The 65,558-nt window shown below is 39.0% G+C and overlaps 3 protein-coding genes across 4 annotated transcripts; all 3 read left to right on the top strand.

Annotated features, from left to right (window-relative positions):
• Positions 1-5,104: 5,104 nt before the first annotated feature.
• SNX6 (sorting nexin 6) lies at positions 5,105-27,572 on the top strand. 2 transcript variants are annotated; one of them, XM_042867691.1, is made up of 14 exons: positions 5,105-5,152; positions 5,323-5,370; positions 10,664-10,768; positions 11,587-11,697; positions 13,314-13,435; positions 15,414-15,537; positions 16,887-16,982; positions 17,809-17,914; positions 19,776-19,851; positions 21,094-21,133; positions 22,205-22,291; positions 23,240-23,399; positions 24,095-24,180; positions 27,365-27,572. In XM_042867691.1, the coding sequence occupies exons 1-14, from the start codon at positions 5,147-5,149 to the stop codon at positions 27,416-27,418; spliced, it is 1,221 nt and encodes a 406-aa protein (XP_042723625.1). In that variant the 5' UTR covers positions 5,105-5,146; the 3' UTR covers positions 27,419-27,572. The 2 variants fall into 2 exon arrangements, with proteins under 2 accessions (XP_042723625.1, XP_042723617.1); XM_042867683.1 differs by having other exon boundaries at positions 5,135-5,152; positions 5,320-5,370.
• A 1,831-nt stretch (positions 27,573-29,403) lies between these two features.
• LOC122175860 (E2F associated phosphoprotein) lies at positions 29,404-35,031 on the top strand. Its single transcript, XM_042863886.1, has 6 exons — positions 29,404-29,503; positions 29,940-30,121; positions 31,392-31,490; positions 31,840-31,963; positions 32,677-32,796; positions 34,406-35,031. The coding sequence occupies exons 1-6, from the start codon at positions 29,430-29,432 to the stop codon at positions 34,668-34,670; spliced, it is 864 nt and encodes a 287-aa protein (XP_042719820.1). The 5' UTR covers positions 29,404-29,429; the 3' UTR covers positions 34,671-35,031.
• A 3,952-nt stretch (positions 35,032-38,983) lies between these two features.
• On the top strand, positions 38,984-43,273 carry SPTSSA (serine palmitoyltransferase small subunit A). Its single transcript, XM_042871062.1, has 2 exons — positions 38,984-39,125; positions 42,030-43,273. The coding sequence occupies exons 1-2, from the start codon at positions 39,023-39,025 to the stop codon at positions 42,131-42,133; spliced, it is 207 nt and encodes a 68-aa protein (XP_042726996.1). The 5' UTR covers positions 38,984-39,022; the 3' UTR covers positions 42,134-43,273.
• Positions 43,274-65,558: the final 22,285 nt, after the last annotated feature.

The raw sequence follows: 65,558 nt of genomic DNA, 5'->3' as shown, positions 1-65,558 counted from the left end.
AAGAAAAGAAAAGAAAAGAAAAGAAAAGAAAAGAAAAGAAAAGAAAAAGAAAAAAGAAAAAAAGAAAAGAAAAAAGAAAAAAAAAGAAAAGAAAAGAAATAGATCATTTTCCAGGGAAGAAGTGTAGAAGTGTGCTGAATTGTATTACAATGTATATGCATACATTTTCAGCATCTGTGGCAGAAGGAGGCCAGGATATTTACAATTGCAACAGTGTGGCTTTTCAGAATCCCTGCCATCTGAAGACATTTATATTATTTGCATACAGCCCCATAATGCACTGGAATTCACAGGAGTCTATTCCACACTGAGAAACATACATATATATTTTGATGGAAATTACTGTTCTTCATAGTGGCTAGAAGTTACTAGACATAGACAATACCAAGCTATATTTTGTTTTCTTTTCTTTATTCTTTCAGTTCTACAGCTCACATCCTCTTTGTGCTCATGAAGGACTATGATCAGTTTGGTCATTTTTTTTGGCTGTGGAGTGATCTATCTCCATAACAGGTAAAAAGTCTCCATTAATTACAGAGCTGTTTAGAGTGGATCTGTAATAAAATGTTGAAGCAATTTTTCTTCTTCAGCTTTAATCTTCTGAAAACATTACACTTAAAATCCCTACTTTTCCACAGAAATAAAAGGTAAATATTATTGTTATTGTTTTAAAATGTAATTTTGTGCCCTTCCACAAAAAACAAACAAACAAACAAACAAAAAACAAAACCAAAACAACAAAAATGCCACCCAAAAACACCCACTCACCTAATCAACAAAAATCAGTATGGCTTTATTGATATGGTTCCTTAAAACAGTTTCAGTTAGGAATAGAGAAACTTTATATCACAGAATCATAGAATCACCAAGTTGGGAACAGCCCTCTAACATCATCCAACCATTCACCTATCACCAATGTTTCCCACTAAACCATGTCACTCAGTACAACACCTAAATGTTTGTTGAACACTCCCAGGGATGGTGAGTCCACCACCTCCCTGGGCAGCTCATTCCATCCCCTGACCACTCTCTCAGAGAAGTGGTATTTCTTAACGTCCAATCTGAATCTCCCCTGGCACAACTTGAGGCCATTCCCTCTAGTCCTATCGCTAGTTACACAGGAGAAGAGGCTGAACCCCACCTTGCCAACCTCCCTTCCAGTAGCTGTAGAAAGCAATAAGATCACCTCTCAGCCTTCACTTGTCCAGACTAAACAACCCCAGCTTCCTCAGCCACTCCTCATGAGACTTGTGTTTCAGACCCCTCACAGCTTCACTGCCCTTTCCTGAACGTGCTTCAAGGTCTCAATGTATTTCCTGTAGTGAGGGGCTCAAAACTGAGTACAGTACTCAAGGTGCAGCCTCACCAGTGCTGAATACAGAGAGATGATCACTTCCCTGCTCTTGATGACAATTCTATTTCTGATAGAAGCCAGGATTCCACTGGCCTTCTTGGACATCTGGGCACACTGCTGGCTTATGTTCAGCTGAGTGTTGACGAACATCCCCCAAGTTTATTTCCTCTAATGCCACTCTTCCAGCTACTCTGCTCCAAGCCTGTAGTGTTGCATGGGGTTGCTGCTGACAAAGTGCAGGAGCTAGTCTGCAAGAAAAGAAGTATGTAAGAAAGTAAAATATTTTCATCTGAAAGATTAAACAAAAGGAGGAAACAATCAGTAAGATATAGGAAAGCTGACTCTGATGACCAGTTTGCTTGCAAGATGTTTTATTGAACTCCACATGAACAATACAAGAGGTTATGTGAAGAAAATTGACAGTAAATAGGTTTAGAGATAGAAGTCAGGAAATTTTCTCAAGAGAGATAAGTGCAAGGAGAAGAGTTTCTCACACTTTTCGATGTATATAAGCTAATAAAAATATCAGAACTACTGCACTTGCATACATCAAATTCTTGCATTCATTGAATCACGCAATTGTTATTTATAAGGTACATATTGTACTACGTGACATGATGCCAAGGAGTGAAAAGTCTTGATATTTCTGCAGTGATTCTCTGAGAAAAGCCTAATATTTAAATTATGTGGCTTCTGGTTTTTCACGGATATCAGACTCAAACGATAATTGAAAAATCTCTGCCAAAAAGCATTCCTAAAAGTATGTATACAGCACCATCTATTGACACTATGAGGCCTTACAGGTGAATATTTTAGGCACGCTGAAGGCCTGTTTTACAAAAGTGACATAGTTTCCTCATTTGCATGGAATGATTCCCAGTTTTTTCCTATGGTCCTATAGACTCAGAACAATGGTGGTGATCCTTGATGCAAGAGTTTAACAGCTAAAAATGAAGCTGAATAAAACAGGGCAGTAGGGAGGAAAAATGAAGGAAAAAAAAAAACAGGAAAAATGATATATACAAGGAGTAGCTGAGTAGAGACAGTGCATGTCTGGGAGCAAATGTGAGATGTTCTTAGTAAAGGAAATTTTTGTTCTTAGTAAAGGAAATCATTCCTGAGAACCCTGAGACTTCACTCTCTTCTGGCTTCAGACTCCTGCATCCTCCTTTGGGCCAGCTAAGCAGCTTATGAGTCAGTGCATCTTACCTACCAAAACAACTTTCTCTTCCTTTAGCCTGTGTCATTTTTCTGCTAGTTAGACTGGTCAAGCAGAGGAAGGGCCTGACTGAGATGAGAGCTGCTGCAAAGCTCCAAGGAGTATGGAGAGGGAAGGGAGGAACATGATGTTACTAAAGGGCTGTCAGATTACCTTGGCTATACTGTAATTTTACTCTTCCTGGGCTATATTTTGTTCATTGACCTGGTTTACTATTGCTCTGTAGACATATAGCAGTGTGTGCAAACAGGCAAGATGTAAATTCCCCAGGTGGGGTGAGCTGTCAGAGGAAACATAATGTGATCCTACAGCCTCAGTGAAGGAGTATTGAACTGGGCCTTAACAGCAGAGCACTGAGAAGATGTAGTGTTCATCTCTAGTCTGCTAGCCCAGTAACTAGGATGTCCCCATGGCAGATGGAGACTTGCATTCAGCTCTTAGTTCCAGTTCTGCTAAATGATCCAACATCACTCATTTTTAACGTTATGCACACTGACCTTTCCAGATTTCACTGTGTCCTAAGAGCTGTAGATCTTTGTAGACATAGCAACTTTTCTCCTGCCAAGAGGATGCCACAGATCAGGCAGAGGAAAAGGAGATTGTGGCCCAACAAGCAAGCAGCAAGCATTGTGGTGTGAGCGGGGAGGAGCATGGGACACAGGCAGAGCAAGATAGGGAATGGGGATCAGTGCAGCACAAAACATTGGTATCATGGGTAAGATTTCTGCTTCAGAGTTTAGGTGTCATTTTGTACTGAATACTTTCAAAGCCACAGTACTCCTGCTGTTTTGGGATATGGCTTTTATTAGCTTCTGTGCCATCCGAGAACCATCTGAACTGTTTCCAGAGCTAGACTGCAAAGGCATATAGCTTTTTTTTTATTATTATTTATTTATTTATTTATTTATTTTTGGTAGATGCTGCTAAGATGGTCATCCTGCTGAACTCATACCAGTCACTACGGATTCCTCAGCAATATGAACAAAGGAGTTGTCTTTTTTATTATTTGTAAAGCCTTTTCACAATTCTTTGACTGGAGCACTTTGGTTATACAATAATATATTAACAATTTAAAGAAATAAGGTAATTCTGTCACTGCACTAAGTTTTTCCAGAAGGTTAGATCATTGTTAAGTGGAGTGGTAGCATGGCACTGAGCACAGACTGTGCACAGAACAGGATGTTGTTGTGTGCAGGTAAACCTGCATAGATCAGCTTTCTGCGTAACTCTGGCTTTACCTTTTCAGCATGACCAGACTGGTATTTAAATAGAGATCACATACTGTTTCTCAGATTCCAGTAAAATGTTTTTAATTCTTTCAACCTGAGTAGTCAGCACTTTGGGTAACACTGCACATGCCTGTATCAACACAAAAATTGATGGAGCACATGAAAACTGTTTGAAGAATTCTGAATCACACCCAAGAAGCATCATAAAAGCATGGTAAAAGCATGGCAAGAGGCCTTTCCCCACACACTAAGAGAATTTCCTTTTTTCAAATTCTAGGCACATTTCTAAGTCCTGTGGAATGGCTGCAGGAATAGGATTCCTGCAGGTGTAGTTTCCTGATCGGCTCAGGCCCACCTGATCCTGCGGTGCTGCTGGAGGTGATGGCCCCGTTCCGTTAGTGCTCATGTAGGTGTGGACTTGGCCGCATTGCAGAGTCAGCTAGGATAGAAAGCAGCCACTTGCTGCCAGGTTAATTTGCAGATGGATCAATTCCCTCATCTGCCTGCATACCCAGGGGTTGCTAACGTCCATACTTGCCACCATCTCTCAGCAACCGCACAGGCTTGGATCAGTTTATGCTGATCGTAAAGCCCCACCCTGAGGCTGTTTCTTTGCTGTTCTGGCTGATTCACCCACAAAGACAGCCCAGCCTTGGAGCCCTGCACTCAGCAGCCCTTTTCCTTGCACTGTTTGATTCCGGTGTTTTCCACAGTCATTCAACGAAGGGGCATTTATCAGTTCCGTTTCTTCATCTGAAAGAAAGGTAGCCGCCAGCCATACAACTGCCTGTAAACCAGAATAATGAACCGCTTTAATTCTAGCGCAGCATAATTGCACTATCATTTTCACATGTGCTCCCAGAAAGGTATGGTGCTGTGGAAGCCCATCTCTTGTGGAAATTATGGCTACTGATGAAGGTCAGGGATGAGGCAGATAGTGCTGCCTGCTTCCAGAGATTTTGCTGCCTCTCTCCCTGCACGTCCTTCTGAATTCTGCATGCGTGAACAAAGCCACGCTGCCATCAGCAAACCAAGCACAGGAAGCAGCGTGTGGAAGGGAGCTCGGCCAGCAACGCGTCAACCAGAGAGGAGAAAGGCGAAGGCACTGCGACAGGCCGCCGACGCTCTGCCTGCGGACCCCAGATCCCACCACGGGCCTGCCGCCCCCACCTCCACACCGCCTGCACGGCAAAGGGGGAGGGGCCGGCGGGGAGCGAGCCGCCCGCACCCACCGCTCCCTCGCGAGAGGCGCCGCCGCCCCGCCCCCGCGCGCAGCCCCGCCTCGCCGCTGGGCTGCGGGCGGCCTGGCGGGGAGGGCCGGCGGCGGGAGCGCGGCGAGCAGCCATGATGGTGGGTGCCCGGGCGGCCGGGGCGGGGGTAGGGGCTGGGCGGGCGCCTTCGGCCGGTCGCTAACCTGTGCGCTTTGTCTCTCCCCCATCCTGCCTTCCTCCCTCTCGCCGGCCTTGGCCCGCGCTTGTCCTCGGCTCGCGCCGCCGCCTTCTCCTCTTTGCGCCCAGCAGGAAGGCTCTGACGACGGCCCAGATTTCCTCTCGGAGGAGGATCGAGGTGTGAGTAACGCGGGGTGGCACTCGGGGAGCGGGGGCGGGTTTGGCCTCCGTGCGGCGGGGTCGAGGCCTGGGGCTGGGGCGGTCCCGGAGGAAGGCTTCCCCCGGGCGGGGTCCCCCGTGCGGGTGATTTGCTGTGATTTGCCCTTGCTGCGGTCCCCGCGTTTCCAGGGGCAGCTGCTGGGGGCTTTTGTTGGTGAGCCGGGGCAGATCCGTGCGTGCCGCCGGGGCCGCGCTCGCTGTGCCTCCCCGCCCCCGCGCGGAGCCGGGCAGCGGGTCTGGGGTGTGCGGCCCTGCGTGGGGAGCCACCGCAGCACCCTTTGCTCTCCTCAGGCCCCAGGGGTTCCCGTTCCCGTGGATAACAAAGGGACAGCATTGTAGGCTGCCATTGCCTAGTAAGCTCCTTATTGAACAGAAGTTCTGTTGTTGGGAGTGGATGCCACGGTGATGTTCCTTACTGAGAAAACACTTCTCTGACCTGCTCTTCTGGCCTCTGTTTGTCTTCTCACTATATCTGCTGCGTTCATCTTTAACTTCCATGTCTTGGTTAAGCAACAAATAGGCTAATCTGGTGTGGTTCATTCAGGCTGACCTATCAGGTGGTATCTTGAGAAGGACTGGGTGAGATAGGAGAGCAGCTGCTGGACAGGATGGCAGGGATTGTCTTGGTTGCTGCTGCTCGTTACAGGAGCTGTGTCTACTACATTGCTAAAGACACCAAATGTGAACAACTCTGTATTGGCATACACTCGTATCATGTATGTCATACTCAAACATCAAGTGTAATGTTCAGTACCTTCTGATTTTTTGACTGTAAGTGTGTGGTAGGAATTAACTGTATTCTGCATATTCTTATATATAGGCAGATAATGTTAGAGCAAGGGGGAGATGCTTTAAACTGAAAAAGGGAAGATTTAGGTTAGATGCTAGGAGGAAATTTTTCACTCAGAGTAGTCAGGCATTGGCAGAGGCTGCCCAGAAAATCTGTGGGTGCCCCATCCCTGGAGGTGCTCAAGGCCAGGCTGACTGGGGCCATGAGCAGCCTGAACTGGTGGGGAGCAGCCTTGTCCATGGCAGTTGTTGGAGCTGGGTGGATTTTGAGGTGCCTTGCAACCCAGACCATTCTGTGTTCCAGTTCTTCAGCCCTAGGTTGGAGGGGGTTTGAATAATATTCCACATGTGTTTTCTTTGGCAATTAGGAACAGCACTGAAGTGAATGATTAGGTTGTTTTTTGTCTGAGGATGTAGATAGAATGTGTAAAACTTTCTTGATTGTGTTTTAATTTTCCCTTTGAGGCCCCAAGTAGTCAGAGTTCACAACGTAATTTTAAAGCCATTAGAAATCTCTTAGCAGTCTTGTTTGTGCTGTTGGACAACTTACATCATTTCAGTAGGCCAAGCACAGTCCTCTTTTTCTTTCTTTCCCTTCCTCTCACTCTAGCATCAAACACTGAGGAATTAAGCAGTGTCCTCTGTTCTCCAGTTTTGGTTTCTTATTTTTAGTCGTGCTTTTTTTTTTTTTTTTTTTTTTTTTTTTCTTTCCTTCACACTGCTCTGAAAATCCCTGAGTTTAAAGCATAGGCTGTTATCTGCGTTATTTTGATCGTGATACAGAAAACCTAATCGGAAGCAGCACTAGCAGTCTGTTCATGAATAGGTTTGTTGTGCTCTTATCTTCAAAGCCCTAACGTTTTTCTCAGCAGTAGTAAAAATAAACAGCAAAGAGCATTTTCCTAGTTCTGGTTTGTTGCCTTTCCCTGTTTGTGATTAAAAAATGGTCAGTTGAATCTTTATTTGAAAGCGTGAATTACAATTTCTGGTTAATAAGCTTTCAGTTTTGGAAACAAGTATTCTTTCCTCTCTATAATTCAGAGATTAACAACTGTACTTTTAACTCTTCAGTACAGTGTTGGTCAGCTACAGTTGTGTTAAGTTTAATGTGAGGATGATGGGATGAAAGGAAAGCTGGAATTTATGCTGATGCCACATAAAACAAATTCTCTTAACAGTTGCATTATATCATATGGAGGAGACTTTTCTTGGTGACTGTAAAATAGAGCACTGAGAATTGTCTTTGAGGAAGTAGCAGTGGGTGGTCTGTAGAAGGAACTGTTTTTAAATGGTTTTCATAAAATGAGCTTGCGGGAACTGCTTTTCTAAATCTTGCTTAGGAAGATACTATTGAGTCCACTGAGAGTAACTCAATTCCTGGTTGTGTTTTGTTGCATGATCTCTTTAATGTAAACAACAAGCGTTTTAAAGGGGTGGCATAGTATTGCTATACTAGAACTGTTTTGTGTATTTCATATCTGTATTTACCTCAGCTGACTTGGCTTGTGCTCTTGTGTACTCATTTAGAGGAAGGGTGCTATGCCTTAGAGCAGGTCTGTTAGAAACTTGATGCTGCGGTGAGGCTTGGTGTTCCTCTGTTGTAAAGTATTGTTTATTTCTCTTGCCTTGGGTATTTATCTGCCTGTAAAGAATCAATTGAAGAAAGGATCCTTTGTCTCTAACCTTTTTGAAAGCTAAGGGCATTGTAATTAGTTACTGTTGTTGAAGGAAGACATTGCCTAGGAATGTAACGTTTGGTTGTTTCCCTTGTCTTTACCAGCTTCTTTTTGTTATCATATTAAGTCTAATTGGTCCTTAAACGAGTACTTAGATGCTAAATCTTCTTCAATTGCACTGCATTCTCTTAGTGCTGTAACATCGCTTAGCCCTGTATTTGGCTTCTGGCGTTTTCTAGACTTTGAATAAAAAAGGGACTTCATTTGTATAGCATAGGAAACTGCAAAGCAGCTGAATTAACTTATGTTTTTCAAGACATTCAGCATAAGTGGAGAGCATGTATTTAAGCATAGAATGATTGTGCTGTGTTGTATTGGATTGAGGGGGGAGGGAAGAGAAAGGAGATGGAGGGACTTGTCCTACCCATATATCTTTCCAGAATTTAGAATAGTTTCATTTTGGTCCAAATCAAACTTTGGAAAGTTCTGTAGCATTTTGTTTTCATTTCCTATTCTGTTCATAACTCAGAAGCTATCAGTTGGTGGCAGCGTTCTTTTGGAGTAGTGATGAGAGATTGCTTAAGTTTGTTGTATGATGATGTTGTGATTTTAATTCCTAGTAATACAATATGAGGGGTTGTGTCATATGAATAAATTTAGAGTCTTTCAACTCTGTGATTGTCTTTGACACCTTTCATTGAATGCTTCATTACCATTGCAGATGAAAACGTTCCCTGTTGGCAGTCGGGCTGCATGGCATAATTTAACATGTGATTAAAGTCTTCAGGATCGTTACAACTTAACTCAGTATAAATCAAACAATTAGTCTTTTAAAAATGTGTGCTGTGAGTGGAGTTGTCATGGTTAAGGTTGTTCTTCCTTTTCTCAGTGCAGATGAGAATTTCATTTTGAATGTTGTAAATAGTGCAAATGGTCCCATAGGAAATGCTGCTCTGGATGCTGCGTAACTCTAGTAACAAATATGAAGAGCTGTTTTACAGAGTTGTAGAATTTTGTACTTTGCCATTTTTTTTTTTTTTTAGAAAGGAAAACAAAATGTTTTAATAGAAATTGTTATGACCTCTGGAGGAATAATAATTTAAAAAAAACTCAAACCAACAGCATTGGAATAATCCAGATTATTTTCTGAGAGTACTCAGCTGTGCTCCTTCTGTGGGACTGGAGAAGAACAAACAGTGCATCAAGCAATGTAACCACTAGAAACTTTCTTACAAGCTGGGAAATTGTGGTGTCTTGACATAAGGCCGAGTTTGGTATGTCAGATTATATTTTTCTTTCCTAAATTAGATCTAAAGGACTTCAGAAGCGCAGTAGGAGCTGAGAGATTCTGCTTTATAGATGTGATCTGCAGTGGGTCACTGCATGCTAATGTCACATCTTTGTGTGAGGCAGTAGCCTCTGAACTTGAGAAAACAAAACAAAAACCCCTATGTCATGTGTGGGAATGTATCACTGTGTAATCACTTCCAGCTTTGCTTTGAGCAAGAAAATTCTGCTGGTGAACCAGCCTTGCAGGGTACTCTAGGCTGTACGATGGCTTAGTTTAATACGGTAATTGTAAGCTCAAGTAGTCTGATTGCTGCTGCATAAGGAGTGGAGTTGTTCATGCGCTGAGGGCAAAGTGGGAGCCGGCCACTGAAATTTGCAAAAGGTTTAAGATAACTGATGGAAAACTAGATGTGGTGGTTGATGCTTCCGTCCTGATGCTGTTCCAGCATGTTGAAGAGTTCCCTTCAAAATTTCCTTGTGTGCAGCCTTTGTGCTGCACGTTACTGATAATTAATGCATTTTTGTACTTGAGTGCAGACTTCAAAATGCGTTCCTGAGAAATCTTATAGGAAAAAGTGCAACTTTGTATGTAAAGGCACTTTTATACTGAAGAAGTTGGTATTTCTATAAATAAGTACAACATCAAAGGAAACCGTTTCAGTAAAAAGTGAACATGACAAGCATGAGACTGAAATAACTTCTGGCAGTGCAATTGTAGAAAATTTCTGATTTCGCCTTCGTAGTTGTGAAAATATTCAGAATGTTGGTTGCTCATGACTGAAATTGTTGTGGGACAGATTGCTCCAGAACAGCAAGTAAGGTGAAGTTGGTTTGACTGAGTAGTGGTGAAGCCTTCAGTCTAGTTACTGCCAGGCGTTGCCTCTTCTGGTCACTGTGCTCAGGTAGTTATCTTCTTTTGCTGTATTTGATTGTCTTGCTGTCTTGTTTCATGACTTGAAGTATATTGTGGGAGTTCAGATTTCATGTCCCATGGAAAAAATAAAATAAAAAAACAGGGATTCCTAGTCTTATTGCCATTTCTTATGCTGTTTTTCAAGAGATTATCTTATTTTTTTTTTTCAGAAAAAAAATATGTCCAAAAGGACTTAGCTCTGTGAACTTCAGAGGATTTTTTTTTTTTTTTTTGATTGTTTTTTGTTTAGCACTTTTGATCTATCTGGGGCATCTTAAACAAAAGAATGGTGTAAGTCAATGTGAGCAAACCAGCTCTTTAATAGCTCCTCCTTCTTTGAAATATAGGGCCACTTTTTTTCTTAAAGGATCCTTAATGACTCTTAGTACTTCTTTACATGATTTACCTTTACATGATTATTTAATGTTGCTCTTTTAAATGAATTATTTTCATAATTCTTTTAAAGGTGTTTGTCACGTTGGATTGGGGCTCCTCTCAAGGAAAGTATAAGGGAAATGCAGTTAACATGTTTGTACGTTTAGCTGATCTATATATTTAAGCTAATAGGTTCTTTCTCTTTGTTTAGCTTAGAGCAATAAATGTTGATCTCCAGACTGATGCTGCTCTGCAAGTGGATATCTCAGATGCACTCAGTGAGAGGGACAAAGTGAAGTTCACTGTCCATACAAAGGTAGAAGCCTGGGTTTGTGCATTGAGCATTTTCTTAATTATAAAAAAGAAAACTACTTAAACTGTTTTGGAAGCAACTGTAAAATATTCCAAAGGAGATGAGAGAACAGCATTATCTCATGTTTAAGAGACCATGTAGTAATGATGCTCAGAGAAACGATGACAAAAAATGGAAGTTAAAAATAAAAGTATGGAATAAAGTAACATTCTTTTTTTGCACTGGTGTGTTATCATATGATTTCTATGCCTATTAATCAGCCTATTTGTAGGTAGAATCTTTGATAAACCTCAGTATTTTTCATAGTAGTTTTTTTACTTAGACTAGCCATGGTTTCAAATTCTAAAAATACATTTCATAATGGAATTGTATTCAAGAGTCATTTTTAGTTACAGCTTGTATTGACTTCTTTTTGAAAACTTGTTGGTTTATTGAGTGCAGAATCACAGAATAGTTGAGATTGAAGATGATCTCTTGAGATCACTTAGTCCTTTCTCCTCTCCCTACTTCCACCATCAAATGAGAGTGAAGCAGAGCAGGTCTCTTAAGGTTTGTCCAGTTGAATTTTGAATATCTTCAATGGCGAAGACTGCACAGTTTCTCGGGCCAAACCATTCCAATTGTTTGATGCACTAATTGAGATGGGAGTAATTACTGCTGTATGAATTTTTGGTAAGATGCTTATCTTGATGCTTGAGTTGTTACTATTATTATTTTACAGGGATATACTTCGATATTTTTTTTCAGGATTCTTTTAATATAGTAATGAAAAACTGTTCTCTGTTGTTGTTTCATAACTCTTCCTTCTTTCCCCTTTCCAGAGCTCCTTACCAAATTTCAAACAAAGTGAATTTTCCGTTGTTCGGCAACATGAAGAGTTCATTTGGCTTCATGATTCCTTTGTGGAGAATGAGGATTATGCTGGCTATATTGTAAGTAAGACAGTTCCTTTGTTTTACGTGTGTTGGTTTCTGTGGGCATGAGGAGTACTCAAGGCTGCTTTTACATCTGATGGAAACAGCAGGTGTTTGTTCCTACTAAAACAAGATCAGATGCTTTACTACTTCATTTTATACAATTACACAAAATTTATGTTTAAAGCAAATTTGGAGGAAAATCACTATGGTTGTCTTTTAATACTAAGGAGTGAGTAGCTTAATCTATATCCTAGCATATTTTTGCTCTACAGTATTGAAGTGTGGGAGACTGTATAACTTGGTAATATTGTTTTTGTAAGCTAATGTTTAACTTAGCTGAGAGCTTCGTGTTGCCTTTGTTTTATCTGCAATGGCAGAGTGCAGTAACTGAGCACTAGTAATTAGGCTTTTTCAGTTTCCATTTTGAAGATTAGAATGACTTTACCATAAAACAGTTTGAGGGGGGAAAAAAAACGAAATCCCCTCCAAAAACAATCTAGAAATACAGAGCACATTAATAAGTAAGTTAACAACTTTAGCATGTTTTGTTGTTTATTTTATGTGTCCAAGGAAGATATGTCCTCAAAGTAGTCACCTTATGATGGGATGCCTCTTCATACTTTAATTACGGATAGAAATACTTACTGTCCTGGTGTGAAAGTTAGGTATTTGTGTTTGGGTGAGATTACCCATTGATTCAGTGTGTATTTTTAATGTGTATTTCTAATTCACTAATGATTACAATTATGATAATCTGTGAAGTCATACTATTCTTGAGCTAATCTTTTTTAGTAAGAGGTGTTGGGGGTGAGTGGACTTTGATCTCTAGCAACTAGTTTTCAACAGTTTTCTGAGTAAATTCTGGATTTTACTAGTTCTGTAATTCATTCATGTAATGCAAAAATATCAGTGAACTTAAATTTGAGCACATTTTAGCTTTATTTGTTCTATTTCTCTTTATTCATAGCAATTCAGGATCAGTTTGCAGCATTTTTTCTTTCAATACTGTTATGACAATAACCTGGGGACTTGTTTGTTATGTGCTTTGTTATTTCAACAGATGTATCTTTAATGTCAGCAGTGCCACAAGAAAAAACTGGTTCCTGCAAGCAGCACAGAATGTGGTTGTTTTTTTTTTTTTAATTTAATAATTTTGAGAGTTATAACTGGTGTGAAAGAGACTGTAGAATTCTTTCTTTCTTTCTTTCTTTCTTTCAAGAAGAAACAATCCATACCAAATAAACCAAAACTGATGATAAAAGGAAATACAGAACAGTCTGAGCGCAGCCATCTGCAGCCCAAAACTGCACCCTGCATTCGATGCTTTGGTCTTTTCTTTTTTTTAATTCCTTGCATTGGGAAAGCTAGGTATTGCTTGAATTCTGTTGTAATTAAACTACAAAAGCCATTTAGTTAGCTCTTGAGTAATCTTCAAGGACATTTGGTGAAAGTTGGCACGCTAATTCCAGATACCTAACTCATTCATGAGAGGATTTATCCGTAAATGCCTTAATAAATGACAAAAGAGAGAGCCATATATTAAAAAGCTGCAGGAACCTTCTCAGGCAAATAGTATCCAGTCAGTAATGGAACAAAAGTTGAACGAATTTAAAAAAGTTACTTGTTTCTAGATTCCACCAGCACCACCCAGGCCTGACTTTGATGCCTCAAGGGAAAAGTTGCAGAAGCTCGGAGAAGGAGAAGGATCGATGACTAAAGAAGAATTCACCAAGATGAAACAAGAACTGGAGGCGTATGTAGACTTGATCACTACCTTTTTTTTTCCCTTCAAATTTTAGTGCTGTTGGCTGTCCCATGTTTCTGATTTCACTGCAGTGGTTCTCTGTGAGATAAAAGCTTGAAAATCAAGTTGCTACATAACCAAGGTTATCTTAGTGATCATGATCAGAGCCATTAGGAAAATTGTAGAAATCACTGCTTAGAAATTATGACTATTTCACGGACAAGCTTCTGAAACGGGAAGACAGTCAGCTTGTTCTTGAGAATTCTTTTATAAGGAAAAGAGAAACAACAAACTAGTTAGATCCCTTTCTTCACAGAGCACTTGGAAAGGGAGGAGGTAGCCCGCGTCTTTTTTATTTCTGGTGTTCCCCATTCATTCCCCAACAAACAATAAGTTCTGTGCATATAGTAATTGAACTAGGGATTTTTGCGTGTGGTTGGTATTGTAAACGTAGATACCAACCTTCTGTTCCCTAAGAAATACAGGAAGCAATTACTAGAAAATCTTTTTTTCTTGAAATTTTTTTTTTTTTTTTTGCACAATGAGAGTATACTTCCTGAAAACAGCATCTTCACATACTGCCAATTTAGCGTGTATTGAAACATTTGAACTTAGTCGTCTTGTTCTATGTTGAGTTACGCAGTAAAGTTTCTCCTGGCTCCTTCTACTTTCCTTGTCATGCACTCACTTCTTTGATCTTTTTTCCTGTCATTGGTTTCAGTTTTCAAGTGTATATTTACACTGCTTCTAGACTAATTCTATCAAGAGCTCTGAATTGGCAAGAGAAGTACATAGAACTCTTAGAACTGATGTTTTCTCTCCAAATGCCAGCAGCTGTGAGCAAATATCTTAAAACTCCATGTTAGTGTTGCATACCACATAATTTATAGCAGAGTAGATATACACTTCATATACAGAGAACTGGAAATTAGTAAAACACTACATTTTAAAGTATCTGGTTTTCCAGCGGCCCTGATCATGATTCTCTTGTGGTCTGGTTAGGGGTTGGATAACACAGAAAACTTTGAGTTTCTTCTACTGCCACCTCCATCCTCTGCATCCTCCTTTTTTGTCTTCACTGAATGACTACTACTCTCACTGAGATCAAACATCTCCCAACACTGGCCCTGCTGGTTTGCTGGTATGTAAATCTTAACCTCCTCACACATAGTGGAAGCAAAAGTGTTATCATTTCACTGTTTTCCCTCAGAATGGGGAAAAGGGCCCCTTCCTTGTTTCTAGAGAAGTTGCATCTTACTGATTGAATTTGCAGAGCAAGAAGAATTTTAGAAAACTTGTATTAATAAAAATGCCATCCTCTTAATTAAATCACAAATGAGTATTTCCTTGAGTTGGTTGATCTGAGCAACTACATAACTGTAAAGGTTAAATGTGATTGTTTTGGTTGTACTTACCAAAGGCACTTAATTTCACTTTTAGAACCACAGTGAAGCAAGACATCCATGTAAGAATCTGCCTAAAAAAAAGGCTAAATACTTCATCATGGAATAAGAGGCTGCTATTTAAAGAGCTAACCAAATGATTTGAATGTTTAAGTAAGGAAGGAGGGTGCAAATAGGCAAGGGGATGGAGATGGGGAGGAAAGAAATTATGCGTCTGCTATCTACTAACTGATGTATCTCAATTTCTTGACTTCTGTGAAGGCAGTGAAAAGGCACAATTGAAACTACATTTGCAGCAAACCTATCTGTGTTAGTCTTAAAAGTTAGATTGTATTTGAGTCTTCTTTAAAAATCTGTCAGTAATATGTTAGGGCTTCAAATTTCCCCCTCATATTAACATTATACTATTTGTTTTTATATGTGTGTCTTTTATATATATAAATATATGAAAGTATCAGAATGATAATCTCTACTACTTAAATTTTGTGTCCTTACTGAGGATCTCTTAAAGCTTCTCATTGGGCTTACCTCAAATTTTATTGCTTCAAGTGAAATTCTTAGTCTCTCTTATTTTTTGTTTTCAGCGAATATTTGGCAATATTCAAGAAGACGGTTGCAATGCATGAAGTGTTCTTGTGTCGTGTGGCTGCACATCCTATTTTGAGAAAGGATTTAAATTTCCATGTCTTCTTGGAATATAATCAGGACGTGAGTATTGAAGACTAGATTGCTGGCAAGAAAAATCAAGATGTACTTTTATGGTGGTGTGGAAAATTGATTAAGAAAGCGTTACCTCCTGGAGCAAATTGCATCAGTTCCTTGACGTATTTGTATTTTAAGTTGCAAATTCATTAATGTCTGTAGGAGTTAATTCTGCTGCTGCCTGGGCAACCAAATACTCTAGTGTCAAAATAAAAAATATTAGTGGGAATCTATTATGTTTTGGATTAAAAAGATTAGCTTTTGGTGGTGATTTCACATGGTGTTACAATTGTCTGTTCCTTGACTGAAACTTGGGATGGGGTGTGGAGTTGGTGGAAAAACAAAAACAAAACAACAACAAAAACAAACAAAAAACACAAAAAAACACATCATAAATTTTTCAGAATTTAGAACAATGGTTTGAATTCTATTGCAAAAGAATTTACAAAACCAGAGGATTTCTCCTGAAGCATTATGATAAAGAAAGCTCCTCCTTCTCTCTTTTTTTTTTTTTTCTTTAAATAATGTCGGTGAAACTTTAAATTTTTTCTGGAGATGTAGATTCTGTGGCTATCCATAGAATCTTGTGTTATTTTATATATTGAGTTATGCTATATGCTGAGTTACTATGCGAGTTGATTGAAAGAAATCTGTCTGAGTTCATAGTAGCTGCTTGGTGTTAGAGTTGGTGGTTGCTCATTCTGCAAATGTATTTTAGTTGCTTTTTTAAAATTGCAGAAATAGAAATCTTGACAAATATTGGTTTGACTGAATATGTACTTACCTTCAAGATGTGTTACAGAGAATCCTCTTGCTGTTTGACTTAGAAATACAGCTTTTTAAGGAACCCATCTTTCTTAAACTTGATAAACTTAGATAGGAAGAAAAAGCGTGAATAGACTGAAACCAACATTATCTTCAGTGCAGTGAGGGATTAATGCTTCTTGTTTCTCAAAGTGAGAGACTTGTCATTCTACACTCAGAAGAGCAAAATCTGGTAATAGAAGTTTAACTCACGTTATACTATGCATGATAAGTACTGTATTATTGATAAGTGACACGTGTGTCGTTAATTTGATGTCATATATATTTGCTAGAATATTGCTGAATTTTCTTTTATTTAATGGAAGAATATGATAGGTATAAAGGACAGTAGTAAATCAGAGTAGTCTGATTCTGGGTGCATGGTGCTCTATTTCCTTTAATGCAGAGCTCAGTTAAGTAGAGAGTACGAAAGCTGGTTTAGAAGCAGCAAGCTTTGGTATGTCTTTATATATCTAGAATTAAAAAAAAAAAAAAAGCTAATATTGCCTCCAGCAGAAGAAGTAACTTGATATATGAATTTGTTTTTTCAGTTGAGTGTTCGTGGGAAAAATAAGAAAGAGAAACTGGAAGACTTCTTTAAAAATATGGTGAAATCAGCTGATGGTGTCATTGTTTCAGGAGTAAAGGTAGTTGCTGCTGAATGTATCAAGATTAGAAATGTATTAACATTGTCTTTCTCTTTCAACATTTCCTAATGTTGAAATAATGTTTTTATAACTAAAATTCTGCAGAAGCTGTTTTTTGGTCTTTTTTTTTTCTTTTTTCTGATATTAACTTTCCATTTGCAAATTAATGGAAGCTGAAGTTCCTAGTAATAAAATCTTGAATTTCAAATTTTCTGGACAGAGGGTATAACACTGGATTAATTATGAGATGGAGAAAAAATATAAAGTTAAAATAACCCGCAGTGGTTACTCAAAAAGCACATTGTTCAAAGCTTGTATTGTAGTCTATTAGGTCTTATTGAGTATCCATGCTATTTTAAAGTTCTACTTTAAGCCACATATCTTAAAAGGTAATATAGTAACAATTTAAATTTACCTACATTTGCAACCTTAAAAGAAATCTGCCATAAAGGTCAGTGCTGCAAGTTTGTATTGTCTGTATTGTTACCATTTCATTTGCACCATTGAGTTATCTTACTATTCCTCCTGCCTGTTTCTTGGTTAGTGTCCTTGATTAGGTGCTTGACATTTATCCTGTATTTCTATCAACAAAGTGATCGGTAGTAGTGAACTGATTTTCTTCGCTTCTGGTTTAGTTACTTAGACCTTTGAAATGGTTGTTACAAATTTGTAATAAAACATGAGATCATGATTAAATAAGTAAGGAGGAAAACAGTTTACGTGAACAGTAACAGCAGTATATCCGCATTCTCTCAGCGCGATTTGCACAATACAGAATGAGTGAAATCTGAGGTTTTTTTAAATAGTCTTTTTTTTTTTCTTCCAGGATGTGGATGATTTCTTTGAACATGAAAGGACATTCCTTGTAGAATACCACAACCGAGTCAAAGATGCTTCTGCCAAATCTGATAAAATGACAAGATCACATAAAAGTGAGTTATTTTTTCAGAAGGAGAGCTGTTCTAGAATACACAGAAATGATTTGTGAGGAGCAATAGTTTTTACTTTTTAACAAGAAAAGATGAATTTCTCAAAGTGTAGTCTTCTGGTAATGAAAAACAAAGTTTAATATTGTTTTAAAATTTAACCTTTGCTATAGTAGTCTGGATGGAGTATGAACAGCATGTTGCAGTGCTGAAGGTCTCTTCAGTCCCTTTGGAGAGAAACAAAACTTTATGTACTTTTCTTTTTTTTGAAGACTGATTTTTAGACTTTAAATTGTGAAGTCAGTAATAGAGCATTACTAATGATTTTACTCCTAATGAAGTTGCTCTCTATTAGTTAGCTTGTGGTTATCAGAGTGCAGTTTCTTAGCACACTAGGAATTGCATTGACTTACTGAGTAACAAACTCCTGTTTGGGCTGTTAGTTATAGTCTGGGAGATCTGATTTCCATTTTTCAGCCTTCTAGACTGGGGATTGGAATTTGTATTCAGTAGCTTGGTTTGCGAGACCCCTTTTGTTGCTGAGGTGAGATTCTGCAATTAGTTGCTGTTGATTTTTCTTCCAAAGCTGAATGCTAGCTAATGTCATTTTTTGAAGCTGTAGATAATTTTCTCAATTGCTTTATGCCTATTTGAGAAAATAGGAAACCTTTGCTTTAGGAAAATATAATTGTGTTTTGAGAAAACTATGACAAGCTTGACTTTCATTACCCTTGATTTCAGTTTTTCAGACTCAAACCCTATATGTCTAATGGCAACTTCTATGAAACACCAGTGGGAATTCCCATAACTTGAGAAGCTTATTTTGGAAATGGGCAATCTGTAATTCATTGATCTACAGAGAACTTCAAAGCTAACAGTGCAAATGTCTTCCTATTTCCAATGTATTTGATGTTTAGGTGTGAAATATAGTTGACATTAATTATCCATAATTAACAGATAATTAACCTATAATAACCTTAAACCCTTCTTCACTGTGACCAGCAATGCTAATTAGCTTGGGATATATGGAGAAATAAATTGGATAGATGGTGACCCACTCAATCTTCTGAACAAAAGTCCAAGCTTAATGATGAGAATTGCTTCTGAAGAAACAAGAAAATTAATTCATATGTTTAGGGTAATTCATCTAGAAACTTTGCAAATGTAAGCATTTCTGTGAACAACAAAAACAAGAAACAAATATAGTTTCCTATTCAGTGGTTGGATCTGTTGAGTTCACACTAGAAGTTTTTAAAGGAGCAATCTGTGTGTAGCAGTATCTCACTAGTCAGATTAGGCAGCCTTCTTCACAAACTCTGCTTCTGATTTTATTGTTTAAAATGTTTTAACTCCAGTTCCTCTTCAACTAGTAACTAATTATTGATGCGTAAGAGTTTCCTGAAAATTAAACACATGCAAGAAAAGATGTGTATATAGCACTGTATTTTGGTAGTTCACAGTTGATATGCAGTGTAATACCCTGAAGCACATGGATTTTTCTTTTTTTTTCTTTTTTTTAAATAGTTCTGGACTTCAAATTTAACTCTGAACATCAACTGTTGATTCTGTAAGTTTTCTAAATGAAACTTAACAGTGTTGCACAATAAACATACTCAGCAGGTGCTAGTTGTAATTTATCTAGGGATATTCAATACAGTCTTTGCAGTTTGGTAAGAGAGCCATGTTTGTTGTGTGAAGTTCATAATACATGACATAAATTAAATTTTATTTCTGTTTTTGTATTAAAGCATGCTCCTTGTAGGAGGAAAAACAAAACAAAAGCCAGAACTCTTGAAGAAATAAAGGAACTTGATTTCCAGAAAGGAGAGAAATTAAATAGTAAAACTACTGCTTGCTTTTTTCCTAGATGTGGCGGATGACTATAATAGAATTGGTTCTTCATTATATGCATTAGGAACACAGGACTCCACAGATATATGCAAGTAAGATTTTGTTAATAGCTTACGGGGGAATTTGCTAAATAGCAGTCTTAATGATGACCTGCTGAGTTTGGTAGCACTATTGTTATGAGAAGAACAGAGTTTATTGCAGATGTATCCTGTTAAGGGATTTTCTTCACTAGCATTTATGTTCTGTAATGTGAGACTGCTTTAATATTACTGCTTTAATAATTTCCTGGGAAAAATGCTATTGTTTTCTGTAGTTTGTAGACAATGATACCTCACAGAACAGACAAAGCCTCAACTCTCACTTTTTAAAAAAGTTTTTAAAGTGCTTCAGTGAATGCAGCAAGGGTGTATTGCAGGTCTGAGAGTACAGATTTCTTGGACGTTCCTGTAACAGCATCTTGAAAGATAACCTTGCTGTTCTGGCAACTTATTACTGCCTTTAGGAAAGTAAAGGAATGGGAATTCCGAAAGCTTTGAAAATAGCAGGAGGTTTCTATGTACAGATATATTTTTTCACTCTTTCAGTGGTTTGCTTGAATGTGAACTGTTTGATGTATCTGAAAGTAAAAATTAACTAGCTAAAGATGTTTGTTAATGCTTGCAAACATTTACTAGTGTTACAATAGATAGGTGTGTAAGAACGGTGACTTTTTGTCATTTTACCTGATTTATAATTATATATTTCCAAATGTTTTGGTACCTTACAGATTACTGTAATGATTATAAACAATTACTTTGTTTATAATAATGAGATTTGATGTAGTCTGTTAGAGTCTGTCAGGATTCGCATCTGTCCCCTGTCAAAATGAAACTACTGTAATTCAGTCCACTGTTGTGAAACGTGTGTATCATCTCCTGTGATGAAGGTGTGCTGCTTTTCAAGCTTACTGAATTCCAAGTAGGGCATGCATTGTGTTTACTGTTTAGAGAAAAGTTATGAAGGAGAACTGGTAACTGTGTAGGACTGTTAACCAGGATGGTGGTAATTTAGGTTTAATTTCTAGAAGTTAAAGGATCTCTGAGGAGCTGTTAAATTATTCTGCAGTAAAATCCATCCCTACATTACACTTTCTCTCTTTACCTTTTCTGAAGTTGTACAATTCCTAAATGTTTGAAGTACTGCAGTTTGAAACTCCTAATGTTCTTTAGATTCTGTAAATGACAATTATAAGCAGTGCATTTACAGTCTTTGTTGCCATACCCAGACGTATTTTGATTTATAGAAAGCTGATTAGACTGTTCAATAATGTAATATAAGCTCTTTCCTTCCTACAGGTTCTTTCTGAAGGTATCGGAATTATTTGATAAAACAAGGGTATGTATCTTGAAATCTTAGTAGATATATTCTTTGTATCCATCATTGAAGTACCAGGATATCTGGCGTTAATTATGCATTAGGATGGAGATGTTTTATGGATACTGTGATATTGAATATGTAAGCAGCATGCATTCAGGAATGAAAAACCATAAATTTTTCAGTCATCTGTTTGTAAAATGATTGATCCTTAGGAGTACTTGGTCTACTAAATTTTTGGCAGTCTTCTCTTCTGTGTAATAAGTAAGTAAAGGCGCTGTGCCTCTGAAATGCTTAGACTGCTTTTCATACTTCATGTTGATTACCATAGAACTTATTAAGGAAAAAAAAGAAATGTAACCCTTAATAATCCTTAATTAAAAAAAAAAAAAGAAGTGGTCGTGTTGCTTGTTTCTGAAGTTAAGACCTGTTTCTACACATGCATGTCACAAATTAGGAAATGTTTTGAATGAGAAGTGTTATTTTCCTAAACAGAAACATTGTATTTAAGTAGGTACTTTGAAGGAAATGGCAATTCTGAGATAACTTGCTTTGACCTCAAATGTTAGGTTTTAGAATTTTTTAACTTAAGATTTTAAAAATGCATTTACACACTCTTAAGTTCATAGAAATGTCTGTTTTAAGTGCAGTAATGCAAAATGCAAATTTTACAGAGAAGTATTTTGAACCATTTAATGCAGTTCAGTTACACAGTTGCTCTACTAAAGTAGAGCCTTAAAATTTGTTTTCATTTGATCTTGAAGACTACACTTGTACAAGTCTTCATACCAGATAAGTTTTTGTTTCTCTTTTATATTTTTTTCCTAGTATATAATAATAATAATAGGAATTGGGGAAAAAAGCTTTTTTTATTTAAAATAGAAAGCCAGTTGTCACATTTTAATAGAAAAGACTAATACAGTTTCCCTTTTTGCATGTTTAAGTATTGTGTCACAAATGCATGATTAACTTTTGAAGAAGACAGTGTCTTGCACTGTTGCATAGTTCATACTGTATTTACATCATACAAATGTATGTCTGATATTTGGATGTTTAAATCAATGTTTTTACTTACTGTTTTTTTTTCCCCAGAAAATAGAGGCCCGGGTATCTGCTGATGAAGATCTTAAACTTTCTGATCTTCTGAAATACTACTTAAGGGAATCTCAAGCTGCTAAGGTAAACTTATGTTTTGTGTTTGGTGGATTGGATTGGTGTCCCTTTTTTTTTTTCTTTTTTTTTTTTTTTAATAAAGGGTGGGTGGTGGGAGAAATAGACTGCTTTTTTTTAAATGGAGAAGTTGAAATAATACCACCTCCAGCCTTCTATTTTTCCTTCAACTGTGCAAATTTTATCTCTGTTTTACATAAGAAATAGCAGTGCAGTTGTTTGGGCTGTATGAACCACTTGTCAAGGCTAAAACGTGCAGTGTAATTAAAAACGGTAGAAGAGCACTTGATAAATTTGTCAAGCTGTAGACTGCAAGCAGATTTGTTTTGTTCCTTTTAATATTGAAGATAAATACTCCGGTTCTCTGCAAGCGCTGATACAAAAATGTGGGCAGATTGGATATTCTGTACCTAAAAAGACTCATTTTTATTGCTGCTTGATATAATTAAATTATATATTTAATATATAATTAAAATTATATTAAATTATATATTTTTATATATTAAATTTATATATTAAAAAGTAGAATATGGAAGCGTTTGGCAGAAAGTGTCTGTATTTAGATCACACCAATATCTGCTGCACAAAAAAAAAATAGTGCTATTTCTTAAGCCCTGTTTATATTTAGACTACAGATCAGAAATACAGTTTGTTTCTAATCTAAGAAGCTGTTAAATTTCCCATGATTGCCTTCTCTTAGACTTTTTGCAGTATCATCTAAGCCATCTGGTGCTAGCTTCTGTCAGACAAGATGCAGACCAAACAGTATTAAATTGCATGCCTGTTCCAGCATGGACATTTCTGTGACTTGCAGGATGCAATGCAATGAATGAAAATAATTTAGTTAGATATACGAGATGAAAGGTTAATTTTAATCTAATTTTCTTTATCACTTTGTATATGCTAAAATGTTTGAGTACATTAGTGTAAGTTCTGTATGGCCTTTATCCTTTATAGGATCTCCTGTATAGAAGATCTAGGTCACTAGTGGATTATGAAAATGCTAATAAGGCATTGGATAAAGCAAGAGCAAAAAACAAAGATGTGCTGCAAGCTGAAACTACTCAGCAGATATGCTGTCAGAAATTTGAGAAAATATCTGAATCGGCAAAACAAGGTATTTGGGTGGCTTTTGGTTCTGTGTTACTACTTGAAAAATAATGGAATTTAAGTTAATGTTAATGAGATTAAGATTTTGTTCTGCATTTCCTAAGCAAAAATGTTGTTTTTTTAACTAGTATTTGCTTATTTTGGACAGTTCAAATGATATTTTCCTTCGGTTCTGATAGCTTCATTAGTCAGTAATATCAATGTTGTAATTGCTTGGCAAAGTCTCTAGGTGCAGATTATCTTTTATCCCTCTCTTATTTGCATAGACTAAGATATAAAAGGGCAATTGCTGTCAGTAAAGGCAAGCCTGATATTTTTTGAGTACTGTTAAAATTCACCTTTTGGTTTTATGCAGTCTGTTGCAACAATGATAGTAAATAAGGGAGGGTTTATGAAATGAGGTATTACTGAAGATGCAGTTACAGTAATTATGAAGGAAGGCAGTATTTTTTACATGTTGGCCTCTTTCCTGGAACTGTACTGCTTTTCAGGCTTAGATTGTTGTGGATAAGTAGTAATCTGACTCATCTGGGACAGATTCATACAAGGTTCTTCTGTCTTCATCAGTTAAAGGAACTGTTTGACCCTGTAAATCTGGCTAATTATTCTTCTAGATGAGACATCACTAAGCTCTTTCTTCTTGAAGGAAAGTCGAGGCACTAGCAATAATACTGTTAATGAATCCAATCTTATTTTATACAGAATTGATAGACTTCAAGACAAGAAGAGTTGCAGCATTCCGAAAAAATTTAGTGGAACTAGCAGAACTGGAATTAAAGCATGCTAAGGTAATTATGGTCCTTTTTTGGCCTTTATTTCAACTGGCTTTAAGCATTAAATGCTTGAATAACCAAAACGCCTGCATTAGTTTTGTGTGATACACACTCCTACGTCCAGGGAGAGGAGTCTGATGATAAGCATCTTCCAGAAATGTAACCTTTCCACAGCTTTTTTAAATAATAAGAATAATATCAGTAAAACATATCTGAGGGCCTGGTATGAATTGTCTTTAGAAAACTTATGCCCTTAAAGACAGTGGTGACTGTGGTTTTATGTTTCGCTAACTCTTTGGTATTTATTGCTTTAGCATGAGTACCTGCCAGTTTTTAAAATCTCATCTCATGATATTTTTTTTTTTTTTTGTGAGATAGGAAGTGTTTTTTCCTGTTATCCAGATGCTGGGGACTTGATAAGTAGGACAGACTTAAGCATGAGATCATACGAGACTTGTATGAAGTCAAGAACTAAAGTCAGATCAGTTCTGTGTGTATACTTTTGGAACTCTTTTTGCCTTCAACTAAGCAATGCTAACAAAAGATTTCATTTAGCAGATGCATAGCATAATGTGTAGGTATACTTTATTAGCAGATAAGACTTTTTAACAGTGGAGCAAGAGAATGTTGAATTAAATTATTATTTTTTAAAAAATTAGTATTTTAGGCCTGTTCTGTGTTTCTTAATAATTTTAAGCTGCTGTAGTTTACATGTGTTCAAGCACATTGTGCAAAAGCTGTGTTTAAACCTACTCAGTATTTTACCATTGGATTTTGGGGCATTCTTTTGTTGTGCTTTCATGTTCAAGAAGGGAGGACTGATGGTCTGAAATTTGGTGAAACTTCTGAAGTATACTTAAAACATTTAGAGCCTTGGCTGCACTTCGTGTTATGACAGGAATTTTAACTGAGCTACCTCCCTCAAAAACAAAAAACAAACCAAAAAACACAAAGATCTTCCCACAAATATAAATATATACTGCCTTTATAAATTCTGATGTAAGAAAAACAAAAACAAAAACACCTTGTTGCTTTACTGATAACAGATGTTTGTTTGGAATTGGCAGAAGAAGAAAGTAAGCAAAATCCACAGCTAAGGGATTTGGTTAAATGTTTTGTCAGAAGTCATTTATTCCCTGCTTCTGTCCCCGCAGTCTACCAATAACTGTAATTTTTAGTGCTCAGGAATTTGAGTTGGTAAGAAGTACTTTTCTGAATGTGAAATTGGAAGACTTTTGAGCTGTGCTGGTGCATGTCAAGTATATAAAATGTTGCAGCTAGAAAGAGCAATTGTGCCTCTGTTGTCCTTCATTTACTATAACTTAAATAAGGTTATTGTTGTGAACTTAAACGTAATGAAAACGAATGGTGTGCCTGTGTGTCAGTAGGCTGTCATACTGAGACTGGAAATGACTGAGAACCTTTTTGTGCTATGTAATAGCCCATGAACTGCATATTATTTCATGTTCCTGCTGAACTGTAAAGAGATAGGCAAAAGATCACTTGTCACACTTCTGCTATAGGTAACAGGCATGCAGTCCAGAAGTACTTCAAGCTGAAAACTAAATCCATTCCATTAATGACTTTGTTACTAGCTAATAATTAAATGTTACAATAATAGAGCCTTTAGGTTTATGAATCCTATACGCTGCAAAGATGGGCCACCAGGTCCACACACATCTCCTGTATATGGAGCTTGTTCATATCACAGAATTCAAGCCAAGTGAAGCAGCTTGTGACTGTCCCCTACACTTATAAACATGAAAGAACAAAAAGCTACTGAAGCTGTAACTGAAATATGTCTTTTGAATAAGTCTGAAAAGGGTTTGGTAGACCTAACAGACCTTCTGTTTTAATGTGGTTAACTGCTTAATGTGGATTGTATAAAAAAACCTTGCTAGAGGCGAGAGCTATGATCTGACCTTTTCAGGCAGAGAAACGAACGTCCTTTTGTGTATCTACCACTGGTCACTTGGTAGGCTTTCAACTGTGAAAAAGTAAGAATTACCCATTCTTCAGTAGTTGTGTGGACAATTTATCAAGGATGTTGATAATTACACAATTACAGCTTCTGATACTGATTAGTTACAGGGTTTTTTTGTTTGTTTGTTTGGAGACATGTTTTCAGGTTAGTTTTTGGAGGATTTTTTTTTTAAAAGGAAGTAGTTTCTCCCATGTTTACAACAGGGCATTCAGAGTGGTTTGTCCTTGCATTTTGCCTGAATCTGATAGGAATTACATTTAGCAGTTAATAATCTATTATTATTTCTTACAGAGAGGTTTCAGAATGGGGAACAAATATAGTACAGCTGTTCAAGAGTGAACAGACGGTGATGTAAAGTGATCTGAGTATAACTGAACGCACAAAACAATGTGAATACTGATATATATTGTTTTCTTCTGCAGAGTATCTCCTGGCTTACCAGTAGTTCACCTGTGCATACTTGGCAGTGGTAGCTTTTTAACTGCTAGCTCTGTAAATTCAATTAGAAATCTGAAAGTCAACCTGGTAGAGTTAGAATTCTTTAAATATCATTTAAAAACTGATGTACAAAATCTCTGTTTGGAAAGAAGGGCAGAAATTGCCTGCGGAGATAAAACTTAGTTAATGTTCTAATAATGCTTTCTGTAGTCTCAGCTTTGAAACTTTGTGGCTAAATCAAGCAGCTAAGCATATAAATCTGTGGGGAGAAGTCTTACACAATGCCCATCTTTGGAAAAAAAACTACAAGCTGAGATGGCTGCTGTGGATAGAAGATTGCAAAGCACTGCTTAACACTTTCTGATAAAATCAGCATTATTTGCGCGTATGAATGCTTCTGTTTTGGGAATGATACTGCAGTGACAGGGTAATGGCAGCTCTGTGTAAAGAATGAAAACTTTACAGCTTTGAACTTTTTTGCGGAGACTGCTCTGCATAGAATAGTTGATATGGCCAAACTAGATCTTCTGTGAGAAACTCGTGGGGAAAAAAAAACAACATGGAAATGGTAGTAGCGCTTATTTTTGAATATCAAGTTCAGTGTCATGACACAGCATTGTTAAAGTCAACAAAAATCTTTTCCTTAAATGTCTTCACATGTACTTAACGTGTATCTGTTTTCCCTTAATGGTGACTGTTGTTGCTGTTTTAAAAAAAGCATTTCTTGTACCTTGAATGTACAAGGAGATGTGGTCATATTTTTCTGTATTTTTACAGGGTAACTTACAGCTGCTGCAGAGCTGCCTGGCAGTGTTAAATGGTGACACATAAGCTACGCTCCGTCCTCCCGCTAACAAGGGCTGCCCTCCTGGATTTTGTTTTCATGACTTTAAGTAGGCATTTATAGTTCCCTGGAGAAATTGTTTGACAAAGTGCACATAAGTGAGCTCTTCCTTTAAAAAAAAAAAAAAAAAAAAAAAAAGTTGAAACAAAGACCTGAAAGTAGCTCAAGACTATACAAAGCAACAGCTTACTTGTTATTCATGCATATTCATGTTTATTTAATCATTATATGCTTTCATTGTTCAGAAACCAAATGCTGTTCTTGTGAAACTAGCCAATATAATTATGTACATGTTATGAATACTATGATACAGCTGCCAATCATTTACTTTTGTAAGTAATTTCTGAAGTTCACCATTTGAAGTACATTATTCAAATGGCTTAACTATGACCATTAGATATTTGACTATTGTTCCTATAATGCATTGTATACACTGTCTTAGCTTTTTCCATTTACTGATATCAAGAAACTTAATCTTTTTTTCAATTGTGAACATTTCTTAGAAGTTTTGAAGAACTTTGTGTAACCTTTATAACTATGATTTAAAAGGAGAAGCAAATACATTAGTATGTTTGCCTTAACTTGTAGACTAATCCAATTATTGTAAAATAAACCATAAAATCAATGATTTTTCTAAAATTATGCAGACATTGTTATCATCTATAAGCTTAATATTTTCTAGTAAATCAGATTAAGTAGATTTTTCTTTGTTCATCCTGTAAAACAGGTACCAGATTGATTTGACATGAAGTACTTACTTGGTAATTTTTCACTTGCATTCTCAGGTTTACCCATTTGCCTCTGTTCATCTGTGACTTCCCTATCGAGCATAGTTTTTTTTTTTTTTTTTTTCCTTACCTTAGTGCTGACTTTGCATTTTCTTTGGCAGAAGTGTTTTTTAAGGGAACTAGCTGGTTTCTTTCCGGAAGGGGAAAATAAACTGGCAGAAGGGTATTCAGTAGAAAAGGTAATGCTGCCCCACTTTTATACAAATGAGAAGCTTTGCTTCAGAAAATAACTAGTAAAGGCATACCCAATAAAGGAATGCCTGAACTGTATCTCCTGCTAACTGGATTTAGAGCTCTGGACGCCTTATGTTGTTTGAATCCACTGTCACTTGTTGAATGCTTTCTCTCTCTCCCTTGAACCACAAGTCCTTTCCAAGAGCTGCTGTTCTCTTGTATAATCTCAGAATGTCATAAAATTAGGCTTTACTTGATTAATCATTCATCAGGGGGATTGCTGCTTTGTATGGGTTTGTAGCCCTGCAGTAGAGCAGCAGAATTCCAGTGAATGGCTTTTTTTTGTTTGTTTGTTTGGAGATGCCAACCAATGTCAGTGGCTGTCTCTGTAATTACACTCTCCGGTACTGCTGCATGGAGGGCTAGGTTTATTTTCAAATAGGGTGACTTGCACAGTGTAGTAAACCACAGCACTGCACATGGAATGGTTTCTAAGACGGAGGTTCCTCAGCTTCACGTGCTCTTTGCATTGAGCGTCTTAGGCATAGCCTCAGACGTGTGGTTATCAGTGCCCAGGGGCTATTAGCAACTCACGTCGTGTATATACTATTTTCTATTAATGGCAACTACACTAATACTGTGCTGTTCATCTTCCAGATAAAAAGGTATAATTCCTAAGGAACTCATCTATAAATAGACTGTAAGGGACAAAAGACTACAATGTATATACAGTTAACACAATTGTAAATATTTTAAGTAGGATTGTGGGAACAGTTTTTAGACTAGTCCTCGTTGTTCAGTGTTAGTAGCTCATTAAATTTTTTTCAAGCCTCTTGCTATTGGGTGTGTCTCTTCAACCTTCAGCCTGACCCTAGCGCGCCGCTGGGGGCAGCACAGCGGGGCGGTGCTCGGTGGAGGGAGGGGGAGCGTACGTTCCCTTCTGGGGGTTGGGCCTGGGCCGTGCTGCTTCCGGCGGAAGTCGCGCAGAGCCCGGAAGTGGCGGGAGCGGGCCGGCAGCGAGGGGCGGGGCGCCGCCATGAGCCGCCTGCGGGAGGAGGACGACCCGTACGTGGTGGAGGAGCCCAGCGACGAGGAGCGAGCGCTCAGCAGGTGCCAGCCGGCTCCCGGGGCGGGCTGGGGGCTGCCGCTTCCTTTCGCTGCAGGTTTTGGTCTGTCTCGTGCTGCCGGTAACGGAGGAGGCCGCTGAGGGTGTGAGGGGTCTGTCCGCCACAAGTCACGGCAGCGATCCCTTGGAGCCCGGGTGTTTGCCTTTGTAATCCCCGACACACCGAACTGCCGAGTGCTGCGCGGAGCCCCCGGAGCCGTGCTGCTGGCGCCTAGCGGCAGGCTGTACTCAGTCAGTTGCTCCTTTGCATTAAAACCAGTCAGAATTTGGTTAATAATAAAATAGCTCGGTGGATTTTGCATAAATACACGGATAAGTGCTCCTCGGTATTTCGACGCAGCTCAGACGGTGGTTGTCCTGACTAGTCAGTGTAGTGAGCTGTTAATAATAATTAGGTGTGTGATGTTTGAATGTTTGTAGCTCTGAAGATGAGGTGGATGTGCTCTTGCACGGCACTCCGGACCAGAAGCGGAAGCTGTTACGGGAATGCCTGACTGGGGAGAGTGAATCTTCCAGTGAAGATGAGTTCCAGAAGGAGATGGAGGCAGAGCTCAACACCACTGTGAGAAACATAGAAGGCAAATGGAAATCACCAGAAATGGGTAAATCAATCTTGACACCTGCTTGCCTCTGAAACTGAGAGTTAAGTGGTGTCCAGTTAAGGAGCTGATGTGTTCTCATAGCTGGGGGGGGGGGGTTGCAGTGGCAATGGAGTACTGTTTGAGACCTGTGGAAAGGTCTTAAAATGGCTCTTCAGTTCCGCAGCAACGGGTACTTGGGTACCTTGAATGCATTTGTTTCATCCATTCTAAGATTTTTGCTTTTGTTGTTTCTGAATCTCTAATTTCCTGTTACACTGTGATTTTTCTTTTTATGGTCAGCCCTCTTTTTTTCCCCAGTGTCTCTGTAACTTCTGTTTTAAGTAATTTTTTGCGTGTGTATTTAGAAGTCTTTCAAGCGGTTTGCAGTCTCTTTGCCCAGTGGCTCAGGTTGCTATCAATGTTTGGAGCATGTTCTTGCTGAAAGGAATGGCATATGGTGGGTTACGATCCTAAGATCCCAAATCGACTGGGGAAAAGAGTCAGGAAAAATATTAATCCCCAAAGTGCTCATAATTATAAATTGCTTCAAGTGGTGAAACTTTGTAAAGGATTTGTCCATTCTGGAGTTTCTATACTGTTTTGGGTGCTGTAGATTGCTCTGGCATTTAAAGAACTTTCGTTCTTTTTACCTAGTACAAAACATCTGGTGAAGTGTTCTTAGTTTTCTGCAGTATTGATGTAGTGCTTGTTTTAATGTAAGAACTTCATTTCCCGTGCAGCAGATTTAATGGTTTTGTGTTAGTGGTCAAACTTGATCTTTAATTCTGTGTTTGCAGTTAACAAAAAGCACTTACAGTACTATGTGCACCCAGTGCAGAGACTTTTGGTGCAGACTGGCTGTGGTAGATGTGATTGGCAATTGATCTGAACCTTTTATGAACTTTCTGTATGAAGTTAGTGCAGAATGTATGAGATGTAGTTGTTTTTTTGTTTTTTCTCATTTAGATTTTATGTTGATCAAAGTTTATGAAACAGTTTGCCACACTTGTATTTCTTCTGTATGACTTTAAAGAAGAAGAGAATAAACTTTCCTTTGTACCATACCTGAGGTTCATCTTGAAGGAATTGAGCAGTTTCACCTGTAAATGAAATAATACAAGTAACGTGGTTGGTCAGGACATGGGAATAAACTGGGAGAGCTGCAACTTAACATGCATAAATAGACTGAGGGGCTCTTGAGTCGGGCAACTTGGAGATGAGGGTTTGTTCTGGGCTATATGCATGTTGTCCTTTTGGTGAGATGTTCTTACCGCTTTTCAATTTCATACAGGTACTTCTTCAAGCACTGGGCAGGCTGGATCTGCTACCACTTCAAAATACTATGATGACATTTACTTTGATTCTGATTCAGAAGATGAAGACAAAACGGGTAAGGGGCTGAGAGAGAAGACAGCATCTTCAGAGTGGTACTGTATCTCAGATCCAGTAGAATCCTCTCAGGGCATCAGAAGCTATTCCCCTTTTGGGGGCAGTTACCAGCCTATGTAGTCTCAACAAAGTTCATGCAACTTTATGATGTATCCCAATGTATGTAAGGTGCTTTAGTCCTTTGGGGTAGTCTATTCAGAGGAGGGGTAAACTAGATATTTACAAGTTAGTTTACATTTATTGCAGGTATTTAAAATGAAAATTGAAAAAATTACTACGTTTTGATCAGCTGAGTAGAGAATCATCATATATCTAACCGATGGAACCTGTGCTTGCCTAAATCTCTACAGTTGTGCAAGATGTCCAGAATAAAAGAAAACATCAGCAACGTCGGATTCTTACCAATGATGAGCTGCTATATGACCCAGAAGAAGACAGTCGAGACCAAGAGTGGGTAGATTCACAGAGGAGGAGGTAAGAGACTGTAAATAATTATAGGATGTTTACCATAAACTGAAAAATTCCAGTAGACATGCTGAACGTATAGAAAAACCCTATACTGTCAAGTTCACTCAGTGCCTTAGAATTTATGGCACGGGGAATTTAAAAACTTGTAAAACTTCTGCATATATATATTGGAAATGGACTCTTTAAAGTGACTTTTAGCATTCTTTAAAGAATGCTAAAACATGCAGTTTTTCAAAATCAAAACTTCCTAGTTTACTAAGCCAGTCTATAGATCTTATAAAAATAACTGTGATGTTGATGAAAAATGTGTAATAGGAACAGTTCAAAACTGCTTTACTTGAGGTTTCTTGGAAGGGTGAAAAGTACTTGTTGCAGCAGAGGAGAGATGTAAGTCTGTTGAAAAGCACATCAGTGTGTGTTACCAACAGAGATTGTTCTTGAGATACCTGTCTTCTCCAGGAAAATGATTATTGGGCACAAATCCACATCAAAAGTATGCACATCTTTGGGTGAAAATCTACACAAATGAAATGGAAAAATATTTGAGTGTGGTTTTTCTCCACTGTGCTTATATTTAGTTGTTGCAGTTAGTGAAAAGTTGTTGAGAAGGAGACAGGTATTACCAATGTATTTTAATTTAAAAAATGTTTGAGGGTCAAATTGATGGGCAAGGATGTGTCATTTCACTTTTTTTTATCCTTCCTCACTTCATTCGGTAGATACCGTAATCAAAGAAGAGTGCTGCAGCCACAACAGACAAAACCTTCATCTGTTCCAAACAGTGATGCTGTTTTAAATTGTCCTGCTTGCATGACAACTTTATGCCTGGACTGTCAGAGGTAATTAGTGAACAATAAGAAGTCTTTCTGTAATGTCTCTCTTTGAGTCATTTGCAGTTTTAGTGTGTTCAACTATTTGATTAATTCTGTCTTGCAACATGGGGCTTATAAAGAGAAGATGGCTATATGTGAATCAGGTGTGTAGGTGAATACCAGTTTAAAAGGATGATGGTGATCAGTTTAACCTGCAACCATGGAGATGAAGAAGAACAAGGAAGGACTTTAGCGTAGTAGATAAAGGAACGTGTTTAGAAAAATGGGACTAAACTGGAAGTTCATTTTGGATGTTGTCAGTGCCTCATCCCTGGAGGTATTCAAGACCAGGCTGGATGTGGCTCTGGGCAGCCTGGTCTAGTGGTTGACAACCCTGCACACATAGCAGGAGGGTTGAAAATAGATGATTGTTGTGGTCCTTTTCAGCCCAGGCCGTTCTATGATTCTGTGCTATATATTTTTTTCTAGTTATGTTGGTTTGATGGTTAAAGGAATAGAGTTATTTCAACTATTATTTTGATGTTGAAGCGTCTGTTTTAGGACAGGGTTAAGCAAAATCAAGGCAGCATGTTATTTCTCGGTTTGAGTAGCAGCAGTTGTGGTTTTGAGTATAGTTACGTTAAGTAGTATCTGGAAAGCATTTAGGTGTGAATTCATAGCTTGTTTTGCTGTTCTCCAGTGTTTCACTGCATTACAACCCTAATTACTACTGTTAACCTGGGCAGAAGAGGATTTGCATTTTTGAGCAAAGGAAAAAGAAATTCTGTGTAGTGAGGAATAAACTGCCTCTAATTTATTGAGTACTTTTGCTGATTAAAGGTGAAATTCTCCAGCAGCCTGAAGTTATCTCAGTGCTGGGTGCTGTTTCTCACTCTGTTTCCTCTTTCCTTTGCTGGTTCTGGTACTCCTTGACTCTCTTCTGTAGTAAAGTATTTCAGTTTGCTAAGCTGACAGAAAACTGTCAGGCTTGTCTTCTGTGGGTTCAAAAAACTAAAATACCTCAGCATGCCATTAGACAAGCCTTGGAAGTCAAGATAGGACTTCTGCAGCCAACCATGCTGGTTTAGGCTGCTCTGAAATTGCAGCTGGACAGATGTGCTGATGCAGACCTGAAGTTTGCTAAGTACTCCAGCTATGCAGTTGATATACAGATGACTGCTGAAAAATGTATTTTATTATAGGCAGGATTTTTAAAATGTGTTGTGTGATTGTTTATCATACAGAATTTCAGGCTTGAAATGTTTTAGGTTATAAATACCAGTATTTGAGTCACTTGCGTTCACAACTTCAAGATTTTTTGCCTACCTATCATAAGCTCTAAATAGTCATGCATGATTGTGTAATACCAAGCTGTACTCCAGGGGTGCTTATTTCAGAGAGAACCAGTGTGTTTTTATGTACGTTCCTGAAAAACAAGACAGACAGCTTCAATTATTTCTGTGATTTTTTGTAGTTGGGACTGTTCTGTTTACAAAACTTCATATTTATATGGCTTTCAGCCATTTGGCATGGCAGTTCCTATCTTTAATCTGATTTCCAGAGAAGATGATGCCTTATTTCATGGAAGCAGAGTTTTACCAGTGGTATGACTTGCATTTTCTCTTCTTCTCCATAGACATGAATCTTACAAAACACAGTACAGGGCAATGTTTGTGATGAACTGCTTTGTTAACAAAGAGGAAATTCTGAAATACAGAAAGAAGATAAAGAAAAGAAATAAGAAAAGGAAGCACAGCGAGGAAACTACTCCTGTACAGTCAAATCAAGAAGAGGAGGAAGTGTATCATCCAGTATTATGTACTGAATGTTCAACTGAGGTGGCAGTGATGGATAAAGATGAAGTTTTTCACTTCTTCAATGTTCTAGCCAGCCACAGCTAATATGCAAAAGCAGAAAAAAAGTGCTCTGTTTAAGATTGTGTGAAGTATCAGAAATGCAGGCAGTGTCAGAAGTGTCTTTAAAAATATGTTCTTTTAAATGTACGTTTTTATCAGAGAACTTTATAGTGGTTGGACTTCTGATGCTATTGCTGTATTCCTTTTTATGAAAGGAATACTGTTAACTGCTTGCATTTGAGAGTGATATTTTTTTACACTGTCAGGTGGTTGCATTGTTGAGGATTTAATGTTTTGTAAATACGGTGTAAGATCTGTGTATTATGATCATTCCTTGTGTATGTACTGCCCATTACTTCAATATGTATTAGAACTACTGCTTAGAATAAATACTGTATAAGCTGGTTCTCTCTAGCTGCATTAATCATTTCTATGGAACTGTTAAACTTGATGGTTCCCCATGAAGATTTTGGGCTCCTTTATGCTGGCATTTTTTGTTGATTTGCACAAACATAGTTAAGATAAAGAAAGAATTGTCATTGTGTTTGGATTTGTGGCTCGTTCATATCTCAAAAATGTAATTTTTTATACAGACAGATTGGACGATTAGGTTGTATCAACTTTGCTGGTGTGGGTGATTCTAACGTGTCATTTAAATCAACATTTAATGCTTAGTAATGCACTTTGGAACTTTTACATAAAGAGGTATGAAGAAAAGAATCTAACAGGTTGTTTTGATTTTTTTTGTTGTTGTTATTGCATAGATGTTGCAGCAGACAGAAGAAAGGACAGAGATGAAATAGACTCTTTTTTTTTTTTTTTTCCAATTTTTTTTTTTTTTAAGTTTGTAAATCTGATGAACATTTTGGCCCTTTAAATACTAAATGCTGTAGGCCAGAGTCTGCTGGTTTGCCCACCAAAATTTGAGGACTTACATTGTGAGGAAGATAAATGACCAGAGTCTTATATTAGATGTATCTGGGATTAATGTGAAGGAATCTGTGAAAGTGATATAGCAAGCCAAGGTGGAGCGGGATGTAAAAAGGAACTGAAGGAAAAGAATCAGTAAGCTGTTTTAGGGTTTTGTCATTGCCTGAATAACAATTACGCAGAGGCCACAACTTGGACATGCTGGAAGCAAATTCCTTTTCTAGTCAAGTATCACAGTGCAGTGGACAACTTTCTGCAATGCAGATTGGTGTGATCTGTGCCTCTTCTGGCACTTTTTCAGAGCTTTCTAAACACTCCTAAACCATCCTAAGCATCCTAAACTGTTGCATACTTATTTATTAATCGCTTTTTTGGATATTGGCTATCTTCATGTGTTTTTTTTTGTTTTTTGTTTTGTTTGTTTTTAAAGGAAATTTAAATTTATTTAACTTTTACTGAGGGAATTTAGTACAAATATCAATATTCACCTTTTTCTTTACAGTTTTCAAGGAAATAACTTGTTATTGATGATGGGGAAAATAGCAGCCATCAAAATTTTTGTCTTACATGCATGCATTCTTGTAGAATTTGCATTAATGCAGACTGATTATACTTTCCAGAAAAAAGAAAGTAAATCCTACTTTGAAAGCTATATAGGTTCACTGTTAGAAAGTTGCAACTTTTTTTTTTCTTTTTTTTTTTTTTTCTGGTAATTTCAGAAACGTAGCTGTGCTAGCATTAGGACAGATTTGAGCTTGAAAGAAGAGTAAATACTGGAATTGGTCTTTATTGTATCCAGAAGAATACTGACTTCCCTAGTGATATGGTGAACATGAATATCCTGAAATTACTGCTTGTTTCTCAGGAAGCAGCTTGGAATACCATGTGCATTTTTACCTTAATGTCTTGACTTCCTATTTTTGCATCAGCAGAAACTTCTTGATGAAGCACTGAACTATTGAGGTAGCTGCTGAACACTTCGTTGGTCAGGTTGGTGTATCTTTCTCTGCACGTCAAACCTACAACTGAAACTGAGCTTTGTTTTGAAACATGGGATCTGCTTAAGATAAGATCTCTATACCATTTTCACTACCTGTGGCATGTTGTCGGGAATTATGCCATCTAAAGTGGGATAGACTATTATTACATGCTTTAAGACGAGTCATATATGGAAAACTTTGAATGTGAGAACTATTCCTTAGTAACACTGTGAAGGAGCAGATGTCATAGAGACTGTACTCTGTGCTGTAGGGCACAGTGGCCTCAATGCAAACTGTCTTCACAGTCCAGGTAATGCATGAAAACTATGGAGCATCAGGGTAAGATCTTTGCACTAAGCTGCTGAAAACAGGAGAATGTGAGAATGTTGTTCAGGGAATAAAAGTCAGTGCAGGTGGGAGCAGGAAGAGCAGTAGTCAATCGCAATTCCTAAGCAGGACTAGGATGGAACTGGTGGAGGATGGGACACTACACAGAGGAATAGTATCCATTTTTTTCAAGGGACTAATAAACAACAGTTTCCTTCTGAGTATGCACCAAAGTGAAAAGGTGTAAAGGGCCTGGACAAACAGCTGGTGGATGTGGCAGGAAATTGTGAAGCTGGCATGCTTCTCAGCATTACCTTCCTTCTTATATCATGTTCTTGCTGCTGCTTTTTGCTCACTTGAATTGCAGCCCCTCTTCTTGTGGAGCATGGGAGCAGGTGAGACTGGGACATGTTTGCTCCATATTGATACTGCTCTTGCAGCTGTGAAAGGGAGTAGTGCTTTAGTTGTGCTAAAAGCTCCATGTGTCCTTGGACTTTGTGTTTATTTAGAAAGGCAGCTTTCATTATGGCTGCAGCTCTTTCAGGCAGTGTCAACAACACAAGACTCCTTCAGTATCAGCTACAACAAGAAACATCTGTCTTAGGTAGGGGCAACAGCTCCTGTAGCCAGTTATGTGGGGGTATTAATTGTATGAATATGCTCATTTCTTCTTGTGCTGAAATAAATTGGTCCAGATAAATTATGTCTGAATGTATTCTGACTGGATTAAATCCCATATCAGATCTTTCCACATAAATTACTACAGAATTTGGTTGTCTCTGCCAGCTATTTTCTTTTGCGCAGTTATCTCCTGGAGCTGTGATTTGCAGCTCTGTAAGTAAGAAATGTGAGCACCCTCCTGTGACTATATTTCCTTGCTTTCCATTGCAATAATAGCACTGGTTACGTTAGGTGTGAGGCATCTGCAAGACTAGAATTGCACTAGAACTGACATCACCTAAAGCTGTTTTACTGAGCAGGATTATGGCAGAGGGCTGACAGTTTCTCATCTGTGGTGCGCACCTGGCATGTGTGTGAGGCTTCTCCTGGTGGCCTGGCTCCAGCACACAGGGGTTGGTTTTACTTGGTTGGCTTAATTGGGATGCTTGATTTCCCCATATGTTGCTTTTCACTGGGTCTGTGTTCTAACTATTGCATTTGAAACCCAATTGTCCATGTAAGCTGCCAATGGCTGTTATAACTGTGTGGTCCCAGGCCAAACTCTTGGCCTTTGATAAGGAAAAAGTCAAAATAGCAGCTACAAGTTTCTAACACTAAAGTGTCTGGCCCTAAACACCTCTCAGAAGTGCAAAGTTAGCAACTCTCATGAAAGGAAGTTGATCTTTTGCCCTTCACTGTTTCTGTGGGGTCGATCTAGTCAGTCCAAGTCGACAGATTCTAAGTTCTCCTTTATCCGAGCAGTGGTTTTGAGTGGGCTTTGCCCTCTGAATACTGATAGTGTTGAAGCATTCTGCAGAACCCTCTAACACACTTCTGGTGGATCATATTGAGTGCCATCTTCAGGTGATCCCTAACATCCAGGATGTCCATTTAAATGAAACAGGATGAGAGAAAAATTGTGTGCAGCGGTCTTCCAGATATGACTCAGATCTGCTCACATGGTGATGGGCAGTCGTGTGATGTGATGTGATCTAATCAGGAACAGCCTCGTACATACAGCTGATTTATTCAGTAGGGGAAAATCAGTGCGTTCTGCTATGGGGACTGTGTTTTGTAATGTGTGACGCGAGCTTCTCCTGGGATCTGCACAGACTGTTTTGTACAAGAATGCGGGCAGCCTCACGGCCCCTATATCCGACTCCAGGACTGACTCGCAGTGAGGGCGGAAGGGAGAGAGTACGGCTCCCTTACGCTCCCTCCGCCTTGCTGCCAGGGGACGTGCGCGGAAGCCTCGGCGCTGAATGTCCGCATCCCCCTTCACCCGCTCCGGGACGCCGCCGGCTGGCGCCCCGCCCGCCTCGCAGCGCCTCCATTTCGGGAGGCCGCAGCCCAGGGCCGGGCCTCGCGCGGCGGGGCCAGTCGGCGGAGACAGCGGGGGAGGGCGGGTCCCGGGCAGCCACCGCCCCCGTCTCCGATCGGCCTGGGCCCGGCGCAGGCGGCTCGAGGCTGGCGGCCGGCGGGGAGAGAGCGGTGCGCGCCATGGCGCTGGGCTCGGCCTGGAAGCAGATGTCGTGGCTGTACTACCAGTACCTGCTGGTCACCGCGCTCTACATGCTGGAACCTTGGGAGCGCACCGTCTTCAGTATCCTTCTGCCGGCGGCGCGTGGCGTGCTGGGCGGGGAGCTCTGGGACCGGGTGGGCTGTGAACGGTGTCCTGAGGCTGTAGCTGAGGCCGGCTGGGGCGGCGGGGCCCTGGGAGTGGTGCGCGGGGAGATGGCGGGGCTGCAGCCGGCGCGGGCGTAGCGCGGCCGGAGTCAGGGAAGAGCCCTAGTGCCGGCGTGTGCTTCTGTCGCAGGCATCTGGCCGCTCCGACTGCCTCTGCCCGGGGCCGGGTTTATATCCTGACATGCTTTCTCCTGCGCTTTTTTATTATTATTATTATTTATTATTATTATTATTGTTTTTCTCCCGTAGAATTGGGATAGTTTTTTTTCCCCGACTCTTCAACTGGAGCCCCACTGTTTTTGCTCAGCACAATTCTTTTGTGAATTTTATTTTGTTGTCTAGTAGAAAGTAAACGTGTGTGCTTCAAAACCTGGAGAGCTTCGGTTTGGGCTGCACTTTGTCACACGGTTTTTGTTAGAAGAGCATTTAATCCTTCAGCTAGTAAATTTGTTTGGCTCTTCTGGAGTGGAAGAACTGGATAGATTCTAATGTGGAGGCTTCTGTATGCAAATTGTTTAAAGGTGAGCTTCGTCAAGCAGCTCTGTCAGACTGGCACTGCGGTCTTCTAGGGGCTGTTCTTTATCACAAGTGATATTCTTTGCAAGCGTAGCTGTTTTGATCTCGAGTTAAAATGATGTCTCATGAATGACCCTGAGCCATCTCCAGTTAATGCTGAGAGGTACAGAGATAAACTAACAAAAACATTAAAGCTGCTTTCAACCATCAAGAAGGGTTTAAGTGTGAAAAGCTGCTTTTCCTGGTCAGTTGTAAAGGAACTAGTTTCATTATATAAGAGTGGTTCATATATATAAGAGTAGTTTCCCAGGTTACAGCTGGTTACAGGTTGCAGAGAGTTTTCTTGTGTACACTTGGTAAAAGTGGAGTCATTATTACTTTTTGTCTTTCTAATACTTACAGATGCACTGTGCATAGTTATAGAGGCAGTGGTTTTTAGTTTCAAAATACCATGTTTCTAACTAGAATACCCTCATCTGTTTGTACTGTGTATCACTGAAAACATTTCATTTTTGCTTTCCTTACAATTAGGCTAGTTATAAATATATATTTTTTTTCCTTTTGTGTTAACTAGACAGCTTCTTAACTTGGGCGAGCCATTTAACTAATTGACAGTTTACTTACTTTATAAAGTGCTTGTTTTGCAGTGAAGTGATTGTTGCTCCACTTAAAATAATGCCCTGAGTGTCCCATGTATTGTTTGCAACATCAGATTGGCTACACTGTGCCTGTCCTCAGAGGAAATGCTGTCACTGCTGGTGGGCCAGGTCTGCCAGGCACTGTGCAAGGACCACATGGGCAGAGGGCCTTGGAGCTGGCAGTGCAGAGACATGCTGGGTGCATTTCCAGCCTCTTGTGTTCCAGAAGTGCTGGGAGCACTGGTACTGGAATGTAGATCTATGGGTTGACCTTCATTTTAGTGTCTTGCATTGTGCAATCTTCTGGGACTAAAAATACACCCAGAAGCTGGTATGCTCTAATAAGCACCACATATACCTCTGCTCTATCTCGGGGAAGTCAGTCACAGAGCCTTTGTTGCACACATGCTATGGTAACTTCATTTCTCAAAGTTACGGAGCATGCACAGCTCCTCTGATTTCACCTGTGGAAACTGAGTACTGTTATCTGCATTATCGTGCTTGTTGATCTTCAGAGCTTTATATAGTGTTTCTGAATCTCTGCGAGTTACTATTGAGAGTAAAACTTTTGAATTTCTGATGTCTTAAACTTTGAATGGCCTAATCCTTGAATAGTCTGATGCTGTAGTTTCTGCAGATAAAGCCTTGAGAATCCTGGAGTGTGACAAAGGTCTAGTTGTATGTTTACACTGTAAGCTGACTTCTTTGAATTTCTGGTTTCCATTTGGAAAGTTCAGCTAAATGAAGGGATCATCTTAAGATTGCTTAGCAGATGGCTTCATGTGAGGTTTGTTTTGCAGCTCTGCCATAGTAAAATACCAGTGAGCATCTATTTATTTACATAAATTTACTCCAAATCATGCTGATCCTGTGAGGTGTTGTGACTGAAATGTCTGGAAAGGCGTGTGTAACAATGTCACCCACATTTTTCATTACCCTTGCAGCCTTTTTTCCTTAAGTACTGTCAACACTTTTTAAATGTAGGTCCTTGTCTATGAGAAGAGGTCTGAGCTGATAGAGCAGCAAACCAAATAATGTAGTAACTTAAAGCCTAGGGAACACTGGTTTCCTGGCTTTATGGTTGCACTACAGTTTTCATGCCAGATGTTTTGTGAACAATAAGTTGAATTTATTATGTCATTCTATTCCTATAAATTGATATCAGCATTTAATGCTGTCTTCTTAATAGTGAGTAGGCTGTGCACAAGTAACAGCTCTCACTCAGTACAGGTATTCATATAATCCTTTTGTTTTTGCCTTTTTTTTTTTTCCAGTGGTTGACTGTTCTGCCTGACTGATTGTGCTGGCTTCTGCAGGTATTGCTTAATACCTTGGAGGATGTATGCATAATTCATATATCCTCAGTGCCCGTTTTCAATTCCTCCTTCTCCCTTCCCATGCTTCAGTCTGTACTGTTGTGTCTATGATAAGGCAGTGGATATCTTGCAAAGCGTCCTGCTGTAATTCAGCTTATCACCCCTACCTGCGTTCTGTTTTCTAATGTTCTGTTACTTCTTCCTACAGCTGTAACTGTTGAATACAGTTAGTACTTAGGATTTACAAATATGATGTTATGAGCTAGATAATAGAAAAATGGTAATGCTGTGCTTATATGACTTCTGATGTACTTTTGGTTTTAAATGCTTTCTTCCTTAACTGTAGTTCAGATTCAATGCTAGTTTCCGTTGTTGGAATGGCACTGTACACGGGTTATGTGTTCATGCCTCAGCACATCATGGCAATATTGCACTACTTTGAAATTGTGCAGTGATGAAGAATGTATGTTGAAGAAGTAATCATGCTCTGAAATCTGGTCGACAAAGAAGATTGAACCTCTTAGTTTTAACAAGACTTCTACCGATGTCCAAAAAGGAAAGACATGATGATTCTGAAGACTAAGAAATGAGATATGTAGAGCAGGGGCACGAGATGTCCCCTATGTTGTGTTAATTCCTTTTGATTTTACAAGATATGCCCTTGTATAGTAGTTTTGTCTACCTTAACATTGTGATTGTACTTTGATATCAGTATTTTCTTAACTTTGTGACAGTTTCGATATTGCACTGTGAAAGCTTTTCTTAATTGTAATTTTGAGTAAATCTTAATTGCCTTCTATTTTTAATCAGAAAATCATCTAATTAAATGGGGCTTAAAGCTTTTGCTATTGTATGGTATGTATTTGCCTGGGTATTTCTATCAATGCATTTTTGTAAGAAAATACATCTAGATTCATATTAGAGACATGGATATATTCGTCTAACACTACTTACACAAATTAGTTTGTACGACTGAACTCAGGTGTACTGTTTTCTTGTCCAAACTTTGTTCAACAGTATATTTGTGCATATCACCTGAATTTGGAATTAGCAATTATTTCAAGTTTCTGTGCTCTGTATGTTGGAGGAAATAGAGAGAAAGCACTGTAACAATGAAGGCTGCATTCTTTATGTTTGAAGAAGTGCTGTGGTTATGGTCTTTTCATAGTGGGAACAAAAGCACTTTGCTGACATAGGCCCACATAAAGCTTTGGGATAGTACTTTAAATCAACACTTTTTCTAACAACCGATTAAATTGTACTTTTACATAATGCTTTGTTATGTTCCATTGGTGATGGTTTTCTGGTAATTTTCACACAGCAGTGTAACAGCCTATGTTTTAAAGGGGTTTTCTATTGCTGCTAGCGTTCCAAATGTGTTCTCTCTACAAATGACCAAAATGTAGGGTTATAAATGGACTCGAGTTAAAACTACAGCAATAAGTAGCTGAAACCTTGACTGAAGTCCTGTCTTTTTTATTTAGTTTTTTTTTTTTAATAGGGATTTTTTTTTCAGTTTTGTATACTGAAATGTAAGATGGTGACAACCTAACTTTCTTAAGTGTTTTTTTTTTTAAATAAAACTTTAAAGCAGAGCTTTGCTGCAGAACTTTCTTTGAGCAGTTAGTGTGTTTCTGAATGTTGCTTACTTTTCTCAGACCTATAAAAAAATGAGAACTAGTACGTGACCAAAGAATTGTGATTTAGTGGCCCAGTAATAACATGTACTGTTACATTTTTTGTGCGACTTCTTTTATAATGAGGAATTTTACCTAAGTTATACAACTAAACAGTTCTATAAATACACTGTCTTTTAGGTTTATATGGCTTTCTCAGATGCACACAGATGGAGCAAAAAAACCTTTTTTCATTTAAGTACTTTATGCATCTCTTATGGAAACTCTATCATCATGTTGGAGCTATAAACAGTGGGCCTTCTTAGGTGAACCATAGCTTTACTGCCATTGGTAGAGGTCTCTCACTAAATTAGTGCCTTGCTTAGGGTGGAATTTCTTGTGAAAATTTCTTAAACTTTTAATTGCCATTTCACTTATCCCATGTCTGCATGAGAGGCCCAAGCAGTGGTGTTACTGATTTGGTAAAGCTGGAGACAACAGGTGTGTAATCCTGTCTTTCCTTATTTAAAGTTGGAAGAGCAAACAGGCAGTTTTATTTTTAAAGTGCATCCACATGTGTGCATAGGTATTTAAAAAATAAAAATGGAGATAATGAGTAGTTAACATTCTCTTTTTGAAGTAGTGTATTGTAAATTCATGCTGCCCATGGGTTAAATCGGTACTGTGATGTTTCTTTGTGAACTACCATTGTATTTGAGGCAAATTACTGCTGAGAGAGGGCTTTAGTTGTTTGGGGTGGCTGGCGAAGGGGACGGGGAGGGATTACAGTAACAACCACAAGAAAAAGCTGTGCTGTAGCATTACGAATGCTAAAAATGATTTTTAATTGTGAAAGGATTTATAAAAAAAAAAAACCTTTTGATGAACTGACTTTTATTAGCTGTCTGGTTTTTTATTTTTATTTATTTATTTATTGAAACAGGGCAACCATAACCTTTAAACACTTGCATTATGTTAGTGTGGGCTTGATTGATATCATCCTTGGATTCAATTTGCTAATCTGAGGAATCTTTTTTAGCAGTATTTTTCAAATTATAAATCAGTAATTTCTTAGGAGCTTTGGACTGTTCTTTTTGGCTCTAGATGCTTTGTTAAAGATGAAATTATTTCATTAACAAAATACTGTATGTTTCTAGAGGTTTTTCAGGGTGATTTTTGTAAAGCTGATCTAATGAAGAGGAGGATTAAGTACAATAATTATGAAGCAAAATGAGTGTCTTTTTTTTTTTTTTTTTTTTTAAGTAAGGATATTGGTAGAAATTTAATTCATCATTAAATTTGAATAATAAATGAATCCTAAGGCTATTAAGTTGTTTCCTCTGAAACTACAGCAATCTGCTTCAATGTCATATTAACTGGGGAATCAATTCCTTCATGTACATACTTTGAGCTTTTTCTTTGCAGGCTGAGGCACCTTATATTCCATTTGGAGGAAGCAGGTCAATTATACTTTTGTTTAAAAAAGAATGTTGTTAACCAAGTCATCCGTATTTTATATACAGATAGAAAAAATAATTGTGAGAAGTATCTAAGGGCTGCGTGTGGAAATCTGAGCCCTTGAAGTAGCTTTATGTTAGTCTTTTAACAACAATAGCTCCTGGGATTTAGCTGGAGTAGCTCAAAATGTGTTAACTCTTACAGTGCAGCTGATAACATCAGCTCTGTCAGAGCCCCTACCAGAGGCTGGCGTCCTGCCTACTGTGGTATATGCTGTGCCTGGGGCTCAGCTGCTCTCCTGCTGGTCTGCTCCAGAATTGGCTACACACACCCCCATAGCTGGTGCAGTGTCTGGACGCTGCAGGGATTGTCATTATAAACTCCTATGGTAAGAACTGCTGTAGCTGTAAGAGGAAACTTAGGCTGTTCAGGGACGTGTTGCGATTGCATGTGTATGTGTATGCATGTCCCTGATCAGTCAGCTTTATAAAAACATACCCTCCTGGTGGATGATTCCTTCCTTCAGTTTCTTCCTCAAAGATACTTTTCTGAGGTGGGATCGGGCTGAGACTGGCAAGTCTCAGTTGTAATGTCTCTGGTGGCTCTGATAATTTTTCTTTGGGATTATTGTGTAGCACATAATAAGTTGTAGGTGTTATTTTGTTGTTGTTTTTAACTACTTTGCGAAGGAAGACTCAAGAACCTTAAAGCAAGACTTTCTCACTGAAATTTAGCAAAAAAAAACAGAAAACAAAAAACAAACATTTGTTTGTGCATTCATTTAAACATTAAAAAGAAACCGGTGTGAAAGGACTGTCGTCCTTTAGTCCTATAGTCCTTAGAATCACAGAATATCCTGTGTTGGAAAGGGCCCACAGGGATCACCGAGTCCAACTCCTGGTTCCATACAGCACCACCCAAACCCAATGTCTGAGAGCGGTGTCCAAATGCTCCTTGATCTCCAGCAGCTTGGGGATTGTGTCCACTGCCCTGGGCAGCCTGTTCCATGTGTTCCTCCCTCTGGTGAAGGACCTTTCCCTAACTTCCAGCCTCACCCTCCCCTGGCACAGCTCCATGCCGTTCCCTTAAGCCCTGTTGCTGTCACAGAGAGCGGAGCTCAGTGCTGCCCTCCACTCCCTATGGGGAGCTGCAGCTGCCATGAGACCTCCCTTCAGCAACTCTGCTCTGGGCTGAACATAGCACAGGACCTCAGGTGCTCCTCATGTGTCTTCTACTGTAGACCTTCCACTATCTTCATAGCCCTCCTTTGGATGGTCATTTTAAATCCTTCATACACTGGCACCCAAACCTGCAAGCAGTGCTCGAGGTGAGGCTGCATGGTACAAGCAGAGCAGGACAACCCCTTCTATCACCCAGTGGCTGTGCTGGTCCTGTTTCACCTGGGGGTACAGCTGATTTTGGGCTGCCTGGGCATGCTGCTGGATCAGATTCAGCTTGCTGTCAGCCAGAGCCCCCTGATCGCTTTCCTCGTGGGTGCTCTCTAATGTCCCCCAGATTGTACAAAGATCTGGAGTTGCCTCATGCCAGGTGTAGAATCCACCTGGATGAATATAAATTGAATCTTAATTGTATAATGGGTGGGCATAGGATTACTGTAGATTAGTGCAACTAGTCTGATAGGATGTGCTGTGCTGTTTCTCTTGGATGCAGTAAAGAAGCACGTGTTATAAATGCTGAGCAGGGGATACCTGCTACTGACTAGCAAAAAAAAGATTGTATTGAGATTAACAAGCACGGCATGAAGACATTTGACCCTGTGGTATTACTGGACTGTGAGCAAAGTTCTGAGGAGAAAGAAGTCATCCTTTAAAACACTAAAACAGCATGTTCTGGGTTGGGACACCAATAAAGTTTTTTTTTTTTATTGTCAGAAATTCCTTCTCATCAGATAATTTGCCCATGTTTTCTACAGCTGCTGTTGTGGGACAACAATTTCTTCCACTCTTGCCCATCCTAGCACCAGGGTTGTTTTTTCTTTTTCTTTTTCTTCTTTTCTTTTTTTTTTTGATTGTTTGCTTTAAAGATAGAAGCATAAAACTTTATATGTCATTTGCATTGTTTCTCTATTCAGTCTGCTGTGGTCAGACTTAAACAGAAGTATTAACTGAGCACAACTGCTGTCTCCCTTTCATCAAATCTAACATCATAGTCCTGATCTGAATCAAGATTCCTTTCCATGTAATGGGGAGAAATGAAATTCTAGATGTGAAATGCCCTCTCTGGAGTTTCTGCAGAAGCTCTTCTGTTTTTCTTAACAAATTCAATATATGAAATTTAGTGTATCATTACAAGATTTTTCCAGTCATCTAAACTGTCATAGTGTAATTGAAGACTGAGGAATGATGACCATCCACACTCCCTGAGAGATTCAAGCCCTGATTCAATTTCTGAAGTGTCATTAAAGTCAAGCTTTTTCTTCACAGTATTTTTGCAATGACAGTAGGTGTATTTCAAATGTTACAAGTACTTACAGTAAAGCAGAATGGGTAATTACATTATACAATAGCTTATCACTAAATCCTACGTAAGATGCTGTGAGGCAATCTTGGCTGAAACTCAAGCTGTCCTGAGGTGGTGTTGCTGGTGAAACTCTTAGCAGTGCTTTGTGAATTCTGTCAGCCTATAGACTGTAGAGATCTGTGCTTGTTCACAGAGGGAGTACTTGTATTTAAAACAAACAAGGTATGTAGACCTTATAATGGGAAAACCAAGTTTTTGAAAGAGGCCTTACAAATATCAGGGACTCTGTTTTATATGTACAGCTGTTCTTAACGTTCTGTTGTTGCTCATTTAGTACTATGTGACTCCAAATACCTGTAGGTCTTAGGTATTTTGATGTCTGTTAATGGCTTTTAATGTAAAGACATTCTACTTTCCTTTGCAGGGGGGATTCTCTGTTAATTACATTCCTTATTCTGGAGGAATTTTTAAATGTGTTACGGTGATTCTAATCTAAACTTGGCTCATTATGTGAAATCAAAGGGAAGGTGCATAGGGTGGAACTAATATAAAAGGAAAGAGGCTGAAAATGAAAATTTCATTTGCCCTTGGACAAGCATAAAGAATGGATTGGATGAAAATTATTTTTAAAGGCTTTTGTTTTCTGTGGAACTTCAACTATTGCAGAATGGGTGTTTCTAGTATTTTGACAAATGTTAGAATTATTTCCCTCAGCATAAAGCATAACCTTGTTTTCAGATGGCTGTGTTGAAATTTTACATAATCCATTGCTGAAACTAAAGTTAAACTCCAAAATTTACCAAATGAAAATGTGAATTTTTCATAGAAATATGACAGTTACTGAATTAGGAACTTTAAGCTGCAGAAGCATTGGTTTAAGGTGGCATTTTGGAGTGAAAGCCCAGTGTATTGCACTCTACTGTATTTAATCGTAATTATCAGATATTTTCCAAACTCGGGATTGAATTAGTGGATGGCTGTATGAAAATCTTTCTTGGTCATTAATCTTGTCAAAAAAAAAAAAAAAAAAAAAATAGTCCTTCCATGCACCTCCCCTGTAGTTATAGAGTGTTCCAATAGGCTAGACAAAAAAGTAGTGCTCAGCTCAAACTGACAGGGTGTAAGATGCACGGTCTATCTGTCTTAGACCACAGAAGAAGGGGCCATACTTTGATGGTGTTGAATTCCTGGTATCTACTCAAACAGAATGGTGGTCGCCACTGAAAGATGAATGTCTACACTGGGAAGGGAGACAATTTCTGTGGAAATGAGGTTTTCCAGGTCAGAATGTGGCTGTAGGGTATGCCTGCCATGTGATTTTACCTTGTGCTGAGATCCAGAAGTACCCTGCAGGAGAATTTGTGCAGCACTGCATTTCCTTGGAAAGAAAATTATATAAAGTCATCTCTATGCTGAAAAGAAGGGAAGTGTGTGAGAGAAATCCTGATCAAGCTGAAGCACACAGAGATGATGTCTCTCCTCTCTGCACTGTGCAGCATTGCCTATAAGCATCCATATGGCATATTGGTTTTCAGTACTGCTTCTGCTAAATGTGATGCGTATGTGTGTTCACAGTCATTCAGTTTTTTATCTTTGGGAAATCATAAGGCGTGCTCAGATGTATGGGTAGGCATAGTTCAAGGGTTTCATTCCTTATTCTTTTGGCTGGAAACTGTGATCTGGAGAGCAAATGCTATGCCTGTTGTTGGTCTGTAAGTTGACTGATGATGGCAGTATTCCTTTTAAAGCCAACATCTATGCCTCCCATTGTTATATCAGTTTGTGAATGTCTTTACCTGCTGCAAGAAGCAGTTCAGCTGGGAAAACCTCTTTTGTCTGATATTTTAGCAACATCTGAACTCTTCATTCAGCTACTGATAAACCCTTTGAATTGTGCGTGAGATTGTTTAATACTGCTGTGTGCTTTCTCAGGTAATTTCAGGTTTATATTAGGACAGCAGACCTCAGATGGACATATTGCAAGACTTATTAAGGTCACAGGCCTACTTTTGCATGGGAAGAAAGCATATAAGGAGGCTATACAAGTGACCCAGAAAGTGCCTAGCCTTGATGATGTAACAGAAGCCAGCCACATATAAAGGTATGTGTTTGTCCCTGCTAGCAAACAGAAAAGAGCTGGTGGCAACTGGGGTTGCAGATGATGGCAGGGGCTTGAGTGCTCACAGATAAATCAATAATAGATCCAGAAGAAAAGTGAGAGAGAAAGTAGCAAAATAACTTTTGAGTTTGTGCATATAGAAAACAGAATTCAGCTTGTTTAGGGAATTGCTAGGCAGAATTGCCTAAGAAGCTGAGGATATATTGTATGTATTCATTTGTTTATGTCAACTAAGTTAACTCATAGGGTGACAGATTGAAAATACAGTGAAAGTGCTGAGATAGCAGTGATGATATGGTCCCAAGGTGATCTTTACATTTTATTTCTCTCAGTGATGTTATAAGTCAATAAAAAGTTATGGTTAGAAGGACCAATAAAAACAGAATAGAAAGCACTATTGTCTGAGTTTGAAATGAGAAAAAGGTCAGGAGAGGCAATGACTGCAGTATCTTACAGTCTGTTTCCTGTAAAAACTGAACAGCCCATCAGTTGAGCAGAATTTTATTCCTTCTCAATTAGCTGTTTTCTGAATTGGTGTCTTATGGTCTTGGCTCTGATTTTTTTTCTGCTATCTGCTGGTTATCTGCTAGGCTCAGAAGTCGATTCACACTTGTCTACAGCCAGACTTTCGTAAATACTGAGTCGTTGTTATGAATGACTCTGCTATTAAGAAATCAGAATGTCTCATCTCCTTTTTCAGTGAAGTATTGGTTCCAGAAGAGAGTGGAAAGAAGAATCTGATTTCTACTAATTCAATTTGAAGCTGTTTTCTGTGGAACTTGAAAATAGCTTATTTATGAGAGCTGATTGTTCTCATGAAAGGCCTGAAAGAGAAAACCAAAGAAAGAGAGCCTGTTATTGCAGACGTTTTCTTTCTTTGTCATTATTACAGAATTTCTGTTGATGTTCTTTTTTGAATTCTTGAATGATGTGTGGTTTAAAGAAATTACTAAAAAGGAATACTTTGTTGTCTCACAGTCTGGGATTCTCATCAACAAAAAAACCCACATCATAAAAAACATTTTTTTTAAAGCATAAATACACTTCAGTCAGAGATCAAACCCATACATTTTTTTCTCCTTTTGCAGTAGGCAAAAGGAGCAGGAGGGTGCTTCTGCTGCTGCTGGAGACAAATTTTTTAGCATCTTTGAACTGTACTGGTTCCGAGAGCTCAACAAAAATAAGTACCTGTTCTACTTCTGTTGTCACTATGTCCAACCTAATGAGTAAGGGATGTGGTTAGTCTTGATAGCTCAAGTTAGCATCACCTTAACTTAAGTTGCAAACTCAGTAATAGGGTCACTCATCTGGAGAAACCCAGCTACCAGTCCCTGTTTTCACATATAAATGAACTGGGAAGAGTATCAGGGAGACCGTATCTTCCTTCATAGCATATCTCAGGCTAAGTATCCCTCAAGCCACTCTGTGTGTTTTGTCCCACATGCACCAGCTTTCAGCTTTTCTTTACTCCTGAAAGAAAATTTTACTCTGGGAATAAATTTCCCATTGACAGCTTAGCTACTGTGGCAGGATAGCAACATCTCATCCTTGCAACCCCTGCCAGCAGCTCAAAATGCAGTGACTTACATTTTCAGTGACAGCACATAAGGAATTAGAGCTCACCTCTATGCTGTGGGTGGAGGTCTCCTTATAATGAACCTACTTGATGTACTGATATAACAAGGCAGAATATTAAGTGGATTGTGAACATCGAATTGCTATACTTTTAAAAGAGCTGCAAGTTTAAGGCCTCTAGTTCAAGTAGGCCTCCTCGGGAAAGCATCAACAAAAGACACCTCAAGACACAATTGTTTTGTGCCCTAATGAGAATGCTTCTTGCCATTATGAGGCCAGTGAGACTGGGAATTTGCAGTAGTGCAAAGGAAGCAGCTGATTCCCCACATGTCCAGCTTTTTTTTTTGCAGAGCTCTGTTAGTAATACAAAAAGCAATGCACAGTTTTGAAGAGAGATCTTTGTGTTCTTTTGTTCTTTCTTGATAGAACTGTCTGCAGTTTTGGGAACAACAGTGTCTTCTGATCATTCTTGTCTTTGCACATCTGTCTTTTGGGATGATTTTCATATTAATCACGTACTTACACAAACAGATAACCAGATAATCTGCTGTGGGGTGAGGCTCTATGATTTTCCTCATCTGTAACCACAGTCCTCATTCCATCTAAGCTTGTCCCTACCTGTCCTGTCCACTGTGTGTGAAGACTGTTTCTTTTCTCTTTGCGAAAGGTTTTACACCGCTGAAGACTGGAAGGGTGAGATGGGAATTTAACAACCTATAAGCTCAACTTCCCCAAATAATTTCTTAGAACTTTCTGAAACTCCTTACTAGAGCCTTCTGAAACTCTCAGCTGAGGACTTATCAGCATCAAATAAAATGGTGAAAATGTATTGTGACTGTCATGGTTTTATGATTTTTGGTCATCAGTATTCCACACCATAACATCATGCAATGCATTGGGGGTGGGGTTTGATATCTGCCGAATGTTCGTCCGTCGGAGAAGAACTACATTTCCCCAGGAGACTTTGCGGTCAGCAAGGGGATATAACTCCAAGCAAGGTCACCTGATCCTTCTTCTTCGCCTGCTCTTCGCTGTCTGCGCTTCGCTGTCTGCGCTTTGCCGCCTGCGCTTCGCCATCTGCACTTCGCCGTCTGTACTTCAGTCACTCAACTGGACTGCACTTCTCACCCCAGCATTGTGGTGAGGTCTATACAATTCAAACAGACTCTCTCTCTCTCTCTCTCTCATTGTATTTTTCTAATACTATATTTAGTAAAATCATTTGTTCCACCTCAGATCAGTGCTGTTGTTTTCAAGTATTTTGGGGTCCCCTGCTTCCCCTTTCCCAGAGGCGCGGATCCGCAGATCCCTCCGCCCTGCTGGTCACGGAACTGGGCCGGACCAGCCCATAAACCGTTGACAGTGACAAACACATGAAATAATCCTGTTCATACAGCCTTGCCTGATGTTTGCCTTTCTAACAGTGGCATTATATTGACTTCCCATCTGATGGATATCCATTGTATTCCAATGCCATTAAGTGCTGTTAACTGACAGCTATTTTCTATCGTAAATTCATTCAGTTGGGCATTACTATTAAAATTCAGCATTCTACATTAAGTTCCTATTCACTTTGTATCTTCTTCCAGATTGTTTCTCAAATTTATTATTATTATTATTATTTTGACATCTAGTATACTTGGAGTTCTCCCTACTTTGTCATATTCAAATTTAACAAACAATTTGTTTATTCTGCTGTCCAAATTATTAACGAAAGCATGAAATGAGGTTGGAGGTGGTGCCACTGTCCACGAAATATCCTGTTTGATGCATACTTCCTTTTTGGCAGGGAGTTGTGGGTACATACCCCTTAGAACTGATGATATTTGCACCCATTCTGTGGTAATTTGATTTAGTCTTTGCCTCTGCAGCTCATTTATGAGAATGTCATGTTCAGTAACATCAAAAGCTGAAACTGAGTTTTGGCACCTATTGCTTCTTCTGTATCCACAAGACCTCCTGGTCTGTTATATAAGGAAATTTGATTGATTTGGTGTGATTTGTTCCCTAGTACTGTTAGTGGGTTTGTTAGATGGTATAATTTAGTCTAATAGTTTTCTGGTAACTGAACTTGGCAGGTTTTTAATTTCCACCTTCTCTTTTTCCTCCTCTTGTTAGAGATGCAGTAGATTTTCCAGCTGCCAGAAGCTGCCTGTATTCTGAATTCTCCTGTATGTCCATTAACACTACTGAGGTTAATTCCAGAGGTTGTAGAATTATTCTGGGACAAACAGCATTACGCCCAATGAGAATGAAAAAGATATCTAAATAACCTATTTGTCCAAATGGACCTTTTGAATTAAAAATTCAACTCATCTGCTTTTATTTCATTGATTTTATTTACTTTTCAAATGTATATATTTTTGAAATAGTTGAGTTACTCTGCTGTAAGCATTTTTACTCCTTTTGTTGTTGATATGATGATCTGCATTCTGCCAATATTTCTAGTTAGTCTCCTATATGATGTAATTAAATAATTTTGACATTTGGCGTTTTCTGATAACTTTTATCTTCTTAATTCCCATTCCTATTCTAAATTTCCTGTTCCACTAACTGTTGAAGCATTCCTGTTAATGTTCTTTCCTAGTTGCATTTGACTTTGTCTTGCTATTTTCATTTTATCCCTAGACACTCCTGCTATTACTTTATACATATGGTACTATGACCCAGATTGTTTTCTGTCCACTTCCCCTTTTTATCTGATAAACAGCTTGCAATTTCCTGAATTACTGTCTTGCTACCTGTATTCTCCTTTTCTGCTTTAGAGCCATTTGAGCTCTTATTTTTATTTTAATTTCTTTGAGGAATGGCACCCTAATTTGTCTTTTCTTAAATTCAAAGTAAGAATTCAAAGTAAGAATTCAAAATAGGTATTCTGTTTACAAAGAATATCTTCAAGACAACATAATTACTGCTTTCAGTGCTTTGGTTGACCTTGCTGGGTAAGGTGTGTGTGTGGTTTCACAGGAAGCCTCAGCTGCATAACTTGAGTAAATCCTTGGCATGGCATCTTCGTTTCTTTTCAGTTATCATAGTTACCACAGAACAGATTTAACTCCTGATCAGGCCCAGATCTCATGACTTTCTCAAAATAAGAGTGATTTAAAAAAAAAAAATTTTTTTTCTTTTTAATCTACCTGTTCCTCTAAAATAAACCCTGTCCATTCACTTGTACATAGCATAGCAAACCATGCAGCCTATGGACCAATACATCTCCCTAGATGCTGTGCGTTCCATTTTATGCTCCCTTGGGACCATGGACAGCCCTTGAAATATGCTATTGATCCATGCCAGGTTATAGCAGGAGCAGAAGATGGAGAAGGGAAGAGATTCTTATCAGTTATTAAAAAGGTGAGAGTATGCGTCATAAAGCCACTGAGTATGTAGCAAATGGGTCACATAGCCTCATCAGTTAAAAACTTCATCATTTCTTGCTCTCAACACTGCAACCACTACGGTATGAAATATTGTTTAACACTCTTTTTCCTCTATGTTATGCTAGTCAGGCATCCTAACAAACACTTTACATGCAGTGTCCAAAGTAAAATGAAGCAGCTTAGAATTTCTGCATATCATATCCAGAGCTATTAAAGCACATGTGCTATTATGGCAAGGTAAGATAACTTCTGATCAGATATATGATGCTTCCCAATTCTCTTTACTTTCATTTAGAAGGAAAGTGCAGCATAGCATTTAAAAATAAATAAACAAATAAATATTGGGAGCCCTTAATTAAATCAGCAGATTTCAAAAGGGACATTTGAGTGACCATGGAATGTGTTTGAGGATGGATAAGAAGAAAGCCCCTGGGGAAATACTACTCTTTTACTCCTTAAAATGCTGTCCTTCCCGGCAGATATGTTCACTTTGAGCTGGTGAAACTAGGTGAAGGCAGAGCCAGGGCTGAGATCTCCGGAGCTTGGATATTTTCTTTGTGAAGCAGCGAAAAACTGGAGATGGAAAATGGAACTAAGTACCTACCCAGGCTTTCTGATAGGCGTAATGAAGCTGGACAGAGGTTGAGTGGGCACATTATATTAATGTAGCTGTTCTCTGAAGCTGAGAATGGAGCTTTGTGTGTTGAAGTGAGGAAAACTGCAGGTTGTCATAAATATTTGCAGAGTCTACAAATTCCACAGAATCCCTGGGTGTTTTTCTGATATTTACTGGTAAAAGGCCATTTTCCAAGGGGGGGGGGGGGGGGGGAGGGGGGAGGGAATGTCGTGTAAGGTATATGGATTCAAGTAGCAGATAAGATTCTTTCTACACTTGGTCTTTTTATTTAGAAGATAGAATAAAAATTAGCAGCATGATGGTGTCCTACTACTCTTGTGTGTGTGATATAAAAATAACTTGTATTTTATCCAAAATAGAGCTTTTTTTTTACTGAGAGTTTTCCATGCTGCAAGAATTTTTCCTTCAGAATTTGATAAAGAAATAGTGCCTTTGCTGAGGACACCGGGAAAAAAAAAAAGGAAAATAGTTATGACTGTATATATATATATCTGTATATGTATTTATGTATATGAATGTATGTAATAAATGATGCACAAGTAATTGCTCACCACTCCTGACCAATGCCCAGCCAGATCCTGAGCAGTGGAAGAGAGGGAGATAAACTCCCAACCCCTTCAAAACTCCTTCTGTATGATGTCATATGGTATGGGATATTCCTTTGGCCAGTTTAAATCCGCTGTCCTAATTCTTTTCCCTCCTTGGGTCCTTTGCTGTGAATGGCTTTGGCTCTACACAACACTGCTTAGCATAGTTGCATAGCAGCAACTATAGACATTGGTGTGTTATCAACATTGTTTTAATCCTAGAACCAAAACATGGCATCCATCATACAAGACACACTGAAGAAAACAATTGTGTCTCAGCTGAAACTAAGACAATCTCAGTGACAATAGCATAGCAACATAGCTGTGAGTAGAGGACAAGGTCTTTGTCTTGAGTTGGTGCTTTTAATTCCTTTTCTTCTAAATTACCTAGCTCTGTTCAATTTGTGCACAGATTAAGTAACAGGTACTAACAGTAGTAACTATCACTGTCAAAATGTTGAAAAGTTGCAATTCAAGTCAGCGGGCTCAATGTCACTGCTGTGCAAAGTGTCTGGATTTCACCTGAACTGTTTAGAGAAAGCAGCTTTATGTTGTGCTGAGTGCAGTCTACTTAACACTTATTCATTCTCCCTCTGTGAATTGTACTTAAAATTCAAACTTTAAACCAACTAAATCTGCTGAAGTAGAGCTAAGTATTTGTGGAAAAACAAGTGAAAATCTCTTCTCAAAGTGTATTTTTCTTGCGCTGAGAGTGGATGGTTCTATAAAGTGAACTTAGCACTGATGAAGGGTGTGTTTGAAGGCTCTAATGCTGGAGACCTCTGTCCTCAAGGCACATCAACGGAGAGCTCCTGATGCCAAACACTTGGCTAACAGCTCAGCTCTGCATGAGACCAAGAACTGTGAAAGGCAGTATGCCTGTTTCATTTGACTTGTTATCAACCACGACTTAGTGAATTCTGCATCCAGTATAATCTGGATGCAGATTATATCTGTATGCAGGACAGGGGAATCCCTTTCCTCAAGATTTCATAATCTTGAAAGGAAGTGTAATTCTTTTTGCCCAAATAGGATACCAAAGCATCAAAACAGAGAACCTATAGGAAATGTATTGTGCCTTAGACTCTTAAGAAACACAAGTCAATCCATGCCTATCACCTCTTGTCTATCCAGAGTGCAGATAGCCTGAGCTAGGACTGCTGGATGTAGTTCAGTCTGCAGCCAAAAAGTGTAGTTCCATGTGATGTTTGGATTTTTTTTAAAATGTCTTATTTAGGGCAGCCAGATATGTTGAATGTAAATGAAGAATAAAATAAAAACATATTTTCTGATTTAAGTCTATAAAGTCTTCATAGTGAGTATATCTTTGGCAAACTGTCTTGAAAGCTTCTTACAACTTAGATTGCACTTTAGGAGTCAGGGAGGTGGGTGGAAAAAGCCCTTTGCATTCTCTGAGAGAGGTTCCAGTAGGACCTGCTTCCAAGTAGCACTTGTTTCCATTAACTTTGAGATAATGTTTCAGTGCTCTCAAAGCCGTAGGAAACCCCACCCTGCACTGAATCACCTTGGGTTTTCATTTTATCCCCCACTTAGTGTTCCTCCAGATGCAGCCCTACTTTCTGCTGACTCTGTTCTTGTGGTTAGAAGTTGGCAATGTGGAACGCAAACAACGTGCAGTGTTCAATTGTATGCCCTAGAAACATAGGGAGCAGGATTTCCAGTGCTTAACATCCTCTGCAGGTCAATTTACACTAATTTACTGGGGAACTTGGCAACAGTTGAGGAACCAGGAGGTAACCAGGAGTAACTGAGAAGGAAAAATATCACATATTTTTAATTTGTAAAGACCTATACCAGTGATAGACATGATCTCTTTGAGCATAATGAAAATTTATCCTAGTACTGGATACTCAAGTTGGGTCTACACACTCTTTCCTTCTATTGATATTAATTCTTCCAGGTTTGGTAAAAACAACATGTTAAGCTGAGTATTCAAAACTTTCCTCCAGGGAAAAAGGCATTTCTAAAGGATGGAACAAATATTTGATAATTTGTGTATCTTTCCAGTGGGCTTCTTGGCTTTCATTAGCGTGTAGAAATCCAATTATTTTTTAAAACAATGCACTTTCCTAATGTTAGTTTTGAAAATTTAGTTTCTACCTCCAAAAGGTAAGACCTTTTACAATACTCAGTAATACAGCTAGTACAGTGTTTATCTTGAGTCTTCACTGCCTCATTTTAGGTCCAAACAGACATTAATTAGAGGCATTATGCTCTCTACTGCTCCTAGATTTTTCATGTATTGCAGCTGGATTTTGTTTATACTGCAACCCAGTGCAAAGTGAGGCACACACAGCTCAGCTGCTACAAACAATCAAAATCTTTAATAAACAAAAAGAGGTTAAACCCATTCTTTATTTAAGATGAAAAAGAAAGAAGTCCTTTCAGTCTTGCAAGCCTGCAGTTTCTATTTGCTTTATATTCTTCTAATTATTTCCACAACATTCTGGAGACACAATCCACATTTTTATGAAGATGAAGGTTGACAAGAGTGCTCTTTTCCATTATCCTTCCACTTGTGATCTGTGAGTGTCCCTCTTTTGCCTCTTTACTCTTTTCCTTTTCTGTTCCTATTCTGTAAAATCTATGCCCTCATGGGTGATGCTGAAAATCTATTTCCTGGTACAGCTCATTTTTCTAAACCTTTGGTTGGTTTCACTTTTCCTTGTTTTAAGGAAGGCTTTTGAAACAAGTACATCAGTATTTTAGCTTATGGATAATATTCCTTCCACATTCCAGTTTCATTTTAACATGCCCTAGAGAATAACAACTTTTCCTCATTTCCCTGTTTGCTTACCCAGCTCCCTTTTAGCTTCCTCAATATCATCTGAGGATGTTGAGAAATGGTGACCTCAACACACTTGTGTTGTATTTATTTGGTGAGGATGTTTCCATACTACAGCTGTAGATACTTTGGCCTGGAAAGAAATGTAGGGTGCTAGTTGTAGACCACCTTGTATCTGAGCTGGTTTGCAAAGCAGACTTCGGCATGTTGGCCTGCCTTGATCTGCCATGACGTTATTCCTGCAGATCTGCATTCCACAGATTTTGGATGATGAAGGAGATTTCCCCTCAATGTCAGAAAAGGCCTGGACAACCAGATTGCTGACTCTTGTTGCTGAAAACATTTGGTTTGAGGGGAGAGCAAATATCTACTCCTGTAGCTTTGTACAAGCCCATATAAATCTACTTCACGGCATCCACAGCTCCATTCCTGCCCCTGTGCTGTCCCAGAAGGTGGTGGAGCCAAAGGAGAACACTACCTGCAGAGCAGCTGAGAGCGGCTTGGATTTTTTGAGAGCAATCAGTTGGAGGAAGGTGCAGCTGTGATTAGTTTTTAATAGGGAAACTGGATGACACCAGAAAAGAGCTTACAAGGGAGTGTCCCTCAGCTTTTTGTCAGGCTACCCTGACGTTGACAAATCAGTAGTTTCAATGAAATGTGCTTTTCTGTTGATGTGGAGATGTGGGTTGGTTGTTTGTGCACCTGGACCACATGGAATTCTGCAGTCACAGCTGTGACTGGCCAAAGTCAGCATGAGTCAGGTTTGTGTCTAGTTACCATGCTCTAATTATATGGTGGCTTCATGCCTAGTCTAGGAGCTGTTTTATCTCACTGTTTCATTTTCAGTGTTCCAGCTACCCTTAGGCAATCCACACACTTACCTGCACAGGGATCACCAGCATGTGATGCAGTGCAAAGAGTGGATTGAATCTAAGCTGGCCAGAGCCCATGATTTTAGATGCTTACTAGCTTCTGAGCTCAACATGCAGGAACAATTAGCTCAGTAATTGTGAAATTCACAGTTAGTCCTACAGCTGATATTTTCTGGAGACAGACAGACAACACGTGCAAGCTTGTGTCTTGTCAGCATAATAACATATATGAGGTTATAGCAAAGCCAAGTGTACAAACTAGAATGTCACAATCAGCAACCAATTAATCTTGTAATGTAACAATGAACGTACTGTTGCAAATATTTGCTGAATTGTGCCACAGTGAGATTAATTTGCTTGTATTAGAATACTGTTGCTTATATCAGTCTGGCATGAACAGAACAGCTTGTCTGAGAAAAGAGGACCACACCTGCCTAGGTGAGACTTTGGATGTTAGTTTGTTAGTTAGAGACCCACAATGTCTTTCAAATGGTGGAAAAATAAGTATGACTTTTTGGGCAAATTCTTGGAGTGCACCCTAACAAATTTTTACTCTGATAAGGTCATTGCTATTTGTAGTCATCCCCATCCCCAGATTTTACTTGAAGTGCAGGAGATCAAAAAGGAGACAGTAGTCCACAATCTGCTAAATGGGATTTATTTCATGTAACTCCTGAGATCAAAATACATGCTGCTTAGAGAAAGATGCTGACTTTCTTGGGTTTCCAACAGTTCTTGCTCTTTCCTCTACATGTGAAATGTTTCATTTCTGAACCAACTGCTAATTCTGTCAACTGAAATAATGCAACAAGACAGATAGGTCTAAATGACAGCAAATTGTTAAAATTTTGTGATCACTGAAGTCTCGCACAGAAAAGGGAGGCTTAATTCCAGTGTTTCAAGGCTAGCATTGTCATGCTTCTGTCTTGATTGCACTCATAAGGATTCAAATGTTTTAAAATGGAGTATGACTGTTGTGACTCATGGCCCATCTATCATTTACCCTGAGGGGGCTTTGTGATTCGACTGGGGACATGCTGAATGGATTTGCTTACTTGGAGTTGCTGCACCTATGAGAGTGAGCCTCTTCCTCCTCAAAATAATTTCTTACACACATCATTCCTGTACAAAATCAGTCCATATTTGGGTGATTCAAATAATGAAAATAGCAATGGGGTCCTGAGCAGCTGAACAGTGAATGCAGTTATGACTGAACTCCTCTTTACTAATGTTCTGCCTAATATGGCATTTTTTGAAGAGAGTCCCCTTGATAAAACTCCAGGAGGCATCAAAAATTACATCTCAAAAATACATGAGAAACAGCTTGCTACTTGCTCACCAGTAGGTTTGTCTAGGTTACAGAGCTTGTCCAGAGTATTGATACATTGCAGCAAATAAATGAGAATTATGTTTCTCAAGATATGCTGGGAACAGAAGAGCGAGGCCTTAAGTGAGCATGTCTTCAATAGTAGATCAGCTGCATGTGCTCAGTCATATGAGAGCTGAAAAAGAGCTCTTATATGTGTTGATAAAGGCATTTATTTATTTATTTATTTATTTTGGCATTACAACAAAACTGAGTGCATTTTGGGATAGCAGGATTTGTGCTGGGCAGTTGCTTATGTTGAATGAAATGCCGTGAGATGCAGTGCTAATGATGTTATTTCTTTGCTCAAATACTGCAGGTCTTTATTGTTTGCCCCCTTCTTCCTGAAAAAGTAAAAGCATTTGATCTGACCTTAAGTTTCTGCTTACTATGGCCTTCAAAATGTCCATCTCTTTGCTTATGGACCTAACTTCATCACAGTTATCTGCAGTTTTAATGCTATAGCAGTAGCACTGCTGGCATTGTTATAGCAACTGTACATACTATCTGTCTATCTCAGAATATCCTGCACTATATCCCTGAAGCAAAATATTTTGTACTCTAGCAAGTACAAAGAATTTGTGTTGTTTTAAAGGATCTATAAAAGTACCTTCTTTCTTAGGCAAAAGCCCCATCTCACTGCACTTGCTCTGTGCTTCCTGGATTTCTAACAATCTGTGACATCTGTCTAGAAATGCTAATACATTCCTTTTGTAATTGGAGCAAGGAGAACTGCATGTACTTCCCAGTATAGAGCAAGTAATTGATTTACACAGTGGCAGCAAAGAGCGTGGCCTCTCTCTCCTGGGATAAATGAGTGTAGCAAAATTATTGATGTTCTTAATTAAAGTTGGGCAAGGCCAAAGGAGAGGTAAGCTTGTTCAGGGGAAGAGGGGTTGCACGGCCAAATATTTTACTGCGAGTTACTGGGGTGGAGCAGAAGTGATGTATCCCTGTGCTCTGAGGACAGAAGACCAGGAGGTTGTACAGTCCTTCCTAACTCTTCCCCTTCCTACAGCAGCCCAGGGAATAATTCTGTCTGCTCAGAGCCTCTGCTTTTTCCGCTGCTCTGAAGAAGCTTCCCAGCTGGTGGCTCTAGCTCTTCTAAGCACAACACAGCCCTCTGCTGTATGCAGGTGGGAAGGCTTACAGTTTGGCTAGGCTGATTTTGCTAGCCAATTTTTCAGATACAGCTTATGTGACATTGTCTTTCTGTCCCTTTCTTACCTCAGACTGGTATAGTGTTTGCATATGATATAAAGCTGGCAAATGTTTTGTTTGGCTTTCTTGAGGTAGCATGTAAAAATCAGTAAATCTCCTAAATTTTGCAAATGAGATCACTTCATCTACCAAGCTCCTCTACAAGGGCAAGCCCACAGCTGTGTGAACACAGGAGTGTCCGCACACCTGTGTTCATCTAGGGGAGAGGGGTGGGCCTCAGGACAGCTCACTTGATGCAGCACTTTGCTCTGACTGCCTTTCAGCACAGGCTGCCTTGTATGTGTAGGGTATCCTTTATACAGAAAGCTCTTTTTCGTTTCAAGCTGAACCAAAGTTTCTCAGGTGAAGGAAGCTGCGAAGTCTGCAGATTTCAATGTACAAAAGTTATTGTACCTCCAATGTTGTTTCTGGGAGAAGACATCCAGTGTAAGTACAACCTCTGCAGTATTACCATTAGTATTGTCCCTGTACTAACAGATTTACAAATGTTTCACTTCTTAATCTTCAGAGCAAAAGTAGCTCTCAAAGGTACTGCATGTTTATGATAGAAGCTCCTGACTATTTCTTCTCCTCGTAGGGCTGAATGAGGACACCTTTTTTTGTCTGGTGAAAAAAAAGGACAGAGCATACAGAAAAACAAGTAGGATTTGAAAGACTCTTGAGTCCTTTGAAAAGTACGGTGGTGGAATGTCTCCTGACTATGTTCTGCTTTTATCTGCTTATAATATTGTTTAGAAATCTGCACAAAAGCAGGGGTCAGACTAGGTGACCTGCAAAGGGTCCCTGTCAACTTCAGCATCTCTTTGATTAAGGGGCATCCATGCTAAAATTGATTTAAGGCAAGAGCAGAAAAAATGCCTCTTCCCCCCCTCTTACAGGGATGCAGGCTGAAAAAGGTCAAAACCAAAGGAGAGAAAGCTCCTTGTTATTTGTTTGTTTCTTATAACGATGTTATCAAACAAAGTGCTGTATACAACTTGCAGAACCAAACACAGAATAGGAGACCCTGTTGTTAGAGAGAAATGAAGGGCTGGTTTCCAGCAAAGCAGATATATAATAACACTTTGCTCCTTCTTAAACAACACATGCAACTGTGCTTTCTTCCCAGTGTACGTTTGAGGCATACTGAACTCTTCTGTAATTCATTTCAACTGTAGCATCTCTGAAAGGTCACATCAACAGCAGGAAGTTGTATGAAGCTGGCAGCTTTTACATAAGACCAGCAGGGATATTTGGGGCTGGGATGAAATCTGCTTAGAAGTTTATGTGGGGCTTGCTTGTGTCGCTCCAGTGCTTGCAACTTTACTTCCACAAACATTCCTGTTTGGAGATTGAATATGTAAAGGATACCAAAACAAAACATAAAAACCTTCCCAAAACAGGAAAAGTTGAACCCTCAAATTGTTTACTAGTTCGGTGAGAAGCATAAGTAACTATTTACTTGTTCTTTCAAAACGATGTGCTTTGCTACATAAAAGGATTTAATAGCATGCAGTGTCTTCTCTCTGAATTATGCATGACTGTGGACTGAGTGGCAATCTACAGACTGCATGTGGTCCACACATGCTTCTGTTTCTTCAATTGCTCAAACATTGTCCCAAAAGCCAGACTCCTTCTCTGGCGCACGTCCAGGCTAGAGCTTGATCTGACATTTCTTACAGTATGGATGGACAGGAGGTAGGTGCTTCCAGGTCATCTGCAAACCTGCTGTTGCTGCTTTTCCTGATGGCAGGGTGAGCATCAGATCATCTCAGCAGGTGCTGTGCAAGCTGTGTCTGAGGGAGGGAGAAGATGAAGTGTTTAGGCAGTGCTTGTGGTTGTAGGTGTGTTTGAGTCATGAATGTATCTCAATAGGTGTGTGTGCAGGGGGAAGGATGGCTACAAGACCTTTGCAGCAGCACTAGCCTGAAGCCTCTGCAGTGAGTGGAATCCCAGGAGAGGTCAGCTACTGAATTCTCCAGCAGTATAGCAAAACTCTGTCTAGAAAGACCTGGTTAGTGACAGGTTTGCAAAGGCAAGCTATCAAACTCAGTGTTTCCTGGGATCAACTGATTAGCTGTAAAATATAATTGGTAGCACCTCTGAATTTACATTGCAAGGATGATGCTGGACTTAAGTCCTGATAGGCACTCAAGTCCCCTTTTAGCCTGACCTCTACTTGGGACTTAGTTTGCTTGCAAGGATTGGAAGAGCTCTGTAAGGTCTTCAGTCCTGCTTATTGCTTTCAGTGATATAAATGAGTGGCTATGTACTATTGTAATCTAGATGCCATCAGAATAACTCATCAACAGACCTTGCTAGTCCTTGAGATCATTACTTAATCTTAGCTCTAGCCAAAGACGGACCTAAATTCAGATGTTGGCTCTCAGATCCTCCGGATCTAGGGAAAATTTGAAGCTGGGCATGAATTCTGGTGGTATGCTCTCATTTCCAGTCCTGTGACTTAGTAGACTCGGAATACAACTTCTGTAACTCTCAAAATATAGATTCTTCTTTTGTGTACCTGGAACACAGCAGTCAGACTGTCGCTAGATCCATCTGTTTCAAAGTCACCTGAGGTGGCCAGTAACAGATGCTTTGTAACAGATACAAGAAACTCCACTGGAATGGCTGGCTGAGGACCTTTTTGATCTTTACTTTAAAATTTTGAATGTTGAGAGCACATGGCCTCCCTGCGTGATCTTTACCACAGAGCCGTTACTTTTCTTCCACTTTTCTTCACTGGTTTCAGTAGGACTAATTCGGCACTGTGGCTCTGTTCAGTGAACAATTCATCATCGTGATGCACCTTCTTGTTCTATGCCTATGTTTAATTTCTGCGGCTTGCTGTTAAACATACAGAGTCTGTCTGCTTCGGCAGTGATACAATATCTGAAAGGGAGTTAGAGAGAATGAATCTCAGGCGTCAGTGCTTTTATAGCACCTCTCTGCTATGCTTCTGACTTTAAAAATGTTTAGTGGCTTGATATGTGCAGTAAGTCTCTGTGCATAACCCCAGAGGCTGTTGCCCAAATAATTGGACACAATCTTCTCCAGTATAACAATCAAACTAAAGAGAGTTGTGATTTAGCAGTTGTCCCGACATGAATTCATTTTAGTATAATGATGACAGAAAATGTCCTGATTTTCTACAATTAAAAGAAAACCGAGAGCAGCTTTAGACTGCATCAGGCAGATCTAATTGATACTGCTTTAAAAAAAAAAAAAGTGCAATTCCACTTCATGCACATACTGAAAAAGGATAACTTCTCCCATAAAAAGAGGATGTTAACAGCTGAGCAATCTCTGTAAAGATGGCGCAAATAAGACTGGCAAAAACACTGCTATTAACTCTCTGAATAACCTTATCCTAAGATCTGAATTACTTACGTTGTTGCCATATTATTTTATTTAGCTGTGATCCCCTTTTAATGCTTTAGTTATAGCGTATCTTGTCAGAAATTCTTCTTACTCTTAATAAATATGTGAAAAGAAATTGTTTTCAACCACGACAACAAAAACAAGATTAAGCTGAATTTCATGGAAAATGCTATTAACTCCTGTCAGCAACTGCTGGCTGTTCATGCAAGATAATAGATACCCTCCCTGGATTGTTTTTAACTTGCTTTAGATATGTATTTTGTAAAATAAAAAGGGATTTCAGCTTGTGGTATTTTTCAGCTTCTGTTTGCATCGGTTACTGTAATTTCTATTTCCTTTATTAGGAGAAGAATCAGATCTTTGGTTAAACCTAGACATGTGTTCCTGAATACCTGCTCACAGCTT

Source organism: Lagopus leucura, unplaced genomic scaffold (genome assembly GCF_019238085.1).
Source record: "Lagopus leucura isolate 7727_CA_CO unplaced genomic scaffold, USGS_WTPT01 Super-Scaffold_1, whole genome shotgun sequence".
In the NCBI taxonomy this organism is placed as follows: Eukaryota; Metazoa; Chordata; class Aves; order Galliformes; family Phasianidae; genus Lagopus; species Lagopus leucura.
This window is presented reverse-complemented; position numbering and strand designations above follow the sequence as displayed.

Coding starts and splice junctions, on each gene's coding strand:
- SNX6 (XM_042867683.1), top strand. Junction 5,371..10,663: donor TCTCGGAGGAGGATCGAGGT/GTGAGTAACGCG, acceptor CTCTTTGTTTAG/CTTAGAGCAATAAATGTTGA. Junction 22,292..23,239: donor GGGAATCTCAAGCTGCTAAG/GTAAACTTATGT, acceptor TATCCTTTATAG/GATCTCCTGTATAGAAGATC.
- LOC122175860 (XM_042863886.1), top strand. CDS start 29,430: ATGAGCCGCCTGCGGGAGGAGGACGACCCGTACGTGGTGGAGGAGCCC. Junction 29,504..29,939: donor GAGGAGCGAGCGCTCAGCAG/GTGCCAGCCGGC, acceptor GAATGTTTGTAG/CTCTGAAGATGAGGTGGATG. Junction 31,491..31,839: donor AGAAGATGAAGACAAAACGG/GTAAGGGGCTGA, acceptor AAATCTCTACAG/TTGTGCAAGATGTCCAGAAT.
- SPTSSA (XM_042871062.1), top strand. CDS start 39,023: ATGGCGCTGGGCTCGGCCTGGAAGCAGATGTCGTGGCTGTACTACCAG. Junction 39,126..42,029: donor TTGGGAGCGCACCGTCTTCA/GTATCCTTCTGC, acceptor ACTGTAGTTCAG/ATTCAATGCTAGTTTCCGTT.